At 43.4% G+C, this 72,089-nt stretch overlaps 1 protein-coding gene across 1 annotated transcript; it reads right to left on the bottom strand.

Annotated features, from left to right (window-relative positions):
* Window positions 1-10,121: 10,121 nt before the first annotated feature.
* Window positions 10,122-30,570, bottom strand: HAS2 (hyaluronan synthase 2). Its single transcript, XM_063324048.1, has 4 exons — window positions 30,385-30,570; window positions 20,137-20,763; window positions 15,077-15,178; window positions 10,122-12,977 (listed from the first exon to the last, which is right to left on the bottom strand). Exons 2-4 carry the CDS (start codon window positions 20,761-20,763, stop codon window positions 12,048-12,050), a joined length of 1,659 nt encoding a protein of 552 aa, XP_063180118.1. The 5' UTR covers window positions 30,385-30,570; the 3' UTR covers window positions 10,122-12,047.
* Window positions 30,571-72,089: the final 41,519 nt, after the last annotated feature.

Genomic DNA, 72,089 nt, shown 5'->3' on the forward strand with positions numbered 1-72,089 from the left:
TAAGTGATAAAATTAGCTAATGTGTCTTTATGGAGAACAAATTCTGTCAAATTATTCAACAGCCTACTTTTATGTTACAGCAGAAGAGGGGGAAGCTGTAGACATGCTGTCTCTCATTCTGATGAGACTTTCAAGACGTTTCACAGAGCAATGTCTCGAGCAAACTAAGGACCTACGATCCAAAGGAAGGGGTCAGGTGAACCATTATAAGGTATATGGTTGGTGACAATATATAGACAATTGTATGACAGCTAGTTGAAGAAAGAGGGTGCATTTCAATGTGGGTGTCGCAGCAGGGACACAGTTAAGGTCTGTCTGGATCTATTTTATATTTGTGGCATTTGGGGATCAATCAAATGGTGGTTGAAATTTTATTCAAACTCTAAGACATGGTAATGGTGCCATAGAATTTCAATCCAAACTGGCCATTATTGAGCGTGGGTGATTCTTGTTGACTCGTCTTTGAAACATTTCACCCAGTTTTACAAAATGTTCCTGAAATCTTAGAATTGCTTTGTAGGAAATCTGATTTCACCAAGCTTTTATATGCACAGAAGCTCTATTTATGCTGTTGCCAAACATCTTCAGATCTTTAAGTGGAAAACAACTTCTGAGGAGTCTTATTCTTACCAGAAGTGTGTTGAACAGGAATTCATTTCACAGGCTTTCACAGGGCCAAAGAAGCTTCAGAGTTTCCTAATGGAGAGTTTCTTACGTTTCTGCTAAATGCTTATGCAGAATTAGGGGTGATTTTAAGAAGAAGAAATTCAATAGTGAGATTATAGCCGTTAGAGATGGAAAAAACCTCTTCAGTGCTCTTCAACCTGTAGTTAGCTCATGGGTGGAAGTTACAAGCAAAACTGCCAAAGTTACCAGCTCAGCTCTGCCTGCTGATCTCTTCTTTAACCTATTTCGTCTGACCACAACCAATTTTTGAGGGCTGTAAGAATCATGGGTTGGAAACTACTTTTCTAGAGTATTCTGCTCCTATGTAAGTAATGTAAGACTGCTCCTTCTAGCATTTTAATGTCTGCATGTTCCTGTTTGTAATGAGTTGTGGCTTGTCTGAATTTTACTGTTTGTATGAACATAACGTAGGACCATCCACGGGGGAGGCCTCTTCTGCTCTTGGATAGACTTACTGCGGCATAAGAATGGCTTTTTTGGCTTTGACTCCAAATAACATAGGCTTAAAAGAAAAAACCAAAACAGGTGTGCCTGAGTAAACTCCCGGGAGTTTCATTGATCTAATTGATTAAAATAAACGACGTAGCATATACTAAATAAACTGACATGTGCAGACAAGGCTTTGAAATATGCAGCCCCTCCCTTTCAGAGGTTTGGCAGCAGCAGTAAAGGACGGTGCCAGCTGGATTACAATCCACATGTATCAGGGCAAAGACAGCCAGTGTCTTCCTGATGTAGCTCTAACTCTCGAAGAAGTAAATATCCCTGGCTGTTGGCTGCTGTTACTGCCTCCACAACCGCAGTCATACAAGGGACTGAGGGTGATATTAGCCTGAATATCACCATTCAAATATTTTAGCTGAAGCTACCATTGATGAACACGGTTTGCATTAACCTGGATGATCTGGTGCTGAAGCAAGTGAGGGTGCAAAGCATAAAATCTCCCACGGCTGCAGGTATAACAGTGTATCGTGCATGCCTCAGCTATTTCTAAATTGATCTGAAGCATCCGGCACGTAAAGACAGTCTAGCTGCAAGTCTTCTAGAACACAATATTGTCCCAGGCAAATTATTTTAGTAATTTACTTCATACAAAGAAGTAAACGCAGCTCTGCTATGATACAGTACTGTAGCACAGTATGCTTTGCAGCCGAAATGGATCTGAGGAATCATCCATTTTCTGCTTTTCTGCTTTGCTTCAACAAACGTGTGTCCCTGCTTTCTGATGACTTGTCCTGCCTGTGGACAAGAAGACAAAGCAAGATCAAATGATTCAATATGCATGAAACTCCAGATAATTGCTAGATCTTTTCAAACTTCTGCTTATGCCAATGGATTCAATGTAGCTGGGCCAAAAGGAAGTTTTTTCCAATTATTTTAGATGCAGAAGTACTTCACAAATGTACAAAACAGAGGCATCACTTTACCATCACTAGAAATGTGGCCTTGTCTGCATTGGAAAACATCTGTTTGTTGTTACCCAACCGTGTTTTGGGAAACGCAACCATTCAGAGCAGAGGAATACCGGCTCCATTCAAACTTCAGGGGCAATTCAATTAAAACGAGTGTTAACTACTGGAATTTATGGAGTGCTTCCTGCCTAATCTTATGAAACGTAACCTGTAATTGGTATGGGTGGTTAAGACTTTAGTTTTATACCTGCCTGGCTGTGCTGATTTAAACAGAGATGTAACAAATTAGATCTGAGGAAGTGGCTGGAAAACAAAAGGATGCAGGTGTCCCGGGCAATGATGCTGAGTTTCCTGGGGCTTTGCTTATTAGCACATAGTGTATCAATCAAAAGTCATAGGCAGAAAACCACAAAGATAATAAGCTTTTTGGTTTGTTTCAACACTAGGTTGGTCAGAAAACTGCATACAGTGCTCAGGAAGCTGAAGCCAATGCCAGATATATTTCTGTCACTGGTTAGGTGTTTAAAAAAAAAACAGGCGAAAGGTACGGAGTGATCAGTCGTGTGTGCAGAACGTGCTCTCGCAGACCAGCACTCTCCCCAACATTTACCAGCATGCTGGAGCAATGTATTACTGAAGAGTGCATTTCTGCTGACAGATTCTTTCCACCACAATTACGGAAAGAATAATGGCTGAGAAACAACACCCATATGTCCCCATTAACTTTGCAATCTGTCTAATCTGTGTACTTACAAAGCCCTCATCACATCTCAGATATTATAGTGATAACAGGATAGATTAGACAGACTTCAAAGCTGCAAGAGAAATATGAACGTTGATTCCCAGCCATGATTAACTTGGCCAGAACCTCACACTCCTTTAATTTAATTAAGAACATAAGGAGCAATCAGATCAGTGACAAAGTAAGAGAGGGGCCGAGCTGGCAGCTGTGGACAGCACGCGTTACCCAACAGGTATACGTACACGTGTGAGATCTTTTGTGCCGCCTGGGGAGCACACCCTGCCTGGGGCATGAGGGTGATTCATTCTCCATGGAAGTATTTTAATCACACGTGTAAAGAACACTGCTATCCAACTGATTACATCGTGTGTTTTAGTCCTGGAACTGACTTGAGCCAAACGGCCATCAATTAATTAGTTACCAGAATTAAAGACTAATAATTATAAAAATTGTAAAATTAATGGATCTGGCAGCTGCCCGCGAGCATGCTTTCATGCTGCAGTATGTGTAAAGCAGATGGTCTGTCAGCAAAAGAGGAATAAACTGCTTCCAGTGGGCCAAGAGGCAAGAGCGTGCGCTGTGGCAACTGCACCCAGCGTGATGCTCTGTAGGTTCATACTCTTTTTCCCCAGGGGTATCAGGCTGATGTGCCAGTGCCCCCGGGCAAAGCAGCTGGACCAACGCTCCTCTGACCACAAAGGGATGTGCCATGCAGTGAGACAGCTTTCTTTTGCTGCTTTTAGTGATGAAACCTCTTCTCTCTCCACTGCTGCCAGGACCAGATGTCTGGCTTGCACACCCGACACCTGTGCTTGCTGGCAAATACAGGTTTGCTGCGTGCAAATGTTCTGTTTTACTGCTTGGGTATATCATATGTGCAACCCATACGTCTATCAGGCTCTGGAGCTGCTTCGCGGGGGCATATGCAGTCATTCAGCCAACAGCCCGCTTCTTGCTAGCGAAGAACAACCTGAGGAAAACGGGTGCTGGCAGCGTGAGGCAGGTATTTTGCCTCTGGCCTGTGCAAAGTCCTGTGTGAGACACAGACGATGCATGTCCAGGAGCACACTGAGAACTGGCCCAGTCTAATTTGCGTTGCAGTGGACGGTGTGTGCTCAGTATCTGCTTCCAGTGCCGGCAGGAGGGCAGCTCCTTACATTACGCTTGTGATCGCGTGAGCACATCTTGGTTAGATTTTTAGTGTGCAAGAGGTAAATTGTATTAAAGTTGTACCTAAAAAAAACCAGGGGGAGTTGCTAAATCAAAGCAGAGTTGTTTTTGTTCTGAAAACACATTTTTAATGGAGGCTTCCCACAGTTCAAATAACCAGCTTGAAATCTTGGTAATTCACTTCAACTCTGCTGAGTCTCTTTGTGTTCACATGCCCCTGCTTTACCTAGAAGGCACTCCCGATCGGTTTAAGGCACAGATACATTTAAAAGCCTCTTCCAGCAGCCTAAGGCATGAGTTTACACTGCCTTAGTCATCATACATTATCTGTCCGTGTTTCCTCTCGTACCCTGTGGCAAATGCAATGTAACTAATGACTCCGATGCTGCAGGCTAAGCTACCTCACGCTTACTGCAGAGCAAGGATCTGCCCGGGGTTGTCTTCACGGACTGTCTGAAGTGCTGTAAACTCACATCGTGGCTTATCTTAAGGTAAATCATGCAAGACTGAACTAAAATGTATCTGGCATAGATCGACATAAAAGCGTCATGTTTCTCTGCCAGTTTGATTAAACCAATTTATTATCACAATTTAAGCGAAGTTTTCTTCTTTGTTCAAGCTAGTAAACAGGAGTTCCAATTTTACAATTATGGGCATAATTTCCTAAGAAACATAAATCAAAACAAACCAAATAAAATAACGCTTATACTACAATAAGTAAAATCACAAAGGTTTTGATTACATCAGATAAACTTTCGTGTGTAGACAAGGCTTTCACAGCGCATATGTTTTTACATTAATGTAAACTTGTCTTGTATCTGTTTAGCTTTTATCTTTGAGAGAGATTTTTAATGGATAAAAGTGACCAAAGAGAACTCCACATTGGTTCAAATGTATCATTTTATTATTATTTTTTTTTAAATGTGATTCAATTCCAGTCTCCTACCTGGTTTACATTAAACTTCTAGGACATATCCGTGGTAAGAACTACACCCTTTTAGGAGGTTTGGGTTTTTTTTTAACTTTCTCTTGGCTGGAGCAAAGCACCACAAATTTTGCACCCGAACATTCAATCCCCTTACATGACGTGCTCAGCCAGAAGGCAGGTCAGAGCATTAACTATGCACTTCCCCTCCTCCCCCTATCTCCAGGAAAAGTTGCCAGCAAGTCTCCTTGGTGGTCGTTTTAAAGACAACGAGATCAAGTATACATAGAGCTGTTTATAAAAATAACAAAGAAAAAGAATCTCTGCCTGCAGCATCGCTGCACAGTGCAAGTTCAGCACATGTGAAACCATCCTATCTGTCAGGATTTTGGCTCACAAAGAGAAACGGACTATTACAGTCCTAGGACCTAAGAAGGAATATAAATAGGTATAGATATATAGAAAAATATAGATATAGATATATGTATATGAAGCCATGTATGGTGGGGAATTGGGAAAGAAGTGCTATTTAAGGATGCTGAGTTAATGGCTGGGAGAAATGGCACAGCAGCAAAGACTTTTGCAAGGATTCTTGCCCCAAAACCAGGCTGCTGGTCCACCATTGCCAAAGTGTGGGGTGTATGCACAGGGTGCTGGGCTTGCCCTCTGGAACAAGCTGGTGTTCCTTGCCTGGAGACAGCGGAGGTAGGACTCATCTGACCAAGTGTGAGTATCCACAAAAGTCAGCATTTAAGAAAGGCTGTGCTTATGCTGTGATTATGTCTTCTCTCAAGTTGTATTTACTTCATAGCTGTCCCTGCTATGAGCAGGAGGTTGGACTAGATGATCTGCTGAGGTCCCTCTAACCTGAATCGTGCCTGAATTGTGCTGTCAACGTGCACTTGCATCCCAGAAAGCCAACCGTATCCTGGGCTGCATTAAAAGAAGCGTGGCCAGCAGGTCGAGGGAGGTGATTCTGACCTTCTACTCTGCTCTGGTGAGACCCCACCTGGAGTACTGCAGCCAGCTCTGGAGTCAGCACAAGAAGGACACGGACCTGTTGGAATGGGTCCAGAGGAGGGCCACGAAGATGATCAGAGGGATAGAACATCTCTCCTATGAAGACAGGCTAAGAGATTTGGGATCGTTCAGCCTGGAGAAGAGAACGCTCCGAGGAGACCTTATAGCAGCCTTCCAGTATCTGAAGGGGTACTACAAGAAAGCTGGAGAGGAACTTTTTACAAGGACATGTAGTGACAGGATGAGGGGTAATGGCTTCAAACTGGAAGAGGGTAGATTTAGATTAAATATCAGGAAGAAATCTTTCACTATGAGGGTAGTGAGACTGGAATAGGTTGTCCAGGGAAGTTATGGATGCCCCATCCCTGGAGGTGTTCAAGGCCAGGCTGGATGGGGCTTTGAGCAAACTGGTCTAGTTGGAGGTGTCTTGAGTAGTATAAAGCAGCGCTGATCACAAGCAAGGCCTTCATGGTCCCTGTTCTTAATGAACCTTGTGAGAAGCAGCCAAAAAGGTTTGTTCACAACCATTTTATTTCTGCAGGATGTGTCATACATGGAGCAGATGGAAGTAGATCGTTACCAGGAGAAAGGCAGCCCAGCAGGGATGCTTTAAAAGAAGCAATGGAAGTATTAATGCAAAGGGTCCTAGAACCTAAGCACTGTGACTACAGTAGTGTTTGTTTCCTGGGTCGTGCTGGTTCTTGCTTCCTTGATATGACTGAAGGAATCAGAAAATATGTCGAGTTTCTTAATTGTGGGGAAAGAAGGAAGGAAGGAAGGAAGGAAGGAAGGAAGGAAGGAAGGAAGGAAGGAAGGAAGGAAGGAAGGAAGGAAGGAAGGAAGGAAGGAAGGAAGGAAGGAAGAAGAGAAAGAAAGAAAGAAAGAAAGAAAGAAAGAAAGAAAGAAAGAGAGAAAGAGAGAAAGAAGGAGAGAAAGAAGGAGAGAAAGAGAGAAAGAAAGAAAGAGAGAAAGAGAGAGAGAAAGAAAAGAGAGAAAGAAAGAAAGAAAGAAAGAAAGAAAGAAAGAAAGAAAGAAAGAAAGAAAGAAAGAAAAAGAAAGAAAGAAAGAAAGAAAGAAAGAAAGAGAGAGAGAAAGAAAAGAGAGAAAGAAAGAAAGAAAGAAAGAAAGAAAGAAAGAAAGAAAGAAAGAAAGAAAGAAAGAAAGAAAGAAAGAAAGAAAGAAAGAAAGAAAGAAAGAAAGAAAGAAAGAAAGAAAGAAAGAAAGAAAGAAAGAAAGAAAAAGCTGCAGAACTAATGAAATCTACTGATGTCTTAGAGTAAGCTCCCATGTGCATGATGTCCCATAAGGGGTGAGCTGACCATGCTTTGTTCTCCTCAGTGGGGTATTGAGAGCCTATATTTAACCTAGTCAAAAAAAAAAAAAAAAAGGCAGGGATTCAGACCAGCTGATGACAGAGATCACACCTAAACTCTAGGATCCCCCAAACCAGTCTTGTTCCTGTTACATCCATTTCTCCTACCCGTGTCCAACACTGTTTGGGGCAACACTATCTGGCCCATGGCAAAAGCACACCATGGACCATGTTTATCCTTGAACAGTACAGAGTATTATCATGTACCAAAGCTCAGGCATGTGGCCTGGGTCTCTCATTTATTTAGTGTAAATGTAACTACAGGACCATTTTCCTCTGTGCAGTCATGGTAACTTATAGAAATTTTAGGGCAATTCTAGAAGAAAACTCAAGTCATTTGGGAGAGATAGCATCCTTTATTATACAAAGTACCACCACTGGAAGAGGCAGCAACAATTTGGGGCACTCATCCATCCGTAAGATCTGAAACTGAAGCAGCAAACTTAGGCCAAGTGAAAGTTGGTAAAAAAATTGCACTATGTTTAAGTTGATTGTGTTAACTCCGGAGAAAAGTGGCATTTTCAATAAAGCCTCAGTAACATCAAACCTCATCAACAGCTTTTAGTATATTTTTTCTCCTCTTCACCATCTTATCTCTTGCTAAGGATAAATTTCAGACCGAATTTTTTCAGACAGATTCTCAACAGCTTGTGCATCGGGACATGTTTGGCAGTACACGTCTGACAGGTTTTTTTCCGCCTCCTAGAAAAGTTCTGCTAAATATTCATCCATTTCCCATTGAAAGAAACCTGATTCTTGGCCAAACCAAAGCTTGTTAGCAGACAGAACAGGCGAGCTCCTTCCTCCCTGCTGCACCTCTGATTCCTGCAGGTTTTGCTTCACACCTGGTCTCTGCAAACAGATACTCTCAAACCCAGGTTACTCCACTCTGGAAATGGGTTATAACCTGAGATATTGCCAATTCATTGCATTCTTTGAAAGACTGTCCTTTAACTTTTCTGCAGAATTGATAGTTTGTGGGAGTTTCTTACAGTGTTCAGCACCATCTGTTTATCAGAGATGGCTGAAAAATATCTGTGTTTTTAAAAAAGTTTAAAACAAAGCATGAATTTTTCTTTTAAAATGTTTTGTTCTTTTGACAGAGATCTCACAATTATATTTGCTATTAATGAAAAACACATTTTATTTTTTTCCAAGAAGCAAAAGTTGTTGGAAATACAAAGAAATAATTTAGACATGAAAATGAGCAGAGGAAATGTTATTGAATAATTTAATTTGCCTAAGAACATTTTCATCAAGAACAGTTTTGTAGTCGTTTTCTGCTGAAGCCTTTTTTTTACACAGCCGTAAACATGGTGGGGACACAGAGTCACAGGAAGGGCTCCGATTTTTCTGGGCACTCAGTACCAGCTGCTGATGAGCCATTTGTGCCCGGGGTCAGGGCGGATGTGCGGGGAACGGAGATGGGAATGAGCTTCCGTGCGTGCGGGGGTAGGGGGGGGAGCTGTCATTAGGAAGCAGACTGTCAGCACCTGCTTTAGAAAGGATGACAGGAGAATTCGTGTTGGAAGGGGCCTCGGAGGTCTCTAGCCCAACCTCCTGCTCAGAGCAGGGGCAGCTCTGAGGTCAGACCAGGCTTCTCAGGACTTTATCTAGGATAGTCTTGAAACCCTCCCAGGACGGAGGCTGCACCGTCTCTCCGGGCAACCTGCTTCAGTGCCTGACTGTCCTCGTGGGGAAGAAGTCCCTATTTATACTCAGTCCATGCCTCTTCCCTTTCAACTTAAACACGGAGTCTTTGAGTCTTTCATCTTCCCACCAGGCAGCACTGTGAAAAGCCTGGTTGCACCTTCTTCATGACCTCCCTTTAGACTTTAAGTGTCCTCCCCTCGAAGACACCCCGTCTACAGCTGAACCAGCCCAGCTCTCTCAGCCCCTCCGCTCCAGCCCAAACCATCACTCTGCCCCTACACTGACCTTGCTCCAGTTTCTTGTAGTAGGGACCCCAAAACTGGGCACAGTATCCAGACACAGGGTAACAGGTGCTGAAAAGTAATTGACCTGTGATGAGCCTGTCATAGTCGCAGAGATGTGTGAGGTGTCACTTTGTCCCCTGCTCACTCTGTCCCTCTGCCAGTAGCTGTTGCCCATAACCCTCAGTGATATAAAATACATACGTGCTCTTCAGACGCACTAGGGCAGCGTGGGCTTGGGAAACAGCAGTAATGAGGAGCAGCAGAAGGCCATGTACATGTTCTCCTCTGCTTGCCCAGCTATGAAGGGTAGTAACTTCCAGCGGACAGGAGGGCTGGAAAATATCAGCTCTCATGTCGAGTACTTTGGCCATAAACTTCAAAGCCCTTCCCAAAATGAGGTTGGACTGCTGTTCCTGTTTCACGAATCAGGAAATGCCCGAATTCATCTAGCAGATAGTGGCAGAGGCAGGCAGAGACACCGAGCACCACCCATATACTGTGCCATCAGGGCACCAGGAACCAGCGCCCAGGGGCCCTGTGGTTCCTGATTCCCATTCTGCCTCTCAGAGCGGGGAGCAGTCCCTGCCTCCTCCGGGTGCTCTGCTACGATGGCAAATTGCTCCTCTGAAACCAGGCTGGTGACAGTATAACAACATCCTTCAAACCGTCTACATTTATGGCTTCAAAGCAGAAGTGCTTATCAGAAATACCATGAATTAGTCATAATCTTATCAAAAATATTTTATTTATGAAAGTAACAATTATACTATACAACCTATATTGGAAGTACATTGAATAATTGCTAGAATAAATACAGGCAATTAATTCAATCTTTTTATAGAATGAGAGGATTTATTTGACATTTGAATGTTAACCCAAGCTTTAACTTACATCATAAATAGTTAAAAGGCATAGTCAAGTTTTTTTTTTATTTTTACTGTTTCTTTTGCTTTTTTTTTTTAATACTGTTCTATTTTGTAATCAACATGAATCAACTCTCCAATCATTAACATAATATTAGTATGACTTTCAAGCAATCATGTACCTCAAGATAATCAGACAAATAAGGTAGTGTGTGTGCAGTTCATTCTACAGCAGAATCTATTCATGTCTGCATAAAAAAAGAGAAGCTGAAAATGCTTCTAAGTTCTTTAAGCATCATATGCTGATTTCTGCTTTACCACAGTGCTTTTAATACCAGAATCTAAAAAGGGCATATATCTGTATGCAGCTGGCTTTCTGTTGCTCTTTATAAAGTATATTAGGGCTCAATGCCACATTCCTTTGGCTGGTGAAGGATTGCAGAATTTAGTCCTGAATATTATTTCTCAAAGCCATGGTCCAAAATAAATGTCCAAGACTGATTATTAGGCACCAAGGAAGTGATGGATTTGCTAAGACTTGATGTTTTCTGATTAAAAAATTGGCTTCTTTTCTGGTAGATACGCTTTAGTCAAACACAAATTATTGGGCTCGGTACTGGGGTCTGTATTACACTGAGTATCAGAGAAGCTGATGTTTATATTTTCTGTAAACTCTGTGAAAGGCACTGCAGAAGTTTTATAGTAAGACACCCACATTTTGAAAGCATTGATAAGTTTTCCTTCCATGTATTTTTTTTTTAAAACTCAAAAATCTCAACTGTCTGCTTGGTACTAGCAGAATACGAACAACTACAACCATCAGTGAAGTCAATAGTAGTTTTGGGTGTCCAATATTTCTCCAGATCAGAAGGTTTTGACTCCTCAGATCCCATGGAAAACCAGTGGGAGCTTTCCTATACGTCTTCTCCAGTGGCATCAAGGCCTGCCTTGCCTTACGCTTATTGCGCGTGCCAGGGATCTGATACTCTCAGGAGAGAAGCAAATTTCCCTTTTACAATGTTATCCAAAACAAAACCCCAAATTGCACATATCTACCCCTTTGGCCTTTTTTATGCACAAATATGCTCGTATTCAATAACTGACAATGTTGGGCCTTTCCTAATAAAAGTCTTCAAAGAGCACATTTAAATGCTTTTTCACAGAAATAACCATTCATCAGTTGCAAAAATGCAGAGAGACCTTTTATTTTTTCTGTTGTGAACAAAACCAATTCAGTAAAAATTTTGGGGGAGGAAGTACAATTTTTTTCCTTAATGTATTTAAAAAGGCTAAAAAACAAAATGTTGGGGAGGCAGCTTTTTTTGGCAGATAGTAAAATATAAAATAAGTGATTTAAAAAAAAAAGTTGACTTAAAAATACACACACACAAATAATACAATAATATAAAAATACAGCTCAGCCAATGTCCTCTTAAAATTTACCTTTGGCATTACATTTGGCAGCCTAACACAAAAGACCCTTCCTATAAACACAACTATAAAAAAGAGAAGTTCATAAATTAGGTTTCAAGGGGTTGTAAGATCCTTTTCTTGATTCTCCAAACTCCTTTCCTTCCTGTCCACACACATAAGCATGACCAGTGAGGTATATAGAACGTAACACTGTCAGGCATATGCACAATAAAAAAGTGCATAAACATAGAAGTTCCCCAATTTTCTTGCGAACAGGTCGAAAATGTGTGGTTTGTTTTTTCTCCCCCTTGGAAAAAAAAAATAATCATTTTTTATTGTTTTTTTTTTTCTTACTTTGGCAGGACGAAAATGAACCCAGAGGAATATAAATGTCCTATTCCCAGCAGCAATGATCCATTTCCCTTGGCAACATTCGTCTGATGCCACAGACACTACAAGGTCGTTGGGTTGCTTTACGACTCTCTGGGTAACTTCCCATGGAAACATCATACGTCTAGCACCATGTCATAGTGTTGCTCTTTCTTCCGCCTGCCACATTTGGTGATAAGAACCAAGTACAAAGTCAAAAGCAGAACCCAGTAACATGCATAGAGTATTGTGCCAATGATGAGAACTGTCTGTTTCGACTCGGAAAATGGCTTCTTTGATTCCTTGTAGATAGTGAAAATTACGCCACCTAGGAGGATTGTAAACCAAATGGAGACTGGAATGAGTCCTATAAAATTAACTACAATGGTTTTTCTTCCTGACGTGCCCCACCCTGCTTTGTTTATCGTGGCAATCGCAAACATCTTTGCTGGCAGTAAACTTGACATGTACAACACTGAGTAGAGTGACATGAAAACCATGACAATGTTGCCCCTAAGGAAGCTGGCAAAGGAAGACTTTATCAGGCCCACTAACTGAACTGTCAACAAGAAGAGGAGGATGTTCCAGATTTTTCCCCTGTAGAAGAGCTGAATGACTGTGGCGATAAGGAAGAAAGGAAAAAATCCAGTGATTACAGCTTCGTAGGTCATCCACAAATGGTGCTTGTGGAACCACATCGCGTTATAAAGCCACTCTCTAAAGTACGATTTACTCCAGCGTGTCTGCTGATTCAGCCACCTGAGATACTCTATCGGTGTTTCGGTAAGGCACTTGGATCTAGCTGTGTATTTTGTTGCATAGCCCAGACTTAGCACTCTGTTAGTGAGATGCCTGTCATCTCCGAAGCTGCACTGGGAGCCCATAAATTCTTGGTTGTACCAATCTTCCACGAATTCATGGAGTAAAGAGTTTCTGTACATCCCCAGAGGTCCGCTGATGCACTGTACACAGCCGAAATAGGACTGACAGGCTCTTTCTATGTTAAATGCCATCCAGTATCTCACGCTGCTCAGAAAAGATATCCAGGAATCGTATTTGTTCAAAATCTGCAAAATACAAAAAAGTTTTAATTTTAGGTGAGCTCTTGAGAAAGAAAATACACATATTGGATCAATAAGAAATTTGCAGAGACTAGAGCATCATTAGCCAAAATACTGGGGGCACCTAGCTCCTGTGTCCAACTCATAACAAATCTGAGTTACCTGTACAGTCCAGGACATTAACAGGAGGGGTGAAAATCCTGTTCTCCACCAAGAAACTTCTTTTCTGATTCATTCTTCCTTTCCCTTCACCCCCAGTTAAGGACCTGCTGGTCCCAGCCTCTCCCAAGAGGAGATGGTAGAGTTCCAGATGTGGATTCCTCCTTCTTTCTCCCCCTGATCACATCTTTGGGACTCACAGGACTTCTTACAGCCCTCCTAAAGCTATTCTAGAGCATGAGAAAGGCTGAGCACATGGTCTTTGGCCTACATTTTTGGTATCATAACGCTTGCCCTAGAGGTTTGACCCTGGACTATGTCCCCATATCGGACATTAGGCCCTCTGAAGAACAACCTGTTCTGATTTGTCTCTGCAGTACCAGCCATGTTACGTTGCCCAAGACATACTGTGATATTCCAATAGAGACATGCTTTGGCCTGGATAAAGGTCTCGGTCTTTCTGTGCTGTATGTGCCAAGCTCACATGAAGCTCACGCCTACACTTAAAATACAACACAGGCATAGTCTAGGAGTCTGAACACTCAATGGGGGCATCGGAGCATGCAGATGCCCATGTCCATGTCTTCACATCTGTGTTCTCAGCACACGCCTTGTGCTGGTGAATGTGGCAAGTAAGTAAGTGTGTAGCAGGGTGGCTGTGCCAGCTGCGCACCAGTATCTTCTCAGTGTGGGGATTTTCAAGGGAACCTGTGGCCTTCTACATCTAGAAAGCAGTATTGTGCAACTAGAAAAAAATAGTGTTTTGCTCCAATGGCCCTAATTTCTGTCAGGTTTGAAAGCCAAGGGCCCAACTTGTCTCTGTTTCAACTTAATTCCGGAATATTTTAGAAGCGGCAGGGCTCAGGGATGGGCTCAAGCCTGGCTAAAATGTATTTGGTGCATGCTGGAAAGTGAATTAGGAAAAAAACCCTACACCTAGAGCCTTCATTCTGCCACCTTTCCTCCCAGAGGACACATGTCCTTCGCTCTCTCTGCAGATACTTATGAACCTTCACTGCCATAGCTGAGCCCATACAGTCTCCTTCCAGTTGTACTGACGCGTGCCTGGCATCTCGCATGTGTAGGGCGAGTGTGACACCTGGTTGTGGTCAGCCCAGAGCCACAAAGATATTCAGGCTTCTGTGGGAATCTTAATTTCTGGAGTTAAGAGCCACATGCCTGAAATACTTATGACTACTGGGGCGTTCATTAGCAACTGCTTGCCCATATAGATGGCCCTTTTTCCTCCATCTCACATAAAAGCCCAGCTGAGTACGTGGGATCGATCCCAAGGCCAATTGAAATATTCATATGTATTTTTCTTTATAAATTGCAGCAGAAGCAATTGTGTGAAAAGGAATGAACAGCCTTTTGCTGTAGTTGTCAGCCAAACTCGGCAATGCTGGAAATCCTAACAAAAGTGGATCTGGGCTGACTTGGGGGCTTTCCATTGTCCTGCCTGACAGAGATGCAGAGGAAACCCAACAATACACAGAGTGCATAGTGCACTGCATTTCAAAAAGGCTTTTATTCCTAACAATCTTGGCTGCCAGTGGTAACATAATTGAAGTGCTTGGGGTGCTGGACTTGGCTTTGGGAGACCTGTTCTCAATTTCCTGCTCCCCTATAGCTTTTCTTTGGTACCCTGAGAAAGCAGCTATATCCAGAGACTCAAAGATGCCACAACAATCCCGACAATGCCAGTGCCCTACTTTTCACATATATGGAGGAGAATAATTTTTGTTTCCTTTCTCCGGGTGTTAAAACCATACAGTGCTTGTATCTCAGAATAAGGGTTTCTGTTCAACAGACAGAAAGGTTAAGGTCTCATAAGAGCCTCTATAATGGTATGGCAATATATTCAAACCTATTCCAGTCAGGGAAGTCTGTTACAGTGCCAATAGTTGCTGAAACCCCTCTGTTAATCTGAAAATCATCGAACTCACCTGCACGTCACCTCCAACTCCTCCAACCATTGGATCTTCTTCTAAAACCTTTACCATCTCCACTGATGAGGCTGGATCAAGCATGGTATCTGAATCACAGACCTACAAGTAAGACATAACAAGAACAAAAATGGGTTAAGGAGTACACTAGAGAGGAAAATAAAAATCATGTGAGTGACTGACGTAGCTCTATATGCGTAGTCTCCTGAATGCAGTTAAATCTCACTTTGGAGTCTGGGTTGATACTTCTGTTAAAGGCCGTTTGTATCAGGCAGCAAGGAGTGGTGCTGAGCGAAACAGAGCGCTCGTTAGTGCTGCGCAGGCAAACAATCCTCTCCTCTCTATCCGCTCTATTTGTTTTACTGGCACACTGGGCTGGCTGCTGCGAGTCAGAGATACGCTCGCAGAGATGGGGCACTGCAGAGCAAGACAGTGTTTGTGAGTGTGTGGCAGATCCCTGCTGAGCCCTGACATAGGGTTTCCCTGCGTCGGCTGCATGGCTGGAGCAGCCTGGTCAAATGTTTCCCACTGCCATATGAGGGAAGGAGCGAGGAGTTAAATTCCAGACACTTGTTATAAAAAAGAAAAAGAAGAAGTCAGCTAGGAGTCTGGGAAGAAACCTAATCGTTCTTTAACTCACAGAACGCTTTAGCAATTCACATAAGAGATGTATTTTGGATTCCAGAACAAACTCATTTTTAATTTTAGATGCATGGTGTGTTATTAGCAGTGCAGGGATTTGACATTCGATATATAGAAATTATTTGCTATTTTCCCCTGGCATTCTTATAAAAAATATGTAAGGCCAAAAGGAGCGAGTCCCCAAGAGCAGCGTTCCACGAGACCAGGGCAGAAATAGATGACACACACAAGGCGTTTCAGCCACACAAACACTCCTAGTCAACTAAACACTGTGTACATTAGGAACTGGCTTTCCCCCGGAGAGTAGGAGGAGGACTCAGACAGGCTGGCCGGTCTGCGAGGCAGCTGGCATTGCTTTCGTTTGCTCGGAGGCGAATGACACGGGCTGCAGCCTGTTTCAAACAGGCGGGTGTCTCCTTGTCGCAGCTGCTGTTGCTGCAAGCGGTGCCCCCATCGTGTGTAAACTCATTTCGCAGACTCCCAGAAACTGGAGCAGGGGAGGCTGTCCCAGAAACACCCCTCTGGCTGGCTGGATCCTGCCCTACAAATTCTCATACTGTTTCCAGTTTATCCTCACATTGCATTCCTGTGATCTCAGATGGGGACGGTAGGGGCAAAAGTCGGTAGCTCAGCATGAATAACCTATTTAGTCAGATTCTGGTGAGGCTTCGTATCGGGTATCCTAATTTTGGTGTCCTTTCACCCAACCTTTCAATTCAGCCTAAGCCCCTTCACTCCAGGAGAGCGGAAACCTTCATGTCTGGTCTATGAAGGGGAGGAGAGCGTTTTGGGGCTCTGTTATGGACCAGACTCGAGCTGGGAGGTAACCCTGGGTAGTTGGGCTCAGTGTGCAACTGAGTTTCTGCCAACATGCTCCTCTCCACGCTCACTTGGAGTGGGCTGAGAGGAGAAAGCTGATCCAAGCTCTTGTATTTCCATCAGGAGAAAAGCCACAAGCATCTCCAGCTCCTGCTAACTTGATGCATCCACCTCTTCTCCTCTAAGGACTCATCCTGAGCAGCACCTTTGTAACCTGGCCAAGGGATGCCTCCAGCTTTGGTGGAAATCTGTCATCAGTGACAGCACTGGGTGATAAAAAGGGAGCAAAACAATTCTGCTGAAGAGGGGAAAGGATGCCTGTATTTCTACCTGGGACTTCCTGAGCAGACCTGTTTCTGAGTGTTTTGAACAGGGCATCCACAGTTTGCCGAGTACCCAAGGCTCAGGCAGTGACACTGGTCCCATTTCTGGTGACCATCAGTGGTGGTCCCTCCCCAGCCCCTCTGCTTTCCCTCTGGTGCCTGTCACTTGATGTGGCTAAGCAGCCCCCACCCTGCCAGATGCATTTATCTACAGCAGAGAGACCTGCCTGTCAGCAGCACAATTTATATGAAATGAGGAATCCTGAAAACAGTCATATTTACAAATTACCAGCATGTGTCCAGGGCATGTCAGCACAGTGGATGTGCCTGGGTTTCTGGGGCAAACCTGACAAGCCACCATTTTCCAGGTGAAAAGAGGACACGGCCAAAGAAAGGCAGATACTTAGGAACCCAAATAAAACACACCGAGGTCTGTCAAGCCAGAGGTAGCCCAGCACAGCCCCAGAGCCAATTTGCCATCTTTCCACATAAGGGCTGAGTGACCTAGAAATAAACTGCCTTGGGTCACAGAGTTGCATGAAAGGGACATTCAGCCTTAAGCGAGCTGTTCAGATACTTGTTGTCACCAGCGACAGTTTATCTAAGTTGCTCTGAGAAGTTCAGGCTGCGCTGGACTGTCCACACAGGTGCCTCCACCAAGCCAAGATGAATTGCACCCTGGCTGCCCTGACCAGCTCTGCACTGACGATATCTGCCGGTTTAACAACTCTACCTGATGGCTTGCACCCTCCTAACCTCCTCCAGGAGGCAAATAAGTCTTCACAGCAGTTTCAGGTATTTAATGAGATGCCGCTAATAAGCAACAGCTCATTATCTGCATTGGTCTGACTGCTTATGATTGCCTGTCCATAACCCCAAGGTGTCTTTTAAGAACTATAAGGCCCACAGTTTCAAGGGTGGGCAACGGTGCTGACTGGTCCCTTAAAATGTTAGGCCTGTTTAATGTAATTTACCGTGGGTACCCCCAAAGAACCATTTGAAATTTGTCAACCTTCATTCATTCATAAAACAGAGCCACATTTTAGCTGCATTGCGTCATGACTGTGTAGTAGCCAGGGCCACCAAGGTGCTGCGTTTCTTATATAGATGTGACCGTAGATGTGATTGTGGCATCAATCATTACTGCAGCATTTGAGGGCTGCTTACAGCAGCATTGCAGTCCCTGACACATTTATCAGGACTTCTGAGCCAAGTCAGGAGTGTACATTGACTGAAAGACCAGAAATATCTCTTCCATTTTCTCAGTTTATGCTATGACTGTTGAAATAGAAACACTTTTTCCAGGTTCCCTGAACAAATGCAAGAGCTGGACCGAGGGAGGAAAGTTGCAATGAATCTGTTTCCTCTCTGCCTTCTCTCTCTGCAATCTGATACTTCTGTGCAAAGTGATTATAAAACCATGCTAATAAAGAAAACCAGCATTTTTATCCCATCATAGTCCCTCACAGAACAGAACCAAAGTGCAGACAATGGAGAACTTAAGCCCATTGTTTTCAGAGAATAAATCAGTTTCAATTTTGGAAGTGGTAGGGGATGGGCTTTAAATCTTTGCCTCACTCTCCCAGCTCCAATAACAGAGCGGATCCCAGCACTCTTCAGTTTCTGCCCCTCCTGAGTGTGAAGGACTCACTGCTCTCAGCCCAGCTACAAGCAGCCTCTCCGCATCCCTTGGACATTGTGCCCATGGATGCTGTGCCGTGTGGAGTGTGCACACACACGCCAGCACAAGGCTGGGCATGGACGCCAGAAACATGTATCGGTCAACCATGCAGCTGCCCTGAACCAGTGGAGAACATCTGCAAGGAGCTGCTGCTCCACTGGAGGTGACCACTGTATGCTCTGAGGTCAGGAGAAGGTGGGAAGGGCCGAGGGTGGTGAATTGGGAAGATCACAGAATCACACAGTATCAAAGAATGATTTGGGTTGGAAGGGACCTTAAAGATCATCTAGTTCCAACCCCCCTGCCATGGGCAGGGACACCTCCCACTAGATCAGGTTGCTCAAAGCCCCATCCAGCCTGGCCTTAAACACTTCCAGGGATGGGGCAGCCACAACCTCTCTGGGTAACCTGTTTCAGTGTCTCACCACCCTCGCAGTAAAGAATTTCTTCCTGATATCCAATCTAAATCTACCCTCTTTCAGTTTGAAACCCTTGCCCTGTGTCCTATCATTACACTCTCTGACAAAGAGTCCCTCCCCATCCTTCCTGTAGGCCCCCTTTAGGTACTGGAAGGCTGCTATAAGGTCTCCCCGGAGCCTTCTCTTCTCCAGGCTGAACAACCTGAACAACTCCAACTCTCTCAGCCTGTCCTCATAGCATAGGTGCTCCAGCCCTCTGATGATCTCATATGCAGTGGGATTAGCTGAATGAGCCTTGCTGGCCTTGATCGATAAGGAAGGATCCTCAGTGTCCACCCAGAGACCCTGATCCCACCCGCCTTCCTCCACACGTGACCTCTTCCCCTTCCCACAGTCAGCAGGGCTGTTTGCGGGAGCGAGGAGTGCTTCCATGTGTAAGGCAAAAACATAGCAAATCTTTCACGGGATCCAAGGCAGCTGGAAAGAAATGTGTCTCTGCTGCTTTGGAAACAGGGAGAGAGGACCCAGCCTAATTCATTTTTAAGTGAATAGTGTCATAAGGGCTTTAAAGGCCAAGTCGCGGTGAGTGAGGTAATGCAGCTGTAAGTGATGAAGCAAAAGCTCCTTCAGGCTTTAGCTGCAGAAATCTTTCTTTCAAGGCTGCACGTTGACCCTTTTAATGAACACTCCACACAGCCTTCGGAGCCTCTAAAATGCCCCCATCTTTTTTACAGGCTCCACCACTGCTGCGAGATATTCCCTAGTGCCACCAAATACCTGTCTGTCTGCTTGCACATGGGGCCGCTAACAACCTCACAAAATAAAACCTCACCCGAGATCCTGACCTACAGGAGCAGTGAAGGGGTCTTCAGGAGGCCACTGGCTTTGTCTGAAGCAAAACCATTTGGATGGGGGGAGCAGTACTGAAGTCTGAGGAAGGATTTCAGATTTCTCCAGTAGCTGGTGCACAGATTCAACATATTCACAGATAGATTGACCATTTTAAAAGGTAGCAAAATACGCTTTTAACGGTCAAGCTGTTTCCAAACAGACTGAAAGGAGCACTGTGTTCATCAGGGACTAGGATGGCCTCTAACATGCTGCACAAAATATACAAAAGCTGCTTTCTTTCAAAGTGTGTTTGAATTGGCACTGACCTGGCGCGCTAATACCTACCTGTACATAATCCACGCTTCTCCCCAGTGCTTTGAATGCTGTGTACATTACTTCTCTTTTTCCACCCCATTTCTGCATGATGCAGACACTTTTGTTGGACAGGACCAGCTGAGATACATGTTGCATGCTCTCTTTGTGAGACTCCTCCGTCTCACCCGGACCTTTGTCGTGGAAGTTATTACTCCAGATATAAGTGGCAGATTTGTCCCTACCCATGATTTCAGTAAAAATGTCCATCATGTAAACGTCGTCTTCTGAGTTCCCATCAATGACCATAACAACTTTAATTCCAGGGTAGGTCAATCTTTTCACAGAAAGTAAACATTTTCTTAAGTAGTCAGGATCCTCTTGATAGGCAGCAATGCAAAGGGCAACTGTTTTGTTCAGCTTGATTGGAGTCTCTAGCGACCGCTTCATTTTCCTGTGCTCTAGGAAGGCAAACAGGCTTTGGATGATGAGATGTGATGCCAGGATAGCACCATAGAGTCCAAAGGAGAAGTAGTAGTTGTCTGTTTGGATGAACTGGTAGCCCACAATGTAAGCAGCGGTGATTCCCAGCAGGAGGGACACCCCGAAGAGTGTGGTTCCAAGTATTCTCAGGATACATATAAACCTCTCACAATACATCTGCAAAGAAGCATGGAAACCATTAGCAGAGTCACCACTTGCTGATATAAGCCCTCGTAAGGGGTGTCTTGGCTAAAACATAGGGCTCAGCATCAACAGAAACACCCTGTGCTTCTGGCCGTGTCACGGACTTACTGCATCACCTCGCTCAACATCCCTTTGCAGTATTTCCTCTGTGTAAAATAAAATACACTTCAGGTACCAGGGATGTTTTCTACTATTTGTAATGTCCTCACAGAAGGTGCTGTGTGTGTTAGGATCTTATTTTGGCAGCCTGGGCTTGCTGAATGAGGTGTTCTGTCATTTTACCCTGGGGGGGTTGGAGAAGGGGCTCGTAGGCCACCACTCGCTTCCTACGGTCACGGGCGAGCGGAACAGCTGATGTCTGGGCAGCCCCTCCTCATCCCCCATCCATGTCATGACTGCATCCCTGAATCGCTTCTGTCGCTTAGTTATGTTTGCAAAAATATTGGAAAGACATTCTTAAAACAGATGTCTGAATGTATTTATAATTTTTTAAACAGATGTCTGACTATCTTTATAATTTATATTTATATAATCAGACATCTGCTTTAAAAGGTCTTCTCAGTACCATTGCAAAAATGTATTATTCATACATTTGTGTACACAGATATATGCAGATGTGAGCATGTGTGTATAGGGCTAAAGCTTGACCGAGATTAAGTCTGTGGCAAAAGCACGCATTAATTTAAGAGCGCCAAGACTCCACCCTGGACTCAAAAATTCATTAGAACATCAGTTGATTCTGACAATTCTGCAGATTTAGGTTACCTGGCTGTAAAATCTTATAACCTAAGTTCCAGGTTATGAAGCAGCTAGCTGGCGTGGAGGATGCTCTGGGATTTTTGAGATAAAAACACGTAGGCAGGCAGGCAAGGAGATATATTGCTACCTAACTGCTTTTTGTTGACAATCCCATTAACCATTTTATGCAACAGCTTTGTCAGAATTACAGGAAAGCTAATCACAATGGTTTATGCCAATTGATGCATCTGACCTTATGGGCATTGTCCTGGCATAAAATGGATAACGTCTGTTTGAGGCTAACCCAGCAAGCGCATCGCAAGTCAATGAATCCGAAACCCATGCTTGAATATTTTGCTGAATTAGGGCCTCTCAGAGTAATGGACTTAATATTTGTGTTGTCTTACTATTATTCATATTTTCCCTGCTGCTATCATCCTGCTCATCTGCTGATCATGTTTGTCTCACCGTCTGTTGGCCAAAGCTGAAGTTGGAACAGCACTTCCTTACATCATATATGTCTTTAACTCTTTCTTGAGAAAATACTACCAAGCTGCAGCAGCATAGCTGTCATCAATTATGTTTCTGTCTGAAAAGTTACAGGCTTGGAAAAAAAAAGTCAACACAGAATCACTTACAAAATAAAAATAAACCAGGCGAGCATAAAGTCTGAAGTCACGAAGACTATGCTTTTTTCCACTGGCTATTTAGGGTCTTAAATTTCAAGACGGGAGGAAGCCTCTTAAATGTATATTTGGAGACACTGTTAGAGAAATCGGACCCTATCTCTAGGACTTCCTTGAATACTTATGGCTGGGCTCTGACAGGTGCTGTAATCACCCACCAGCAAAAGGGACCGTCCCTGCTCTGGCCTGTCTGAAAGTCCTTCACAGCGAGGGTCACAGAGAAGCCTAATAAAAGATAGGTTATGCTTACCACCACTATAGGTGAATTAAAACTCCGTGCCCAAAATAGACTCGCTTTGGAAAACAGATTAAGTAATGGATCCCCTCTAGATTACCTTGAAGTCAAATAGCCTGTGTGTTTATTAATCCCTCAAGCACGCAGAAGGTCACAAACATGAAGGTAAATGTTTCGTTAACAGTGCAGTTGTACTCTGCTTTCCCATTTGGGGTCCACTACTTCTCTTCTTTTGCCAGAAATAGAAAATTCCTATTAGTCAGTAAGAGCTAAAGTCTGCTTACATTAAGAGTTATACGTCTGAAATCAATGGACCACTTGTACGGGTAGAGCTCACAGGACTTAGATTAAGATCTGGAGCGTTTACATTTGCCTGCCTATTTACTGTACCAGGCTTCTTTTCTAATAATTTGCTATTGCTTTTTCTGTTCCTATGAAGTATTTCTGCATAAAAGGAAAAAAATAAAAAAAAAGAAATGAATTCTCTGATCTTGTCATTACAGCACAGCTTCCCTCCCTTGCAAAAAACCAGTCTTTTAAGATCAAGAAATGGATTTCTGGTCTTAATAAAACAGCATTTTTTTCCTATCCTTTCACTGTCAACCTTGGGAAAATAAACTGTGTTTTGATCTAAATTCCTGGCTTTCATCAAAGAAACTTTCCTCTTTGTATGTGCAATTGAGGTTTTTATGTATAGTCTTTTAACTGACTGAATCTCAGGCTAAGTCTGGAAAAAGTTGCTCAATATTCTCAAGCTTTAGCACGTGAGCTATTGATAACTTGCCCAGCAGAACTGATCTTTATCAACTTGAACGTGCCCAAACAATGGCAAAGAAGCCAAAAACTCTCCACCCTTCTCCAATAATTGAGCCAAGAAGTTAAAAGGAAATGACGCTTGTACAAGTCTGGGACCAAAAATGAACTGCTGAGTCAAATACGAGCACTGAGGGTAGGCAATAGCTGCATCAGAGATTTTAAGGTCAGACAGTGCTGTTTGGAATATCTAGCCTGGCCTAACATAGTGAAATGTAAAAGGACATCCTTCATAGGACATCCTTCATAAGACATCAGTTGAAATCCATTCTTGAAGTTTCCTGAACCTGTCATACGAAGCTAAAATCAAGTATTACCAGAGAACTAGCATACAGTACTGGTTTTTAACTAATACTGACATGCTGAGTCAAAGTGTGTCAAATGCTTGGTGAAGGACAAGCACCCACGTTAACTTTCAAAGCCACAATTATTTTTCAATCATTTCACCGATAAGCACTTTTTCTGAGTGCTGGCAATATTCTTTCAGCAAAATGTAATTGCTTATATTCAAAGTTGCCATCACTTCAGCCCTATTCAACAGCTGACTAATTGGTGGAGGACACCATACACACCTCCTATGGTCACCAGATCTTACTGTTTTGTTTATGTCTCAGCCTAAAGAATCTTCAGTTCCTTCAGGGATTTAACCCAGTAAGTTTGTCCTGGGAAACAGGCACTGCAGCACTTCGAAAACAAAGAAACCCCACTGCCTAGGCTAGGGATGAGGTGCTCAACACATGGAAGGCATGCAGCCGGTCCATATTCCTGGATCAACAAAGATAATTGAAGGTCACTTCTATTATACACATGGAACTGCTGCTACATGGGAACAGGTGTTGGAGTGAGGAGAGGGACCTGGCTCCCCACCTGGTGAGAAGGTGAGTTGGTGGGTTACCTCACTGTCTCTGGAGTCAAACCAAGATCTTGCACTTTCTGGGCAGGTTTTTAACCAGTTCTGTAAAGGAGGAGGAGGAAGGCAGTACCTGCAACATTCATTCTTTCTTATTATTTTCTCAAGAGTGAAAGCTGTTTAGCACTGAAAGAAGTCGGAGGGTCCATTGCCTTTCATCATTCCTGAAGGACATTTCCAGGGGGCAATAAGGTTGCACTGGCTGTGTCAGACTCTTGGAGGTGCCTGTGTCCCCCATGTACTGCACAAGAAGCTTGAGACAAGACTGCTAATTCTGCTCTGCACTTTGCGGACCTAATTCCTTTATTGGCACCTTCACCTGACCTCACAGTGCTAAACCCAGCACAAGATTTACACAGCCTCCATCAAACAGCATCATGGTTTGTATACACAGGATGGGTGTACGTAGAGAGGCTTCAAAGTCTACTGCTGAGCAATTTGTTGTCATGATCTTGTAGCTGTTTATTTCCATGGATGGAGCTGGTCAGTGTTAACCAGCCCATCTACTAGAAATCAAATACGAAAGCCATATGCTAAATCATAAGACTACATAGGCTGTTGTTGATTCAGTGACAAATTTTGATTCACCAAGCAGTCCCAAGTATATAGCACCTTGTAGTGACTGTACGGGAGGAAGCAACGTGTGCCTTTCTTTGGAGACTCCTATGGAAAAGCATGGCCAAGAAATGAACCCTTGCATGTACTTCACATCAGAGTCCACCTAGTGAACTCTATAGCATTGTGTCTCTTTTGGCATCACGATAAAGCCACACAAAGAGTAATTTTTTTTGGTCACACCTATGGTGAAGGAGAACTTACTCCACGTTACTATTAACAACTGGCGTAACTACAAGTTGTAGCCTTCTAGCATCATTTTCATAAAAAAATTTGAGGTTAACAAAGAGTTGACTAATACCTACACTGTACATATAACGACTGGGGTATTAACCCTAACACTAGACATCACGCTCCTTTCTCAGAATGAATAATGCCTTAGATCTCAAATAGGAAGAACATAGCAAAATATGCTTGTGTTCTCTCTATTCTGAAAAAAAACTCAGGCTAGCATTTAATTGTAGTAATGGTACATAGATCTAACTTTAATAAGATCTAGGCACTTGGGCACTTGACTGAAATTCAGCAGGTTCTTTTGTCCTGATTTGGACTGGGTCTTTACTCAGCAAAGAACACTGCTGACTTCCACGGTAAAGCACCATTTCTCCCCCCTCCAAAATCATACAGCACAGTCCATCCATGAGGTTACTAATCAGCTTTCATGCATTGCTGAGAGTAACAGGACCAGGAGATAGCTCATCCCTTTACAAAGCCAGGAAGCAAAGAGAAAAAAAAAGGGGAATTTGTTACTAATACATCAAGAGAGTAAGAAACAGAATAGGGGCAAACACCTATCCAGAAAACCTCTGTGTATTGGTGTCTGAACACGTCAATATTATCTGCAGCGTGTTCACTTATTCTGCCCCAGCCGTTGTGTAGCTGCCCTGAGGAATAAGGAAGCGGTCAGGTGGTCCCCCACATCTGCTGATACAGGATGTGGAACCGGGGACTGATGGGAGGTCAAACTGAAGTTAGGTTTGCTTGCAACACATGGGATGCAGCTCACTACATCATCTGTTCCAGGAGTCATCTCTCATGTACAAGGCTCAGACATATTGCCATAGAGCACTTTTGGCTAGCTTTTCCCCAGAAGATTAAAAAGCAAGACGGGGAGACACAGGAAGTTCATACATACAACGTAACAACTTGGAAGGTTGTTTGAAAGAATTAGCACTTATTAATTCCAAACATCTGAACACATTTTTAAAAAAAACTTACACTGCAAAAGTCAATATTTGTCCAGGAGACAACAGTAAACATTCAATCACAAGTGCGCTTATTTTACCCCCTTCAATAGTTCAGAAGAGTTGTGCCTCTCCCTAAACATCTAGGGCTTTGGCCAAATCGGCAAATAGTCCAAAACTACAGGAACAGATCTGTAAAAAGGAATGCCTGGTGCTAAGGGCCTAACTTCCACCCTCCCTCCATTCTCGTTTTCACTCGGAACTAAGTTTAGTCAGACCCCATGGACGGAAAACCCATTAGGGTCTGAGAAGTGCGCTCCAGGGGTACGTCTTGCAATTAGTTTAATTCAAGAGCAATCCGGTGTGTGTGCCCAGCGATCGCTTTGCAACACAAACCCAAGCAATTTGGTTGGGGGGAGGGAGCACTTGTAGCTTGTGCTCAACAGCACACTCCCGATTCAAAATAAATTGATAATACGAGCGAACCTCACATACAAGATCTGTACATCAGACTTGCCTGCAAATCTTTGTTGCACTGAAAACCTTTGAAAATATCTCAATTTTACGTGCCTGTATAGAAGCTGAATTTCTGAATGCCTACTGGTCAGGGTCCTCTGAACCTTAGTGCTGAGGCTTTGGATTCAGCAAAGCATGTAAGTATGTCACTAAAGATAAGTGTGCACTGAAGTGTTTTGCTGAAGAGGGAAATCACTGGGTAATTTATCTTGCAGTTCTGTAGTGCAGGCATTAAAAAAAAAAAAATCTTTCTCTGCAAAGCTGCTCTTTCTGGGATACCCATGATAAAAGTGTGTCCATACATTTAACAAATTTATTATACAGATTAATCTCCCTTATGATGGGTCATTGCTTAACCACTACATTTCTTACATTAGGGAATCTAAGAGTGGACTGGGACTCAGACAATTTGGATTTTGTTCCTCCTGTTGCCATTCACCTGCTGGGTGACCTTAGGTAAGCGAATTCACCTCTCTCTGCCTCAGCTTCCTCACCTGTAAAATGGGAACCACGATCACGCAGGAGGTTCTTGGAGATCTACCAAACCCTTCATGAGGCTTAGGTTACTGCTATTTGGAATGGTATTTTTTCTGGTGTGCTATGGGGCTCACCGGTTCTCTAGTTCCATATAACTGTTCTTCCTCAAAATAAACCAACAAAAACCAGCACACCACTTCCTATTTTGCTTGCCTATATCCACCTGAAGGTATAGTCAGTACAGTAGGGGTTTACCTGTAACAAACACGCAGCTCTTACTCAGCAGGGTGCCTGGGATCAGTGAGGTTGGCAGCGTAGGAGCTGGCACACGTTGGTATATGAGCATACAGCTACCAGGGGCTGTTTTGCAGACAACCAAAGGAAGAGTATCATCTTTTATAAGCCTTTAAAAACCTCCTTACTTGTGAGAATAACAGCGTTTGGCTTCAAATGATCCGCCGCTTGAATGACATGAGCGTGTCTGAGTGGGTGTGTGAGTGTGTGCGCGCACACACACAGGCTGACACGTCTGTGTCTGGCCTTGTACACATGGACACCGTGTGGATACACAAACGCCGTCTGACGGTTACAATTTTTCAGACAATATTTAGATTTGTTATTAGCCTTGTTTTGGAGGCAAAATAAATCATCATTCTTTGAAGTACAAATGATTCCAGGTACACATTAATTACAAGCATAAAATAGCTGTCCAGACTCCCTCTTCTATTTTACAGCCTGCAGAGAGGAAACTGGAAAGTTATGTTACATCTGTACATCTTTTATACAGCAGAGTTACCATATCTGGTGCTTTTGGTTATTTATCACTTCCAGATTTTGTCATGCCATTGATCTTCTGGAAAGGGCTCACATAAGACTAAAATTAACTCTGGGGTTAGGTTTAAAATAAAGAACAGGATTAGTAATGATGGCAAAATGTATCTGCATGCATGGGCTTTGATCAGCAAATCAAGAATCTCCTGTCTGCTCAATGTATGTTTCCCACTAAACAGCCCAAATTTAGTCTCTTATAGGTTTGAGTAATCAATGTGGAATGAATTCTACAGCTGCTGGTTGGGTTTGTCCCTAATGTAGACAGGGATACACTGGTTGTTAAATTAACCAAAAGAAGGCTAACCCCCTCCTCCCCAAACAAATGCTTTGAGAAATAAATGAAGGAGTAAATCATATTTGTACTCAGACATTTTGGATTGTGGTTAAACAAAAATCTAGTTTAGAAATGTTTTCTGGTTGCTGGTTGTGAAGTCCATGGATGCTTTTGGCACAAAACTGACTACTCCATGCCCTACTCCAGCAAATTAATATTTAGTTGGTGTTCACAGCTTATTACTTTACAATTGGTTTATAAAGCAGAGGTCATATCTTGTTTGACTTAGTCAAGTTCCACTCCACTGAATGGAGAAGTAATTTGCTGCTTTATACACGAATTTTGAGTAGTAGAGAAGCAAATTTGCTTCCACACCATAAATATGAACCGCTGAGTTTGTTGCTAGTGCAACTAGCATGGGAAACTCCACTGAATCCAGTAGAGCTGCTCTTCGTACTGGGAAAACCTTTTCCCAGTTTTTTCTGTGCTTGCACTGAAAGGCTTATTAAGCATTGGAACAGGCTGCCCAGGGAAGCGGTTGAGGCACCATCCCCGGAGATATTTAAAAGACAGGTAGATGCTTAAAGATATGGTTTAGTGATGTTTTTTGTCAGTTAGGTTGATGGTTGGACTAGATGATCTGAAAGGTCCCTTCCAACCTAGACAATTCTAAGATGCTATGATTCTATAAGAGATTTACGAGCATGAAATAAAATCGTGGCTTTATTGACACCAGTGACAAAACTCCTCCAGCCTTGGCGGCAACTGGATTTTGAGCAGTTTTTCAGGGAAAGAGAACACATTTCACCACCATCACCCCCAAATGACATGACCTATCCATTCTCTGAAGCAAGTCCGAGGGCACCCATGCCACACGCAATGTGTGCTGGAGAAAACAACGCGTGTGTGCCTATGGAAAAATGATCCCTAAGGAAGGGGACTATGATGCAGGGTGCTAACGCCAAGGGGTGGCTGTGCCTTGTGAGATGCGGGATCACCGCAGGCCCTGAAGAAGGGGTGAGACAACACCCACCAGGAGCGTTGTGGTACATGGGGCCTGCTCTTGGGACAGGGGAAACGGGGTAAATCCTCTCAAAAGTCCCTTTCACCCCTCTTTGCTATGGAGTCTGACAAGGCTCTTAGGAGCCGGGTCTCGGCCGTGTCCAGGAGACACCAGCCGCCACTCGAGCAGGGGCAGGGAAGGGGCTGGGGACAGCGGTCCGCGGAAGGCCGCCAGGAAGGAGACCCCGGGGTCCTACAGAGCCCCGAGGGGGCGAACGCCGCGGGAGCCGGGTCCGCCGGGCTCCTGCGGGGGAACCCCGGCCCGGCGCCTCAGCCAATGGGGGCGGCGCTGGCTGCGTCACAGTGGGTGGGCGGGGCGCCGGGGGGGAATCCCCCGCGCTGCCACGTCACAATGGGGGTGGGTCCCCCTCCCCGGCCGTGCCCGGGCTGGCGGGGGCAGCCAGGCGGAGCGGAGCGGGGCGGCGGGGCCCTTCCCCGCCCGACGCCGGGCGGGCTGCGCCGCTCGGGGCTTCGCTGGAGCTGCCTTCGATCCCCCCCACCTCTCCCCACGGCGGCTGCAGCCCCCCGCGATGTGACGCTCCTTCGGCCGGGTGCCGCCGTCGGGCTGCCCGGCGGGGCGGGTCCGGCCGGCGGCGTGCGGCGCTGGAAGTTGGCGGGCAGCGCGGCAGCCCCCGCCCCGCCGCAGCCCTCCTTCTCCCGTCCCTCCCGCGGGAAACCGCCCAGGCAGCTCGGTCGCCTTGGTTTCTCCCCTCCGAGGCGGGACTCCAGCCCTCCTCCCGCCGGCCGCCTCCCCGCCTTCCTTCCTGCCGTCCCATCCCTCCCCTCCTGTCACGTCCCCCCGCCCGGCCCGGGATGCAGAGGCGGGGGAGGGCCGGGGGAGAAGCCAGCCTGGGCTGCGAGCAGGTCTCGCCTCCCTCGCTGGGCTCAGCGGAGCGGCTGCCTAACCTGTTGCTCGATTTTATGTTATTTTTAGGTTTGGTTAGGTTTTGGTGTGGGTTTTTTTCTTTTCTTTTCTTTTTTTTTTTTTTCCTTTTTTCCCCCCCCAAATCGTAGAGCTCAGCAATATCTTAAACGGATTACACGGAGGAGGGGATGAAGCTGAAAACCTCATTCATCCTCACTGCGGTCCTATTCATTGCTGAAATAGGTGTAGCGTAGAGCCGGTAAGATCCTCCCCCAGCCCCACTCGTGTTTTGGGGATCTCTTTCAGCCTTCCTCCTTTGAATAGTGGGGATGGGAGGAGAGGGTCTTGTGCTCTTGAGGTGACAGAAGCGTAATCATAAATCACCTACCTTGTTTGTCCTTCTGTCCTTTGGTCATAGAGGGGCTCCAGCCAGCTGTGTGGTCTCACGTACCGTTGCTCCCGCTGAACAGTTTCCAAGTTTGAGGTAAAAGATCAAATCGCACTTTTCAGGGACTTATTGAGACGCTCAGAAGTAAAAAATAATTAAAAATGAAAATAATAATAAAAAAAAATCGTTTAAGGCTATTCAGTCCTACTCATTTTCTCCCACGTGTTTTCACAATAACCATGTATTTGTCTTTCTCTGCTTCAGTTTCTAGCTCAAAGCTGTGGATTTTTTTTTTTTTCAAATAATAATAATAAAAAAAGTTAGAAGTAATAAATTAGGAGTTAGTTTCTCGTGGTCGAAGCTGAAGATCTGATTTCAAACCCGGCTAGCCAGGAGGCTGGAGAAGTTGCAAGGCAGCGTCTGAAAGTTTGAGAGATGTACAGCATCAGATAAAGTCTCTTTGGTGATGCCTTGCTGACCGAGTAACTGTTTCAATGAGGTTTCTCAGCAGCAGCAGCAGCAAACGGGTAATATTTTCCAGACGTCTTTTTCTTTCCTCCTGCTGCTGCTGCTTTTCTGCCTCCTCCACGTTATGGGGTCTTTTAACAAGTGAGACTTGAGTTCTTTTAATAGGCGGAGGATGGGAAGAAGGAGGGGAGGGAACTCCTGTAAGGAGTGAAAAAAAAAAAAGAAACCAACCCTGCCCATTGAAACGATCTCAGCCAAGGACCAGTTCAGCGGCCGGAATTCAATTAGCTAACTCGCAAATTTTGCAAAGAAATGCAATACACATACGTTGCCACCACCTGATTTCCTCTTCATGCCCCACAGTTAGGGAGAAACCCCCACTTACCCCTGTCCCTGCATCTCTAGGCTTGGGGTGTGGGACTCCCTCCCACAGCCACCATTCGGCTGGGACAATTTTTGCTGCTGCTGTTTTTTATTAATAAGGGAATTGCCTCTATGAATGGATGAACTTTGCAGTTTCCAGCCCTGCTTTACCCATTCACTCTCGGAAACATTTGCTGTAGTAAATACCCAAGGAAGCTCTCACTAGCATTAATACTTGTGCCACTCGTGTTAAAACAAGCCAGGAAACACGTTAGACAATTTAAGAACTGGAAAATTGTGGTGTGGGGTTGGATTTTTTAAATTTTATTTTATTTAAAAAAAAAAAAAAAGAGACATGCTCACTCTGTGCTTTATTGATGGTTCACAGTTAGCCAGGGGCATCACCAGTTAACAGCACACCCCCACCGTCTGCCGCCTACCAGCAGCTTTCACTCGCACGGACGGGCTCCTTCCCTTTGTAACTCTTCTGTGCCTCAAAGGCAGATTTCCCCGCTTTCGAGCCCCCGTTTCCACTTGAAATGATTTGAAAAAGGCACTAGGTGGCACTGTTGAAGTGAGAGGAGCAGCGCGGAGCCCGGTGACGCCCGGAGCGGGGATGCGGTGCCGGTGCGCGGAGCTCGGCTGGATGCTGCTCCGTCCCGCCGTGCCCGGGCAGGGACCCTCCGGGGGAGGATGCGGAGGGGGCAATCAGCTTCTCATTCCCCCGTCCTGTTTTCTCAAGGACCACAAAGACCGCTCTTTGGAGGCGTGGAGACCACAAAGGGGACCATGTCCAGACACCGTTGGGAAACCCAGCGATGACTCCCCGCTGAATTATTGCCCGTCATTACCTTCTGGCGTGGGAAAACCTTGGGGTGCTCTGGGGGCTCCTTATGCACAAGAAATGGTTTGAAGTCGATGGTTACCTAGACTGGAGATTTTTTTTTTTTGTACCTCGGGGAAGTGGTTGGATTTTCAGGTGTGCTCAGTCGCTGCCAAAGGGAAGAGTGCTTTTAAGATGTGCATCGAAGCTGAGCTCCTTGAGCAATTGGTCTGCCTCAAATAACAGGTCTGCCTCTGCTTTAAACCAAAGTTTGTGTCTGTTTTAAGCTGGCAGTGCCAGGGAGAGCAGCTGTCTCACCCTCCTCCTGCTTTGGGCTCCTCATTCCTGTCTCCTCACTGCCCCTTTCCCTATGTCAGGAGAAGTGACCTAGGTTAGGAAATAGCTGTCTGGGGAGACGGAGCAGCAAAAAAGTAAGAACAAGTAACTTGGGCAAGGGAGAAGGCAGGACAACTGCTTTTGGCAGCAAACTGTTTTATGGTGGTTTATGGTTTATATTGGTTATGAGTGTCCTTGTGAAAATACAGCATGGCTTAGCAAGCATGAAGTCTACCAGGGCTTTCAGGCATTCCTCCGTTTCAGGCCTTCCTCCCTTGGCAGCACCATTCCCATACTCCAACCACCCCCAAATGGTCTGTGTTACAGAACCTTCTGCTACAGGGCCCAGCACATCTCTCTCATCAGACAAGGAGCAAATTGCAGTGTCTGCTCCAAGTCAAGGGCAGAAGGATGTCAGTAGGGCTACTGAACCCCCTGTCCACACTAGCCTTCCTACCACCCAAATATCTAGCATAAGCCAGGTTTATAACATGGTGAAAGTTTGTCATTTAGCCAGGCAAGGAGCTATCACTGAACTGCTACCATCACACACGTAACCAAGTCCTCGACGTCTGTGTGAGTCCTAGAGCGTGATTTCCTCACATCAGACTTTCTCTGTCTCTCTCGAGGCAAGAGAGGATGAAGCTGTAACACGCGTGTCCCATGTCTGTCTTTGAACATGGCTATCCTCAAAACTGTGCCTTGGGGAGCTCTTGCTGCCAGCCCCTCTTGGGTTCCCCGGGCACTTGTTTGCCTTGTCTTGATTCAGGGACATGTGTGTCCTGCACAGGGGATTTCACGTCTAGGATAATTTCTGAAATGAGGTTGGGGGTGAGGGGGTCAGTTTGTTTGGTTTTTTCCTTCTTTTTGTAACCGAATGTTACAAACTAAGTTTTTCGAATGAGCATTTGTTCGAAATGAACCGTTATTTCTTTTTTTTTTCTTTTTTTTTCATATTCCACCTTTTAATGGTTTAAATTTGGAGGCTGCACATCTTCTCTGCTGATGACTGCACATTACTCTGGAAATACACAGTGTCCCATTGGCTTAATCCCATGCTCTTTAGATTTGAACAGGGATCAAGAGACAGAGTCTGGTGAGGCACAAATCTCTGTGTCCTGCTTGCGTTACAGGGGCAGCAATAGCAGCACTTAAATCACACTGAAACTTTGTTTTAGAAAATGACATAATGGGAGTGGTGAGTCTCTCATGTCCACAGCTACTTCCTTCTCAGCCATAGCTCATGTTGTGTGATCGTGCTGTCAGGGCAAGCGGGATAACGTAGGTCGCTGAAGCTAGGTTCGCCTACCGGGAAGGAATTAAAAGTAGGAGGATATGATTAATGTCAATCCGCGCAGTGCTATAGAAAACAGATGTAGATGTGTTTCATTGGAAGTATATCACATCTACGTTTATATGTTATGTTACGTCTACATGGTAACCATTATCAATGCTGTTTTCTAATTGGGATTTATAATCACAAGTAATGAGGAAAAGGGACTTTTTGGCTATCACTGTCCACAGGCAAAGATGATCACCAGCAGTATGAGAATAAGCTTAATGAACTAACCTGACTTCATTTTCTGAGGCAGTGGGTTTGTTTGACAGAGGTCAGACAAAATACATCTGGGGGGGAGTTTGACATAAGCTACGGTTAAATAAATTGGTTACCACAGAGCAAATGAGGGGATGAACTGATGGCACGTTAGCCACTCTCCAGCAACTATTGAGTACTTGCTTTTATCCTGAGGGGACTCCTCCATGTGCATTTTTCCTGCCTCTTCTTTCCTATCACGCTTAAATGTGTCAGTCCTCCCCCGCCCAGCAAACACCACACGCACATATACAGGTGTCAATCTGCTTCCTCGCTTGGACCAGCAGAGTTTGCAGGGCCTGATGGATTGCTTCAGTGAACTGATCTGTGCTGAAGACAGCCACAAAGCGTGAAAGCCATTTCCTATGTGAGTGTATGAACTGGCTCTCCAGGGGGAGGGGAACGGGGATGTTCTCGGGTGGAAATGAGCAGGCGATGGTAGCTGGCAGCAGGACTGCCCTAAACAGCATCCGTGGCAGCATTGCTGCCAGGAAAATAGGAACAGAGCTGGACCCTCAGTGAAGCTGAGGCAGCTGAGCCCATCCACGCTGAAGGGCTCTTACCTCTCATCTTCTCTAAGGCAAGGATTTACACACACTCTTTTATTGCAGATCAGCCACTGCGCAGAGTTTATTAAAAAGAAAAGCAAGAAGCAAACTGTTTGCAATGCACAGTTGTCTTCGCAGTAAGAAAATGAGAGATAATAAGGATCCTTTTCATGTAACAGTAAAAAGCTAGAAGGTAGACATATTCAAGCTAGATAGCAGCCACATTCAACAGTGAGCTTTCTTTAACACTTGTCTGAACGATGAAGGGGAGTCGTGGATTCCTATGTTTTGAGAGCCTCTGGATGCTTTTTTGGAAGCTACATTTTAGTTCAGTGCAATTTATTGGACCCAGTACAAGAATAACCGAATGAATTTCCGTAACAAGGATGTCAGACTAAGCCACCTAGCAGCTCCTTCCATCCCTAAACTCCATGAAACTGCCAACAACCGGACGGACATGTCAAGTGTGTTGCACAGCTATTTCCACATGCATCAGGTTCTGCCGGAAGTGGGAGAGCTACAGAAACTGATATGGGTGTAAGTGAAAGCGGAATCATGCCCTAAATTGTGATTTTACGGCAACAGATGATCCACTTGTAGATTTTAATATAAATGTTGTGGGCAGTTTGAGGCTGATGAAGACTAGGTGCAGACAGACCTAAAACTCTGTGGTTGTTTTCACTATATACAGAAGCATTTTAGAGGCTGCCAGTGTTCTGGGCATTTAAATCCAAGGTTATTTATAAATGAAGTTTTACAGGATTCAGAGAAAACCACTGGTCTTTAAAATGAAATCACTCTCGCAAAATTGAAACTTTCCAACAATTTCTCTTTCATATAGCAGAGAAAGCCATAACTTGAAGCAACAGTTAGAAGTTAATAGCAGACAGGTTCAGACTAGAAACAAGTCATGCACATTTGGATGTGTCCAGAACTCTTGGCTAGAAGGGACTGTGATTGTCAGCAAAAATGCCCTTCAGGACGGTTTGAAGTAATGAGTTTTAATGTGTAACCAGCATGGAGTAGAAGTAAAAGCGGGTCAGTAAGAGGTTTCTTTTGTGAAGTCTAATTTAAGAGAAATGACTTAATCGCATGCCTATAGTCTAATGTGACAGTAGTGAGAGCCCAGTTTGGAATGACTCGATGTTATTTTTAAATAGCAGCATTATATTCTGTGAAGGATCCATAGATAACACCACGTAAAACAAAGAGCACATGCAATTGAAACATAGATCTACAAACAATGACTGTGCTAGTAAACTAAACTTACCAGAGCCAGACAGCTCAAGGTTGGCACATGTTCATCCACACTATTTCACTGCTGCCAAGCTCCTGGCAGGGCTGATCCTGACCAGTCTGGAGAGCCCAACCATCCCTGAAGAGGACCGGTTCCCCACCTGAGAGGATGTTGGGGCTCTCACCTCCTGCGCACAGGATGGGGAAGTACTCCTGTGCATTCCCATCTGCCTTCAGATGGAGAGACTGGACAGAATAGTGGTTTTTAGAAGCCTCCACGACTGGTTGGAGGCAGTTGCCTTTATTAATCGCCCTGCTGCCTAGGCAGGGCGCTGAAGTGGCGCAGCCGGTCACAGCCTGCTTGCAGCATTGCCCCGGCCAGCCTGGTGCTTGGGATTGTCCTCCCAATAGCGCTGCCAACTGAGGCAGTGCAGTCACCCTCAGCTGCCACGCGGGAACCAAGGCACAGGGATATGGACCCTCTAAGGTGCTTATTTATAATCTAAAAAAAAAAATAAAAAATAATTGAAATGAAATTTCAGTTTCGATTTCCATTGAAATTTAGTTTTTCACTGAAATAAAAAAATAAGAGCGAGACTTTCCTAGACTGTATGAGATTTAGGCAGGGGCTCAGGACACCCCTTTTATTCATTTTTAGGGTGGTCTTTTGTCTGCTGCTGATATTCACCAACCAGTTCACCCAAACTTGCGGCTTTACCTAAAAAATTACGTGGTCTCTTGCTCACTCCCCAAGAACAGAATTCATGTTACAGATCAGTGGTAGGAAGATGAATACTATTAAAATGACAGCCCCTCCTTACCTGCACCAGCTCAGTGAGAGATGGGTCACCATCCTGCAGGCATCTGAGTACCACTGGCCCAGGACACCCCAAGGGATGCAGCTGCACTCATACAACTCGGAGGCCCATTTTCTTCCCATGTTGTATGAAAATTTGCCAGAAATCAAAAAGAACACGTATCTCTCATTCCTTTCTCTGGAATTCATCACATCAGAGCAGTAGCTCTGAGTTAGTGGCATATTTTCTATTAAAAGTAGCTAAAAATCAGGAGTGAACCTAAAGCTTGCGGGGTGCTGTGCACCTCCCAGCTGGCTGCCGAGCAGCGTGGCTGTGCGGTGTGTCTGTGACACACGGACCTTATCAAGGAAGGGCGCATCTGAAGATGGGACCCAACCCACTTGTCTACAGCAATGTCTTATGTGACAACACTAACAATCAATTGCTGCCCCAGGAGCCTGGATTTGCCCGTATTTTTTCTTGCCTGGGATGTGCTGTTAGGCTGTGGGAAGGGTGCAGGTCACACCTTGTGGAGCTCTCTGGCCTTCAATGGATTTTCTCGGCTTGTGGCCTGGGTAGGAGGCTGGGTTGCAGCGTACGACAGCTGAGTTTGGGTTTTGGATGGTTAGGCGGTCACTTGGTTGATGAAGATTTTTGCCCCGTGTTACGTGGTGAGACGGAGTGTGTGAAAATGTCTAGTTAACGTTGCACCGAGGAGCGGGAAATGAACCTGAAGACAGCAGGTCTGCTTACAAATAACTAATATCGGAGAGTACTAATGATCCTCAGCAGCTTGCACACAAAGAAGGCAAGATCTCATCATGGGCACACACAAGCCAAATACTTTTCTTGCTTTCCTCCACGCTTTGAACAGGGTGACTGTGCTACAGCCCTTTTGCAAACATGCGTTTGAACGTACGTGCTGATAACAAAGCAAACCTGCGAGTGATGACAGGCTGCAGAGCCTGCTGATTCAACTCCCTCTCCTAATCTTTTACTGAAAATGTTGTTTTCGGTTCTGGTTATGAGGGCAGATTTCAAAGACACTGCGGTTGTCTGACTGAAGCCTTGGCAATGAGGGGGTCTTTTCCCTGACCACAGCCACAGGAGTAGGTGACATATCAGAGCTACCAGTGAACCGACAGAGATTTGGCAGCGTTACCATGCCCTGATGCAGAGTTCAGCTTTTCCTGCTGCTGCTCGCTGCGATTTGAAGTGATATTGACTGGCTGGCCTATGGCGGGGAAAAGTCTTTCTGTCGCCGATCGTGGGAAGAGGAAATTCTCCAGGTAGACACAGGTGTGAAAACAATGCCATGAGAAGAAGCAAGAACTTCTATGTTCATCTGTGAGCCTTGCCACCCCACTGTCCTCACTGCAGGCTACAGGCGGCCACTGTGTCTCTGACTCCCCAGGCTGGGAACAGCGTAAAACGGGCAGGAGAGTGTGTGTGAAGGCTGGATGGTTTTTCCAAGATCTTTCCATCGTCAGTGGAAAATGGCAGCTTCCTACAGAGGATAATTCAGAGCTCTTGTGTTATGTCATGGAATGACTCTTAAAGGAGCATCAAGGCTAAAGAGACATCCCCCCATCGCATCTTCCCGTGTTTTAGTGAGTGGCTTTTCCCCGCTGTGGCTGGAGGACACAACAGTGATCTGGCTGTTAAAACATCTTCAGTGCTCCTGGCACGGGCCTGTTTCTAGACGTTAAACTATCTTACACTACTTATTTTATTAACCTTTTGGAGTAACCCTCTACACCACACACAATGGTCTGGGCAGGCAAACACACAATTTAGCGTAATGCTCTGATACTGGTATTTAAAGAGTGATTCTGTAAATACTCATGTTCCGTAACCAGTGGTAAAAAGTGTCACCCTCCATCTGCCATCCAGCTGGAACTGAGGGTCCTGCTGGACATGACACTGACCAAGTCCCTGGTCTGCAAGTACTTACCAGAGAGAGCTCTGTCCTCCGGTGACATTTAATGTCGCCTTGCAGAGGTCTCAGCTTTCTGAGGTCAAGAAAGATTATTTTTTTTTCCCTTTTTCATACCCTTCTTTGACAGCATGTCAGGCTATGTCTACTGTACCAAATCAGGCAGAACCAGCTGCAGGCTCCAGCCCGGTCATGAGAACACAAACCATAATGTGACCCTTCAGGACCAGTGGACAGACTGTAATTTATTTCATTTACTGGGATAGACACAGACTTCATAAAATACTAGGCATATGATTGCTGGAACTTGAGTTACAGCAGTTTAAGATTTTGCAGCCCATCACTTGACCCAATCAAATGCACTCATTCAGGCCATTCTAATCTATACTTTTCTGTAAATCCCTTAGCATTTTTTTTTTGTAATGGGTTTGAGTTTAGCATATGTGGTGGCCCATCTCAGATGTGGCGGCTGGGTACGCAGCATAAACTCAATAGTATTCAATCCTACATGCATGCAGCAAACATTTGGCAAATATCAGATTACAGCAGACACAAGGCCTTTTAACATAGATGCATTGAAGACCTCAGCCCCTCTGCTAGTCCTGATGCACCAAGCCCCAGCAAGCTCATTTCTCTCATTCTCCCCTCTCCAATCCACAGTACTGATGGATTCACCCTGCATATTGCAAGTAATAATAAATGCATTCATGACTTCAAGGCCAAAATCAAGGGTACAGTTGTATGAAGAAGGACAGATAAAATTTCTTCACAAAATCTCTGGATTTTGTGGCATTGCTTAGTGCCTCAGGTTGCTACCTCCTGTTGATTCCCTTTCATTGAAATATCTTGGCAGCAAAGTGCCACCAAAAGGATCTATGCCACTTTCTATCAAGCTATCATTGAATGGGCAGTTACATTAGAAAATGAGAGCATAGCATGATTTCTTGATATGCTCACATAGGGATATTCTCAAAGTATTTCCCTCTTCTCCATTTTCTGCAGACTAATATTAACTGATATTAATTATTATAAATGATTAATTTAGTCAATGAACACATTTTTGAAAGAAAAATGCAAGATGTTTAGCTACAGTGATGACATACAAAGCACAAAGTTCACACCGTTGGTTTGCAGATGGCTCGGTAAGCCTGAAATACTGGGGGACAGTGTCTTGATTTGATTTCTGATGTGAGTACGTTGGAGATTGAAGCAACTGCAGCAGCATAAATCTCTTAACTGCTGTCTATGACTCCAAGTCCATTCACTCCGAGCAGACCCATTTTGTTGCCTGGCTTTTGGCCAAATCTGTCACGGGGAAGAATCATGTTGTAATGCAATAGCATCCTGACTCTGCAGGATACTGTTTGATCTTGCCTATATAGATGGGGCTAAGCCATGCTATGACGGCATTATGGCAATGTGCTGCAGCCCTTTGAAGATCGAGGGTTTCCTTCATCTGTGTAAGCTGTACTCCGCGCTGGGAGGAGACTCATCCCCAGTTAAGGCAGAGAAATCATGGGAAAAGCAGAACTAAATTAGGGGACAGCTTCTCATAAATCTCTGTTCTCAAAAGAACAAGAGAAAATTCTGGCGATGCCCTTTGCATCCTGGTCCAAGGGAAGTCGCAGCTAACAGACATTTCTTTCCCCACTTCCCCTGCAGACACCTCTGCAGGGTCCTTTGAACCTGCAGCCTGCCTCCTCCCGGTGCTCTGAAACAGCAGCCGCTGGCTTTTCCCTAGATTCACCCTCTGGTGTCCCCAGCTTACGGATGTACTGAGGCTTTCTCTTTCCTGGGAGCGGGGACAGAAGGAATTTGTCTCCATCCTTTAAATACAATTCCTCATAACTGGAAAAAAAGAAGGATGTTAATTGTTTCTTGCATTCAAGAAATGTGGGCCTGAATGCGACTGTAAAGAGGTGATTTGTGAAAGCAGGTGAACACCAGTTGTTGCAGAGACCTATAACATTTTTACTGCTTCCTTGGGAAGCACAGAGCCGTTCCTGAGGGACTTGCCGTGCTCAAGCTCAGGTCCAGGCTCCAGCTAGGGATATCTCCATAGCATCTGTGCCCCAACACTCACAGTCGGTAACGGCGGGGTGCCACCTCACCCCTTCCTGAGGTTTGACTGTTATTTCTAGAATGGAGCAATGGAAAAACAAAACCTCAAATCCTTCTTCTCAAAGCTGCCTTTATCTTGTATCCTGCCTTTGAGTTTGCTTAGCTGCCCTAGACCCTCTTACGGAGGAAGTAAAGGGCCATGTGTTTCAATGAACTGGCAGCATTTGCTTTCCAAGAGGTGGATTTGTGGCTCTCTACCTTATTTCAGACAAACATTGTAAACGTAGTGTAAGCTCTAACATTCAGGAGGCAGTGTCACATGTTCCCTATAGGAGGTAGCAAAGAAATTAGAACCCCCCACCTGCATGTTCAAAGGGAGTTTGCAGGTGCACACAAGAGCTGAGGAGGCTTGGAGTGGTGATAACTCATGCATGGGTGTTCGCGGCCTCAGCGGAGCTTTTCAGCCTTTTGCCCCAGGAGGGGCCTTAGTTTTTGCCCATCACCAACCCAACCTTGCACAGGGTTTGCCACGTGCTGGTGCTTTAGCAGCCCCGTACAGCCCCAGCGACAGCTCTGCACTCCAAAACAGGGTGTTTTTTCAGCTGAGAGTTGCCGGGAATACCTGAGTTTGGAGTATGTGGTGTGTAAGCAGCCTGGTTGTGCCTACTGTCGTATCATCCCTGATGATAGGCAAAAGATTTGATCCTTGTCCCTGCGGTCTCCATTTACAGCTGGACAAACTGGAAACCTGAGCGCCAGTCTTGCTTTGCACAGATAACTCCAATTGCTCAAATAAGGGCGTGCTGGGCAAAGCAATGAAAGACAAAGATGGCAAAGCAATGAAAGACAAAGATGTTACCTTAGATTTACCTGGGAAGGGGACCCTGAAGAGAAGAGGTATTTCTGAAGAGAAAAAGTTAAAATTAAAATTCTATAAATGCCATTTTGTATCAAGGCAAGTGATGCTGTGACCATCAAGGCTTGATTCCTGTCAAGCTTTGCTTCTGTGATGTCTGCTAAGGGTTGTGCCCATGTTTATCTCAGTGAGGGAACTGATTTTTGGACTTTTTTTAGGTATTTATTTACACAGTGTTTGGAATACCTTCGCATTTTTGAAACTTTGCTGTCTTTCTGATTAATTTTGTAGAAACAGTCACGGGAGTTAAAACACACTGACAAATTAAAAAAGAGAAGAAGTTAAAAATAGAAGAGGTAAAAAGAACTTGCCAGAAGTTAGAGACAAGGCACTTTTGAAAAAATACTGTTACGCATGAATGAAAAATGCCAATTACAGTTAATCCCCTTCTCATATCCCAATATCTTAGCCACTTTTTGCCTGTGCAATGGAATATCTATATTTTTAAATGCCAATGAAGTTTAACAGCTCTTAGTCATAGGGAGTTGCAGGGGATTAATAATGATTCTGGCATAGCGAAAAGTTCCTCTGACAAGTCCTTTCATTTTTTTTCCCGTCATTAATCTTGGATGATTTGTCTGTGTCTCTTCCTTTATCTTCTTCTCTCTTCCAGGAGCCAGTCTTCTCCAGAGCAGTTCAGCGGTTGCGTGGGCTGCTCGAGCTGGACACAGCAGGGAAGGCAGGGCTGCAAAGTGCCCTGAATCCTTATCTCGTGTCTGATACTGGGAACCTCCATCTCCTCCGGTGTCATTTGTTTTGTCGTCTTCTGGGTGGCTAATCAAACCCCTCAGCAGCTGGGCAATGTTTCAGTAAATGCAAATCAGCAAGCAAATCCCCCAAGGTGTGGAGCTGGGTAGAGCTAGTTCTTGGTGACGTGTTATACTGGCTCATCTCTGCTTCTTTCTCAGAAACAGAGGGGAATCTTTCATTGAGGTAAACGTTCTTTTAATTTAATTTTATTTTTTTTTTTACATTCTATCTTCCTCTGTTTCTACAGAAACCAGCAGCCCTACTGAATATTTAGTGCTTCCCCCTCACCTCCTGCTGGGGAGATAATCACCCCAGCAGCAACTTGGGTGGTGCAGGGTTAGGCTTGCCTTATTGTACGTGCCACAAAAGGAGCTCACTGGCCATCTCTACAGGGTAGAAATAGCCTTGAGACCAGGCTTAAATGTCATGTCTCTTTCTGACCATGTCTCTTGCCTGTATGAACACCTGTGGGGCTGCTTGGGACTTGGTCCATGTTGTTCTCTGAGTAAATCCTGGAGGCTTAGGGGAGCACTCGCCCACAGTGTGCATGGGCTCCAGCACTTTGTGCCTGGCCAAAAGCTTCAATGTCCCTGTGCTGAGTCTTCATATGACCTCTGCTCAGAAGGCAGAGCTGCCAGAGAGCTTTTCTAGGAGGTCCCATTGCTGTTTAGCACAGGAGCAGATGGGATGTGGAAACCTGAGCTTAGACTGAGGTCCTGAGAGTGTCCTCGACACTCTAGGCTGCTTCTACTTGGTAATTCAGGCATCAGGCTTTCAACGATCCTTTTCTCCTGGTCTCAGGCGTCCTGGGGTGCCCTCGGGTTGGGTGGACCTAACCAAGTGCACTCTAACTACCTGCTCTGCTCCCTTCCACCTCCACCCAAGACAGATGCTGGAGGAGAGCAAATGAAGCCATTCCCTCCCGGTGGGGTGTCCTGTCAATGCCTGGCACACACTGGGGAGGTTAGTCAGAAACCACTGGAAACGGAGCAACCTGGGAGGAATCTGCTTCATCACGCAGCTGCTATTGCCTAACGTGAGATTTGCACAACACAGTAATTGGTTCCAACTGATTCATGGCAGAGCCCTGGCAAGGGAAAGTTCACGTCAGGAAAGGCGTGTGGTTCCTACGGCGGGGGGACACCTCATTTCAGAGATCCTCAGCTGGCAAAGGAGCCGGGAAGAGAGCGGCAAGAGGCAAACCGCCACCAAGAGTTACAGAGAGAGCTTTGAGCCGGTCTGAGTAAGGAAATACAACCAGATCCCTGTCTCTGCAATGTGTGTGGAGAGCTTACATTTCTGTCCAGAGAGGGCACTCTTATTGCAGATATTTTGAGGTCTGTAGAGACAAGCGATAGCATGGCTGATTGTAAGCTATTAATAATATTCACTAGGAACATTTCTTACCTCAAAGTCTAAGTTGTGAATATTATATGAGCTCAAGTCAATTGCATTTGAAAAGATCAAAAAAAAAAAAGTCCAAAATCTGGTAAAAGCAGACTCGCACTTCTCTGTGCTCTGTTGTTCAGTGTTATTGGCCAATAACATTAGCAATGCATAATATCATATCCATTAAAAATGGGATAAGTGACAACATAAAGGCAACGTGAATTTTGTCTTTATTCACACAGCGGATCATTAGGATTTACTCATTCTTGGTCTGAATCTGTTGTAGCTCTACTTGAGCTGACTTAGCCAGAGTGAAACCAGGTTTGGAGCAACTCTGCTCAGTATGTACTGTGGTTCCCATATAGCCACGACGTAACACCTTGGAGTGAGACTTCCTTTTTTCCTTCCTTCCTTTTTTCCTTCCTTTCTTCCTTTTTTTCTTCCTTCCTTCCTTCCTTGCTTTCTTTCTTGCTTCCTTTCTTCCTTGCTTTCTTTCTTGCTTCCTTTCTTCTTTTTTTCTAAAAAAAAAAAACCACCAGACTGGTTTATATATGAAGGAGGCAGTGCCCTTTTATTTTCTGTCCTTTTTGCTACAGCTCACTGGCTGCTGCCCCTTTTTTCCCAGCCTTGTACTATTTCCTCCCTTCCCCCAATCTGACACAGAGAGGAACAAAACTGTTGAAATCTGAGCTTTCTGGCTAGAGAAGATGAAGAATGAGAGGAGGAGGTGGTAATTAAACCCTCCCCCATATTATTCATGCAAAGGAATTGTCTTTGAACACCACTTCATCCTGGGAGCCGCTCTGAGTTCAAAGAGAAAGCTGAGTTGTTGTCATTGTGGGGCCTTAATCTAATCACAGTGTCCCCCTTTGATTTAAAAATCTTCTTAGAAGGTGGCAAATATCTCTCCCCATCTATGCTTTTATATTTTATTTTTATTTTTAGGTCCTAAGAATGTGGTGCTTGTTATTTGGCCTTTTTCTTATAGTGCAGGGTTTTATTATCCAAGTCAGGCTGGTTCCTATCACTCGCTATCATTTAAGAGGTCCAAACCTTTGGTAGTATCAAGCTCTCTTTGTCTATAGGCAATTCTCTATCACTCTACATAAATGATAAGACCAAAAGGCTCTTCAGGAGCCTCCATCTTTCAAAGTATTTCCAGATTCATATTTTGAGAAACAGTTTTGATACAACTGATGTTCCCTGGGATATATCTACCATTTTTAATCACTTGGCAGGTAAAGAGCACTGAATGTGCTTCTTCATTCTTTTCTTGCCCTGTTTCCTACAAGGAAGCCCAGAAAAACACCTCTAAACATTAGTCCAGTTCCACACAGACCATAAATGCTATGTGCCCACGCACAAACACACATTTAACTTGTTTTGTGTTCTTCCTTGTGAGGGCTGTTCTACATCATTGGTTGGAAGAAGATAAACAGCATCCATTATGGTTTCTGAGATTTTCAAGTGAACTCTCCAGTGTTACTCAAGAGCGTGGGTGAGATTGCGCCGATTCCCACTTCCACACACTGCCCTCCAGCTAATATGCTCCTTTGATGTTAACATTCATTAGGCTTGGTCAGAGCACACTTACTTGTACAAGAAAGACATTAAGATTATGGAGTTGGTCCAGCGAAGAGCAACAAAGCTGTTGAAGGGTCTAGAGAACACGTCTTATGAGGAACGGCTGAGGGAACTGGGGTTGCTTAGCCTGGAGAAAAGGAGGCTGAGGGGAGACCTTATCGCTCTCTACAACTGCCTCAAAAGAGGTTGTGGCCAGGTGAGGGTCGGTCTCTTCTCCCAAGTAAGAACTGATAGGACAAGAGGAAATGGCCTCAAGTTGTGCCAGGGGAAGTTTAGTTTGGATATTAGGAAAAAATTTCTTCACCGGAAGGGTTATCAAGCCTTGGAACAGGCTGCCCAGGGAAGTGGTGGAATCACTATCCCTGGAGATATTTAAAGGATGTGTAGTAGTAGTGCTGAGGGACATGGTTTAGTGGTGGTTTTGTCAGTGTTACGTTTATGGTTGGACTCAATGATCTTAAAGGTCCCTTCCAACCTAGACAATTCTATGATTCCAAGGTACACTTGCAGATTCTTGCAGAGTTTAGAGTATGCAGACAAATAAAGGCAAAAGTAAGACACAGACATTGCAGGTTGGGGTGGTTTTGAGCACATGCAAGTGAATTACATGGTGAATTTTAGCTCCTTGGCAGTGTAATGGTACTGGAGAATTGCTTGTCCAAATGTAAGCACGAATGCCTGGGCTGAAGTGCATGACCCTGCTCCACCTGGGGCAAGATTTCAGGACATCTGAATCTTGTCCTTTGATTTTCATATGAAACAAGGCAACAAAATTTGATCCTCTGGTGTGGATCTATGTGAGGACAAAAAGCCTTTAGACCAAAATCAATAGTAACAATAGTAATGGCATAAAATAGATTTCTCCATCAGTTTAAAGCTTCCAGCACATCGCTTCATTTCAAAAGCACCAAACACCAGTAGCTCTCCTCCAGCCCATATGGCTCCGCTCAGTATACACGCTTAAAAAAATTCTTACCACTTCTTTAGATATCTAAATATACACCTGGCACACCTATTTTTAACATCATGTCTTATTTTTTGACCATAACTTGCAAAATGGGATGAAACTCTCATGAACACACAACTTGAAAGAAATCTTATCAAAAGTGGTCTTTTGATAAATGGATATGGGTTCAATTGCAGATGTTATCAATAAAAAATAAAATGCCTGACAACAGGGAAATAAATAGCTGAACAATAACATATAAATTCACAATTTTCTGTAAAACTAAGCCAGGCTGTTAGAATCACAGCTTCCATTTCTAGTAAAATCTTAGATATTGTAATTCTGTAGAAGCTGGTTGTCCATCTCCTAGGTGATATTTATCTGCACAAAATACACATAGAAAGATACCAAAGTCTGGTCCTGAATCTCTCTGTAATTTTATGTTGGTCAGCTTACAGACAAATTCAGGATGCCCTGACCTAATCTGAATGACATCAGACTGTATAAAAAAACCATAAATATCCACAGTAGAAAAAGCAGTATTCCATTCAGAATGAAAAAACAAATCCACAACCAAACCAACCTTCTATAATCAATACCCTACATCTCTAGTTTCCATTCACAAAAGCCAAATGAGTGAATAGGCAAGGTTATTGAGGTGGCTTCCTCAGCCACACTTCCAGCATAAAGGAACCAAGGCTGAATTTGTGTTTGTATTTGGCTGATTCAGTGACTTCAAACCAAATCTGGTTCCTTAAAATGACCAACACAACTATGATCAGAAATTGCATCAACATTAGGCAATTTAGTAACGTTTAATGTGGCTTACATCTGTGGCTAGAGGCAGGGGAAACGATTTATTTTTTTTTACAAGCTTTGCTTTTCTTTTTTAAGAGAAAAAGCAGTGTAAAGCCTTATACTGAAATAAATCAAACCTCAAACCCCTTATCTTTTCAATCTAGTTTATTTGTTTCAAGAATAAATACTTACAAAATAGCTAAATCTTACTATTATTTTTGCTGACATACATCGGGTATGTTTCCTTTGTACTCCTTCATTCGTGATGGTGGTGGTGACACCACCACAAAGAAGACAAAATCATTGTTACTCCTACCATAAGTGGAGAAGAGAATATCCCCTGATTAAAATGAGGGTTAAGTTTCACCTTATACCACAGCAATCAATTGTGTAGTCTAAATTTGACTGGTGGGTTATGGGGCTCTTAATGGAGTTATTCACCAGTATTTGTCATCTACAAAATGAGCTTACCATCTTTGAAGTCATTAGACACTTGCAGATTTTTGTGGTGAAAAGCATCATTATGGTATTGGTCATTTTATTAGTCAATGAGGTATTGGGCAGCCAGTGTTATACACCACATCCCCATCTGCTTTCATTACTGGCATCCATGATGATCTTTCTTTCCATGGTCTGAGGTCAGCCTTGGTGACTTGCACCTCCGATGCCCACCCTTCCCCTCACACTCCCTGAACCCTACTGTCACTTCCCTTCTGATGCTTTTAATTTCTGTTTGCATTTTTTTGCTCACTGAACTCTAGTGAGATACGTGTCTTTCACTGAGCCTTGCCTGTGCTGGTAACACAGGGCTTTGGGTATTTTAGGGTGAGCCTAGGGTGAGATTTACACAAACTGCTGTATTTTGCATTTCCATTTGTGACAGAAAACTCACCCCAAATTCCAGCATTTAGTGGCAGCACACGGAGACTCGCTTTGATGCTTTGGCCAGTCTGAGTGTCAAAACTAGCTCAGTGACAAGACTTTCTTACTTATCTCCAAGGATTCATGGACTCCTAGGCAAGATGTGCAAGTTTTAGCTATTTTGGTTCAGCAGTTTTGGTTCTCATGTAGTCAGAGCCCAAGGGTATTGCTTTGAAAGCTTAAATGGGAATGAGAGCCAGATAAACACAGAGAAGGCAGCCAATGAAATCCTATCGTAAATCTATCAAGCAAACACAAAGCCCTCCCTGACCATCAGCCTGGTTCCAAAAATGTAGTTAATGGAAGATTCATGTGCCAAAGTACTCCTGTTACTGGATCGTGGGGAGCTGAGATATTATTGAATCCTGCGTTTTCCTCTGTTCTTCCAGCTATGTGACTGGACCTCATATCCTCTCTGCACTGTCCCAGTAGCTGTAGAAACCAATGAAAATTTTATTGAACATGTGAGATTCACTTGATTCACTTACTCAAAGTATGCGGCTGCACTATCTTCCAAAACACCCTCCAGACAAGCAACCCGGAACTTGGCCACAGCTAAAAAATGTTCTTAGATACACATCTGAGGTCAGAAGCTCTGTATCTGTGATACAATTGACCGAGTGCGATAGCTGCAAGTATTGGTGAGCGCATTTCATATGACGTTCTGATGAAGACGACGCTCATAAACGTTGCTGACGAGAGCGCTGCTGGCCGCCGTCGCTCAGAGGAAGCCCATTGAGGCTCATTCTTAAAAGTCACAGATATGCACTGGAAAATCCTTGATATTTATTTTTGGATACAGGGCTAAATCCTGGCTTTGTAGAGGTGAGGAGAGTTGCCATTGATTAGATTAGGGCCCAGAGTTCTTTTTCCAGCCTGATTTCTAGCTCAGCCCAGTCTCAAGCTGCTTCCTGAAGGAGAGGGAAGGGGAGTTTTGCATTTTATGTTCACCAAGGGCAGGGTCGGAGGCTGGGAATCAACTTTAGCTGCCGTTGTTCCATTAACCGAGTGATTAACAGGAGTTTAATAATGGCACACTCTGAATGCAGACAGTATAGATTTTAGTTCTGGGTAGCCGCAGATTACTAATCTCTGCAGCTGCTGATGAGAAATTTCTCTGCTAATAACAAATAAAATTCTTCTGAGAGCTCAGCTTCCCCACCAGAAGCAAAAACATTTAATCAAATGTATTAAGTTTCTCATCTTTTATTCCATGTACTTTTAGCTTCTTGCCTCATTTCTAGGTGCAAAATAAGAATACCCAGCTCATCTCACCTTTTTTTTGTGTGTAAATTTTCATCCTCAGGAAGAAATAATTCTCCAAGGAAGGTCAGGTTTACTACCCCCTTTGCAGATGGGGAAACTGAGTCATAGGGAGAGGTGACTTAGGTCATCAAGAAGCAAATGGAAAAAACAGTCACATAAACTGGTCTCTAGAGTCCCTGCCCAGTTGCTGGCTCCCTTAAGTGTCCGTCCCACAGGGTTTAAGCTAAAGCTAACAGTGATAAATAGGAAAGTCTCCATTAACTTGGATGGGCTTTGAAATCAAAATATACATCCATATATACGTATATGCTTCCACAGCCTCCAGTGAGTTTATCACCATAACATCTTGATCTCATCTAAAAAGTGTTAGATTGACACAGCGATTACAGTTCCTGTGGTCAGTTAACAACAATATTATCATCACTGCTGCAGAATGACTGAGGGGCTGATTAAAGACAACTAGAGGAGGATTTGCCCAGTGAAAGATGCCCAGCTCCCATTGCTATGGGTCTGGGTATCAAGCAGATTTCCCAGATGTAGAGATCAGCCAGCAACAGGGCATTGAAAGGTTTTACTCTGGCTGGATGCTGCTGTGTGAGTGCTCACGGGATGGGTCCAGCTCTGTGGTGTACATCGACCACACCAGGCCACCGGAGACCAGGGGAGACAGCCCTGCCCCTCTCTGGTGCAGGGGCAACATCTTGCATGAGGAGGTGGGGTTACCTCCAAGCCCAGCACTGGATCTCCAGTTCTTCCTCGCACCTCTCAAATTTCTGCTTTCCCAGAGCAGAGGTCTCCTGAAATATCACCTAAGGCCCGTCTCTTTGAATTACCCAGAAGGCTGAGGTATCACCAAATGTATGTGTTTCTGAGGGTCCTGAGCCCTCCCTATGGGGATGGCCATTGTCACCTCTGAGCTTTCTGGCTCTGATGTCCAGGACTGACCTGGGCTCCCAGAGAGGCTCCAAGGGCTGAGGTTAGCAGCAGCGTGGCTCCCCTGAGGTCTGGGTGGGAGGCCAAAGCTGGCAACGCTTTAGGCTGCTCCCTGGGTCTGCTCACACCGCCTCTTCTGTCCGAGCTTGCTCAACACTCCTCTAAATATTTTCTAAAGAAAAAGGAGCTACAGCAGCTCCAGGGAGCAGCACGCATTTTGTTAAATTATTTTTAAAGATTAACTCCTGCCTCATTTTGCAGTAAGAGTTCAAACCTTCCAAGTCACATGAGCGCTGCTAATCATCATTTTCCTGCCCAGCCTGTTAAAACTTCCATTAACTCATCCCGAGTCCCCCATTTAAAGACATGATAACATTTTGTATCCAATTTCCCGTATAATTAGATTGTACAAACACTGTTAGTCTTGCTGAGACTGAGACTATCAGTAACAAAACACTCCATCAACTTCCAACGCTTTAACAAGATCCCCCTTTTAATTTTATCAGTCCAATGTGAATCCCTCTGATCAGGTGTTAACAAGCCAGGCTATTTTCCTTTGATAATCCTCAAGCACTATAAATATATATTCACTCCTCAAACATCACATCAAGTGTGTTGTAAAGGTTTTTCAGTTTCCCATTCACTGCTTCATTTTTATACATCTTTGTTGTTTAAAATCTCCCATGTTAACTGTTCATAATAGCAACATCAGGGTTGTATCTGGGAAGGAGAAAATAGTTGATTTTAAGGAAAGAAACAGCCCGTATTTACATTGCTGACATGCCACAAGTAATTTATTTGATTTATGTTAGATTATCCAGACATTTCAATTTTTATGAATTTTATCAGTGATCCACATCTATGTGTCAAGAACACCTAATTTTTGCATAATGGGTAAAGTAGCTTCAGTGGATCACCACCATACAACAGAAGACAGCTGAATTTAGTTTTGTCCTTGGAGAAGACCCTTCAAGTTTCTGCACTTGTTGCTCCACCTGGAAGTTCTGGGGTCTTTCTGAATATACCGATATCTCTTATTGCCCTGCAAACATGCTTCAGGCCTGGCAGATTCACCCTTCTGGGGGAATTTTAAAAACAAAGATATCCAGCAACTGAAGAGCCCTGAGGACAAATAAAATTGTATAACAACACAAAAGATTTGTGTTCTTATATGGTGTTAAGGATGTTAGTATCTCTTGGGGAGAAAGGGCAAATAACGACACTGGCTGTGATCTGGGACTGCACAGATTTTCAGTCACAAAGCTCTTAGGAATGTATAGAACAAAGTTTCTGACATTGTCCCTACCATTCTTTTTTCTGTACCTTTTTTAAAAGCTGAAAATTAATGCCGATTTTTGCCATATAATTCAATAAGTCAAGGCCATAATACTTGAAATTTAGAGCCATTGTTTAACTGTTTAAATTAATTTCAATATTTAATATTTTAACCAAATCTTTAAATTAAATAAATTTAAATATTGAATGCTGCACGGTAAAAAGTCTACATCAATATTTTCACCTTTCTGGATTTATATTGCATCAAATTCTTTACAAACTTTCCCCAGGGGAAGACTATCACTGCCCAGGAGCTCAATATGTGAAGAATCTACCCATAAATAATCATAAACTCTTTTCATGGCTACTACAGTCTTGCAATGAGCACCCAATCAGTGCTACAGTTTTTTTTTTCTCAACTTATGTAAAAAAGTCACATTTCGTGGACAGCTTAAAAAGCATCTAAACATAGATCTAAAAAGCCTAAATAATGTTAAAAACAGTGGTTCAATCTATACCCAAAATAAAACAGATAATGAAAGAGGGAAAGAAAATTAATCATGAAAACTATCTCCAGAGAAACAGTAATACAACATACTTCTCCAATGACATACGAAACTCCTGAAAAACATGAAAAACTTTGCCCCCAACTACAGTATTGCTAATTTCCTTACCCTTAAACTATCCCGGACAGAGAGTGGTGTTGGTATTGAGCATTCTCTCTAAAGACTGATTTACAGATCCTGGCAATACTTTTTTTCTCCTCTGTCATTTTTAAAAGAGTTTTTATATTTTCCTGGTGTTTCAGATTTAAATTTAACCTAAGTAACTTTCATTGCCAGGCAAAATAAAGATAAAGCAAAGACAGGATCAACCAATAAAGAATTACAGAACACAATCAATCAATAAAGAATTATAGAACACATTAATGCCAATCAACATGATTTTGTGGAAAATAGATTTTCTGCTATTTCATTTTTTAATGAGATCACATGTTGGCTAATAAACATCATAGTTCAGATTTAGCATAGGTATATTCCTGCAAAGTCATGTGGTTTAGCACTATCGCAGTTAAAATGTCAATACAGCACACATTAAATGGATTAGGATCTGGCCAGCTGGCAGATTTCAAAATGTATTTGTCGATGGGGAATTGTTACCAAATGGCCGTGTTTCTTCTGGAAATTCCCCAGCGGGCTGTTCCATGTCTAACACTGTTCAACATTTTTATCAACTCTCTATTTGACCGTTTTGTAATAAGCTTTGATTTTTCTTGATATGTCTGACAGATTAGTTAGCATTTAGCGATGCACATGTTTTCTACAAACTGCTAACCTCTTGTTGAATGGAGTTTTGCTCTGATTCGTTCTGTTGCTTCTTGTGGCCTGGGCATAAAGTTTAACTTTTTAAGGTCTGCTGTGAAGGTCCACGTAGAATCCTGTCTATTTTTCTCTTCGCCTCAGAAACAAACGAAGACATTGCCATTGCAATTTCTAGTGCTCAGCCCAAGCAACTGGAGAGTTCACTCTCTAATGTGTTGTGCTATGGAAAGGAAGAAAATTTTGTATCTTTCTTCCTGAATGGTTTAGTTATACATTGGAAGCCTCTGTTTTTGAATCTGCAGAAGTTTAACTGCCACTTAAAAGAATCTCTTCAGCTGTAATCTGAATAAGGGATGCATAATTCTGGTAATGTTTTGCACACATATAATGTTCTTTATTTCAGGATGTCGCAGAGCTGAAAAATATTAAATCGTTAGGAGGGCAACCTAATAATATAATAATAACAATCAAAGCAAAGTCACTTAATGGTATAAGTTTGCTGATTTGAAGCTTGAGGAGACATCCTGAGTATTGTGAGAAGGAGGTACCCTTGGTTGGTATCTGTTCAGAAGTTAAAGGAAAGAGTCTGGAAGTGGCTAATAGAATAGGATGAAGTGAGAAAATTATTTGAGCATTTTTTCAGTATTTGGGACCATTTCTTTTATGAACAGCCAGATTTTAAAGAGAGAGAAAGCATGGTATCATTCTTTACACCGGGGAAAGAAGGTGCTGGGCAGTTTTTATGTTTCAGAGGATGGCAATGGTTGCACAAAGGGTGTCCTCTGGTTCTGGAGTGAGGAGTCTGTGGGCTTTGCATGTCACCAACCCTAATAGAAGAATTGGATCACTGCAGGGGTTGTTGTGAGAGCCTCCCCTGCAGACTAGAGCAGCAGCCAGAAAATTAACAAGCAAAGTGGCAGAGAGGTGGAAGAAAGATTACTTGTGAATAAACCTTGTTGGAACAACTAGCTAAAAGCAATTAGCAGGGCAGCTAACAGCAGAGCCAGACACAAACATTGCCAGTAGACAGCACCCACCAAGAGTGGCAGCAAGCGAAGGACCGTTTGCAAACGGGGCTGTGCCTGGCTGTGAGGGCTACGAGCAGGAGCAGCTACTGCTAGCAATGACCAGGGCAGTCACAGAGGCCAGCCAACTGCCTCAGGAGACAGGTAGAGCTCAGGGATGACGCTGCTCTAGAATAACCATCCTACTACTAGCCAGCTAGATGTGCTCGAACCTGGATCAAAACCCATGAGTAGGATGCAACAAGAAGAGGATGGCTATGGCTGGCACCAAAGCACTGATCTTTCAGAGGTCTCTCTTGGCTACTCTGGACCAAACAGGTACCTCCAGGGGGAATGGGATCATGTTTCCTTCTCTTGTTTGACTTTCTTAGGTTGGAAAGATGTGACTGGAGCTGAAGCATGTGCTATAGAAGTGCAGTTACAAGTTAAATTTTATGTAGGTCAAAAAAGAAAATAAAAAGCACTCTTAGTCTCATGGTCTATACTTTAAAGACAAACTACTAGTGGAAAATTTGCTTTCAATTTACTTACCCTTATTAGATTCAGATCCTGTTATTTGCACATGGTTTGCCAATAGGTGGTAGCTACCGAACTTTGGCTTCTGTTTCTTTGTTCTGAGGAACCCTTGGCCACACTAGAATCAGATGACTCGGATACAGTCTTAAATGGGCAATAAACCCAAACTCCACAAAACACTTTCACTCAGGAGAGTAGGAGATATCTTTGTACCAAGTATATTACTTGTAAATAGAAATGAATATATATATCCAGGCATATCTCTACTTTATTAATCTGCATTCCGAGATACCCCTAATTAATTAGATATTGTGTTAAGGTTTTTTGCAAGTTTTACTCAGTCTGCTACTCAGATCTGCATTGTGGGACTTTTTGAAGAATGGGATATGGCATGACTTGAAGAAAGGAGAGGTTCTATCACGAGGAGTTTGTAGGATTTGCTGGAGAATTTCTAAAGAACTAGACATTCATGTCATTAGCAATAATGTTTGCACTTTTCATACAAAGATCAGAAACAGATTGGCAAATATTAAATACTTGTGTTTCACAAGTATCCTTCTCTCTTTGAGACACATATCTGACAGACTTGAAGTATGAAACATGGAGAAGTGACGTGACAGGCTAGAAGGCGATACCCTGCTGAAAGGTCAAGTCCATCCATTTCTGCTAAAGCTAACAGGAATTTGAGGTTGTTTTGCAGGACAAGAGTATGCACAGCCATACTACCGGTGTCCTGCTCTGCTCACAGACCAGCAGTGATTCTTCATTGCAATACTGTCTTATCTCTGTGAAGGGACAAAGGGACTTCATGAAGGAACTTCAAACAAACCTCTGTAGTTTTGTAATATTTGTATCTCAGTGGCCTGTGTGGCATCCTTCCTCCTGGCAATGTTATGCCACTTATGCTCAAGGCTGGACTATTCTAGGAGCCAAATGAACAGTACTACAGAGTAATGGCAAAAATCCCCAGTTTTCTTTTGACTGGTAAAAATATTGTCAAATTCAACACTGAGCTGCAGACTGCATCTTGCTCTCTTTTAAAGTACATGGAAAACAGCTGTGAAGCATAAGCTGTCAAGATTATGGGGTGTAAGCAATTATCTTCTATCTTGACTGGACTGATGTGGGTTGGGCACGCTCGCTTCCATTGTAGTCATGTCATTTCTAGATGAAGTCGCAAACTGGTAGGCAAAAGCACATAAAAGGTGTGATTCAGTGTGGCTGCTGCTGGATGTCACAGCATCTGCCATACTGACCTCCGCTCCGTGATAAAGCAAGAGAAAGAGAGTTCATTGATCGTTTAATGCAATGCTGGTGTGTCAGGGCTCAGGGCTTCACAGACTCCACTGTGAAGCAAGTGGGTTGATTTCAAAGCTTCAGAAAAGCCTGACATGACTAAAAGTAAGTTATGAAATAACAAAAGAGAGAATTGCATTCAAAACTCCCAATTTAGGCATGAACAAAGGATAAAATCAACAGCAGTAAGCAGAGATATGCCCTTCGGGGTCTGTTACTGATAGCACATGTGTAAAGAGGAGAGAAAGGCACACAAAGCCTCGCCTCCTGCACCCCTGCCATTTGAGAAAGGATCACATCAAAAAAACCCCACAGCAGCATTGTACGAGAAGAACGCACGCTTTTCTCACTGTTTTCCTTCTGGTGGGGGGGTCATGTGTATGTTGAAATATTTCCCTCCTCTAGCCACAGCAGCATAACCCCAAAAGAGTTTTATTTGGCTTCAGTGAAACAAGATAATTTATAGTAGCACAAAATGTCTCGCATAGGTATAGCAGCTTAAAAAGTAGATTTAACCACGACAGTGGGAACTCTGGGCTTAAAGAACTGCATAATTTAAAAATTGAAGCACAGACTAGGCCTTGGGGTACACGATTCTAGGATGAAAGTACAAAGCATCTTTATTAATATTATAAAAATTTTTACCCATAGTTGAACTAAATCTGAAGTAAGCCGTTCCTCTGAGGCTTCCTCTGTCTGTTAGACTTCTGTTTGTTTGTAAAGTTTACAGGCTTCCTGGGTTTGACCAAAGCCAGTGCTACTGAAATAACTTGAGAAATGTTATCACTCTGATGTTTCTGAGCCAGCTAGGATTAGAAATGACTGGAAATGTTATGGAAGAGCCTGTTTTCATGAGATTTCCATCCAGATATCTAGACCAAAGGGGTTTCTTGCTCTGTGAACTCACAGAACACCTTTCCGTGCTCTTTGATGTAAACTCCTTGTTTCCTGTAAGCATAAAGAAAAGTCTCTCCTGCATTGTATCTATGCAAATTACAGCAAGCAGATCAATATAAGCTCACCTTTTAAGACCCGACCTTTTGTTTGAACTGTTAACACCTGAAAGATGGAAGTTTTTCAGTTCTCAAAGCTGGGTATTACAGTTTGTTTGTTGAATTAGGAAAAGATTGTGTTATTATCTGTCCTTTCAGGATCGCGCACTAAGCATAGGAAATACCATATTCTTTTAAGCCAACAGAAGCCAGAATGTACAGAGTTAAAGTCCTGACTCCATCCTTAGGGTACCTTGTTTTCTTTACACAATTACCTGTGGTCTCAGTCTGTTAGATGATCTCAGCTTGGCATTTGCAGCAACACTGAGACAATTGACTTAGGGATGAAGTTTCCAGCTTCAACTTGAAAGATCCCTTGTGTTTGTGGATTCAGGTCAGACACTTAGTGTTGCCTGAACCTAATTGCTGTTTGTTTTTGCTTTGCATTGTCTTCTGAAAGGCAGTCCAAGGAAAGAGGGAGGCCTGGGAAAAACAAACTGGTTTGCAGATCAAAATGGCTTCAAACGCAGCATTAGGACCACCTCCAAGTTTAAACAAAGATTTGGCAGAAAGGTTATCTCTTTGCTCCTCAAACCTCCCCACTTCCTGCAGAAGTCCTGCTTTTCTCTTTTCAGGCCAAGACTGCTATTACCTTACTCTTGTCTCCCATATCAAGTTCAGCCTGATTATGCAGGTGATGCGGCCCTACTTTTCCTCCCTTTGCCCGGTTTTGCCCCAGAGTTTTGTTTCTCAGTCCCATACAAGGAGGCTGGGTGACTTGGCTGTTAGTGACCATCATTTAAGTCACAGATACCATAGTAACCACCTATAGTTGTCATCTTTGATTAGCAAATGGATAGTCATGCTCATCCCTTTCCTGAGGCCAAGCAACCCCCTTTTTAGTTTTGGGCCTCCTTTAAAATTTGGGTCAGTCTGGCAAGCATTTCTAAAGGCTTCAGGCACCACTGAAAGGACAACGCCATTAGAATACGCACTTTGTGTTTGAATGTGTGTTCACATAGCAGCGTTCTTTTTAACGTTTTAATGTACTATAACAAGTGTTACCTGGATATGTATTATAGGCTCATATTGCAAACTGTGTTGACTCAAAATTTTATTTGACTTTATACCTAGTAAATGACTCTTCTTCTGAGTTTAATCGATATGGTGAAGATCTTTGCAAGACATTTGAATGTTTATAAATGATAGTGTACACTATTGAGACACTCCTCTCAAGATCGGCATGTCTCATCAGAATAAGCAGATGGAATACCTAGACGAAATGCCTGAGACATCTTGTTATCATAGAGTAATGGGTTCCTGCAGGTGAGCTGCTTGGTAGTAAATGTTTGTGCGCATACTTGTAACTAAGACATACAGTGGGCTGACAGAAACGAGATAATGTCATTAGTTCCCATGAACAAATGACACTTATTTCCTAATTCACCTTTCTTTTGCCGTAACTAAATCTACACATGTGGGCAGTTACCATTGCTCTGATGATACACAGCAACATCTGAAGCTGTCATGACTTGATCGTATACCATTTTTCAGTTAATTTAGCCTCTGCTACAAGGGTTTCATAACCTCTCTTTTTTATTCTTTCACAGAGATGAACAAAATGGATTTGAAGTGCGACTGCAGTTGCTAAAGTCTCCCAAAATTCATATAATAATGATCTTCATCATAAGAAAAATAAAAATCCCTGGCTGAAAGAAGTGACAGTTCTACAGCCTTTTGTGAAGAAAGATCTAAATCAAGTGAGTGTGACTGTCTGAAGGCGCTAAAAGAAACTGGGCAATTTCACAAAGTGGATTGGAGACACTGCTTACTTAAGTGAACGCAGCTTGTGATTAAAACAGTGAAGAAAGAGTATCTGGAGATCTCAGTAAATCTTTTCGGAGCGAGTTCTGTATGCAGACTACGGTTATGGCAATAAACAGACTCCATTCTGCCAAAGCAGTATAGCAAGCGAAAACTGATCTCAGACTTTGTGTAGGAACTCGAGGTAAAAATTATCACCATGCAAAGTAATGACCATGAACTTAGCTGCAAGCTGGTTTTCATGCTGACAGCAAAGACTGAAGAAAAAATCAGTGGCAGGATCAATGCAGCAGAACAGGAACACGTAGTGACAGCAAACCACTCATGAGAAGACTGACTGACTGCATCTTAGAATTAGCTCTAAAAGGAAACGAGGAATATATTGCTCTACAGGGCATTACAAGTAAAACGTCAGCAGGCTGGGAGATCTACCCACACATTTTTCTTAAAAAAAAATAAATAAATTGCCCAAAGTTGGTAGTGAATAGCAAATGTTTTGCCAAAAATGCAAGGAAGCAGGTTATCGGCACGTGAATGAGAGACAAACCACATTATGGCCACAACCTTCTGCGAACTGAAAAGACAGTATGGGTATGGCGCAGGCATGACTCCCTCCCTTGTTGGGCCATGTCTGTTCAAGCCACTTTCACTCTGCATAAAGAGACTCTGCAAGCAGAACATACACAATTTAAGAGTACAAAGTATTATTTAACGCATAAGACAGATAACTAAGGGTAGTAAGCAGCCATAAATGTGCTCATTACCACTTATAAGACACCCGATGGTGGCCTGGCAGTCACCACCCAAGGGAAGGCCATCCTCCACCGCTGCTAGGAACAGCAAGACCCTTGATGCTGTTCAGTTGTCACCTTTCAACTCCTTGCTTTTTTCTTGGGGCCATATGCATCTCACCTCAGTATTGTTCCTCTTAAAGCCTCTTCCTCAGGCATTTCAAAGGAATGGAAGTACTGAATTGCCAAGTTAATCTAGCTTTATATAGAGCTTTGCTTTATCAGTGTCATGCTATATTGATAACAGTAAACATATAACATGGGATTTATTAATATGTATTATTTTTGTATTATACACACTTTTTTGTAATAAATATGTAAATTGGTAATTACAGACTTATTTAATAGAGTTGAGGAGAAGTAGGCATCACATATTATCATCTCTACAAATGTAATTGTAAACTACTGATAGTGAACAACAAAATGCCTGATAATCATCATTTTGGGATCTAGAAACAGTTACTGTTTTACAATAGCAACACTCATACGGTGTCTTACTGACAGCTGAGATGTGTCCCCCAGCAGTTTTATTAACTGCAACGCCGAAGCTTCATAATGGATTAAATCCTATGAGCTGCTCAAACTCCATATGAATGGTTAAACCTTTCCTTCAAACTTGCTTTCCTTTTTGAGACATAAAATTCATTGTGGTCTTCTTTGTCAACTCTTTCAAGGGTTGAGGGATGCCTTTAACCAATTTTCTATGTGACTCTTCCAATTATAAATTCACATGCTATCATTGCTGATTGTTATTGCTCTTAGAAACACTCTGATTCCAGCAAGAGATTGCCACACAAAAAAAAATATTTAAAAATCTTTTTGATTAGTGGATAACTTAATCAAATGAAAAACACAATCAAGCAGTCCATTTTTGTCAGTGAGTTATCTCCGTGACATATTAATTCATTCAGAAAGCCCTTTATTCTGTGGAGTTTATTCAAAAATGATTATCACATCCTCGTGAGTCAACCTGTCTAAATGCAGATACATTAAGACAGACGGTCTTGTAGCCTGCAGTTTGTGAGACAATTTTCCCTCGGTAGGTGGGCTGTTCTATATTGTTACTGTTTTAATATACCATTCTTTTATTCCAAAGAAACACCACTCACCACTTTGATGTGATTAACTTCTACAAATATTTATTATAGGAACAGTGATTAAGTTTTGGGCCCAAGACAGGTATAAGTGTCCTCTAATCTATACCATTTTCCTTCAAGCTAAACTGTTCCCAAGTTCAATCATAATATCCACTATCCCCTTCCTGAACATTGTTTAACCCCAAAGTCTTTCAACTCTAAACTGCTTAAGTATTAGCACCACTTAAGTAGTCCATCCCTTTCAAACATTTTTCCAGTTCTGGGAATGTGAGGTTTTTATCGCTGCTGAATTTGTAGCAAAGATCCATTCCCCAGCATGGACGTAGTTTACAGTGAGATTACAATCTCTGATATGAAAATCCTAAATTACATTTATATGTTTCAAAATCTTGACCAAAAGATTTAATGGATTTATATTGGGGTATTATTGGATAAGTCAAGTAATTTTTTCCTTTCCTTCACTGTGAGCGGGTGGGGTGGAATATACTCTTTGGGTGTGTACAGCTGCACTGCTTACAGTGGAGCCACTTTTTGTCTGCCCCATGGTAAGAAGAGGGGATCTGGCTGTATTCTGATGGATTAATTCTGTTTTAACACCAGGATGAATGAAAATGGAATTTGGCCACGTAACTGTTAACAGCTCAATGTATACAGCTGTCATACAAGCCCCGCTGACAGAAACGTACAGATTTCCACCGGCAGTCAAGGAGTTTGGGTCAGATCCTTTATTCTCTGAGCTATTACATGTTATCTCCTCTCTACCTCCTGGGCCCCAGTTTACGTGTGACAACTCTTGACTTGCGGACAGTGAGAGTCCCATTGTTTTCCACGTCTCACACCCTTTTTTCTCAACACAGCCGATTTCCCTAGCAGAATTAATTCCAGCTTTGTTCTACAAATGCTAGTCACTTTCCTTAGTCACTCTAGGCATTGCGCCAATGAATTCAGACTAAACAGAGGATATTAATTTTACTTTAGCATATATGTATTGCACAAAAGCTGGGATGCATAAAGGTTTAGTTCCAAGAACTACAGTAAAACAGTTGTGTAAGCTTTCAAATTTGAACGTCAGTGATAACTTGCAGAGGGAATTAGAGGCACTTAAGAGGAAGCCCTCTCAGATTTTCTTTTTCTAGTGAATAAATACCATAAGAAGGTGGGCTGTGAAGTATGACTCCTTCACTTGAAGAAGTGGATGAGATCAAATTAACCTTGGTCTACTACCTTTTGAAATTGTGCATGCCTGTGGTTTCCAGGTGTGGGTTGCGGGAAGGTGTTGAACTCTGTCCCGAGGGTGCTTAAGACATTTTGCATCAGCGAGGGGGAAGACTCTGGCTGCTGGAATCTGAATGCTACCAAAGCATTTGTTTAAAAATAGTTACAATATTGGGAAAAGTGAAACAACATCCTCGGCTCATGGAAATAGCCTTGTAACCTGTGCAGCTGACCAATCTATGTTGCCTGAGAAAACTGAATGTCTGTTAATGTTTGCTAGGAACTGTCAATCCAATCAGTAGATATAATTTGCTAAATTAGGCTGTATGTTATGAACTCCCCTTTTCTTTAGGGGAGAATACTAGGGATTTTACTCAGGTATAACTTCAGTAACTGTACCTCAAGTAATAAACATTTTCTTAAGGCAGACAGCTTAACCATTTGACTACTGTATTCTCCTGAATAATGGCATGAAAATACCAGAGTCCTGGACAAAAGGAGGTCTTGCACCTTATGTTTGTGGAACTGATTGGATTTCCTTAATTGCTCACAGGCGTTATTGTTGTGGCTCAGCAGAAGCTGTTCATACTTTATCTCTAGCAAACATATGAGAAATGCCGTCCTAGGCACCCACAACTCCTTGCCAGTGTTATCAGCTGATTAACAGCACAAAGAAATAACAAACTTCAGCCCAAAAGGCATCACAGAAGTGAATGAGTTAACCACTTACAGAGCTGATGAGACTGGCTGCTAGAGAAAAAACGACTTAATCCAGTTTAAAGGTTTTTTTATCTAAACTGAAACTGTTAAAGGAGGATTTGCTTCCTTGAAGATGAAATAGTCATGTCTAAGATGTTACTCCTTACGCTTGCAAAGACACATCTGTTGTTACATTTGGTGAACTGTTCTGGCTTAACTGACCAGCTGTACAGGAAATAAACGTGGGGATCTTCCTTGAGAAAATTTGTGCCATGTGTAAGGCTGATTAATAATGAGAAGACGACTAAAGTTTTTCAGCCCCAAGCGTTTACCACTGATTCAATGTTCAGGGAAGTCTGCTGCGAGTTGGGTGAGTTTGAACAGGGCGTTTAGAGAGGAAAAGCGATGAGCACATCCAGTTGTCCTCATGTGTTTTATAGAAGCACAAAGGAGAGAGCGACATTTTCTCCAACCAGGTACATCTGGGAATGAACCAAGCATCCCAACTGTCCCTGAAACTTTGCCAGTGCAGGGCAGGTTTCCCCTCATCAGGCACGCTCAGCTGCACTGCGGAGCAGCAACATGCACGGTCCCCATCCACCTGGAAGCGTTGATCCTGCTGGCAGGGGATCTGCGACCTGGCACCAGGAACTAAAGTGACGCCTCTTAAAAGTATAGGCACAACCCTGTGGGGCCAAGGTACAGAGACCCATGAGTTAACTGGCTAGATTTTCCAGTCATAAATTCAGCTGGATATTTAAATGCTAAATATGAGAAATACAGAAGGCATGATGAGGTGGAGTGGGAAGGTGCCGTCCTCTGCCCGTTTCCACCCAACCCAATGGTGTTATGTTCTTCACAACTTCTCCCCCCTCCAAGAGTCATGCTCCTTCTCTTGTCTTTCTGTAACAGGCTTTCATTGCCTGCCTTGCTACCCAGACATGTCTCCTTTACCAGTCTTCTCCTGTCCCTTCACCCCCAGTTTGTTGCTGATCTCCACCCATATCCAGTGACCTCATGAGCCCGGGACCACGTAGGCATGTTCCACCAGTTACAGGAACTGCTTCATTAGTTCATGTCTGAACATTTTGCCCTCTCTGAAGAGGCATAACACCATGTGAGTCAATTTTGCGGAAATAAGTCTTACATATCAAATCTTTGCTTAACTCACTTGGTGAGGGATTGGTGGGTTTATTAAAAATATACGATTAGAACATGGAGAATCTTGCTTGTCTGTGGATAGTGATGTAATGTATGCAGCTGTGTGGCTTACTCCAGGGCAAAGCTAAGGGAGAACTGTTACGAGCAGTACAACCCATATTCTGGAAATGGAAAGCCAGAGTGAAATGAGGGTTTTTACCCATTTCAATTTGACAAAGCTGATTTCCTCTTTGTGGTCCCATGCACATAGAGACAGGGTTCATGGGCCTGCTGTGGTTTCTTTTCAGCTCTGTCCTTGCAACAGACCTTTGAATGCTTTGGTCTTTTGATGAGCTTCACTTAATCTATCAGGTCACAGAGAAGGGTTATAGGGTTCAGACACCAACTGTGAACCTGTGCTGAAGAGCCTGCAGGATGACACATGCTGCATCTGCAGTCTTTCCTCATGGACTCTCTCTGTTTCAGGGAACTGAATGAACTCAGTGAATTCAATGAACTGAGTATCTTTCCCATCGCGGTACCTTCCCATCTGGTTTTGTAGAGGCAACCTAGGAAGTACATCTACTTCTCCGTATCGTCAGTAAATAACTAGTCATATATTCAATACTAGTTTGCACCACTGCTCTTCAGTGCCTTTGTGAGAGCAGCTTGATGCTCAGCCTACAGCAGCCTTTTCCCACCTCAGGTTTCCCATCCCTGCTGCTAACATATAATGGAGCAGACCGTGGCTCACCCAAAGAAGGTAAATCTTGGCAACACCATGGTACAATTCCAGTGGCTGCCAGTGGTGGTCTATACTGTTACCACATTGGTGTTGATCTGAGGCAGGGAGCCGTGTACTGCATTTAAGGAGTCTGGCTCACTGGTGCATTTCTGCAAAACCTGTGCTGTGCCAGATAACAATAACAACAGTGTTACACTGCGGTGACAAAGCTGAAGAAAGATCAAATTCTACATCTTAAGCTCCTCTTAGCAGCTACAAAGGTATTTACAAAGTTGAATGACCAAGACTTCTTTGTGATATTTTTTGTTAATCATCATGGTGGTTTTTAGAACACACTCCTGCATCTATACAGAGTCCTGTTGGAGTATGTGGGACTCTGTGAGATGAGGAGCTTGTGTGCAGCCAGCTCGGGTGTTGTGCAAATGTCATGAGGGAATGCCAGACTTAGTGCTAACGCTGTCCAGGTGTCACCCAAGCATATACTCGATCTGACTGACAAAGCAAAGGGTCACCAGAGGTGAGAGAACAACCAAAGACGTCGCGTCTCCTTGTAGAAGTACTTGGAGGTTGTGGATGAGGATTTCAGACCTCAGGTGTGGGCTAACTGGCACTAATAAGCTGCCAATCCCCAGCAAGGCTTTTGTGAGAGCCAAATGCCTGTAGAAATCAGTTCTGCACACTGCACTGGTAGGAGGGTTAGGGGTGTATGAAAGTTTCTGCAAAGAACACCCTGATGATAGTTGGGTAGATGGAAGCCAATGCAACAAGTATGTTGATGTGTGTCTAAATTTGGATGGTTCTTTAACTGAAACTGTGGGGGTTTTCAGCCAAAATAGGAAAATGTGCATTCTTTAGCAATACCGTTTGAAAAGAAGAAAGGATACAGAAAAATAGAAAAGCGTCTGCTATCAGCACTGACATTTGTGACCATTTCACTTGGTCATATTCAATTTTCTGTCACACTGATTGAATACAAATGTTTTGAACAGCCTTTATTCTTATTCCTTGAGCAACCATGAAGGAATATCAGTCCTAGTTTGTGTTCAGCTCCATTATGTTTCTCAGTTGTGTCAAAGTGCGATACTTGTAGAACACCTGGCAATATTTAGTGAACTACAGTCCTTACGCTCTGCTTTTGGCAGAGGAACTGAGTTTTTCTTGCTCAATCCCACCTAAACCTGTAACTAACATTTCAATATTTCTTCTCCTACTGCCATCACACTGATGCTGCCTCAAATATTCCATAAAGATAGGTGCAGGTATATTACCTTGGAATTGGTCTTGGAAAACTTGTGCCATTTTATTTGCTTATTGCCTGGCAGCATTGGCACCAACCAGGAATAATAGTCATTCTGAGCAAAGATAATGTATTAATATACAGCAAGAGTGTTGTGAACTCAGCTAAGTCCTTCTCATGTCAACTTCAAAGATCTTTGCATTGATGAAAATGTGATCTGTCACCAAATACAGTCATTATTTTACATGAGTTAATTGTTACGACTACCTTTTTCCTTAGAGGGAGGGAAAGGTGAAGGGAAAAATTCTTTAAGGATCTGTGGAACAAACCAAGATGTATAGAGTCATGTATTGACCTTGCACAAACAAAGGCAGCAAAAGAAACAGATACAAATAACCACACGGGCATGTCAAGCTCCTTATTACCATGCAGCACTTTTGCCATCACAGTCTGCAGACTGAGAATAAATCCCATGTCAGCGTAGGGCAGAAGAAAGCGATAACTTGCATCATAAGACATGAGAAGTCAAAGTGAAAACTTGGTTCAAAGTGCAAGGAGTAACTTCTACTCTTCTAATAGTATGGACATTGCTATGCATAGAGTGGGACAAGGCCATGTAAAACACATTGTAAAACATGAAAATATGAATTTCCTTAACAGATAGCTGCCAGAGACAAGAGGCTAAATGTGTCTGCGGTGCTGGGAAGGGTGGGAAAGGTAGAAGTGCCTGGGAGGACTGCTCACTGTGAACATAGTGTGACTTGCAATAGACAGTAGGGTGCTTCACCCCAATGAGGCATTGCATTGAGTTTTGTCAGCTCATTGGTAATGTATCAAGATGCCTTAGTGCCAGTCTGCAGTGAAAGTGATGCAAAAGCCTGACTCATCTGATAAAAATGTGTCAAAACTTTCCAGAAAGGATGAATGCTTTAAATTATGTATTTTTTTGGAAAGAAAAGGAAAGGAAGTGGGTAGCTAAAGAATCTGCTAACAGACAGAGGACATTTCACTGACTTTTGTTATATCATATGACAGCTTTTCTGTGGGTTACATTTCACAGACAGTGAGGCTTTTCTATGGGGAGCAAAAATTCAATTCTCATTTTACAGTGACTGGGACATCTTTGAAACTCCGTCTGTGATCACAGGTATGACCTTAGCTCCAAAGCAATCCTGATAGGCATACCCTTAGCTGAGCACTGAGATAAAGAACTAAGAGCATCGGCAGAGGGCTGCACTCTTACAACTGCTATGACACTTCTGTGCCAGCAACAGGCCAGTGTGAGGGAGCTTGACTCTTGTCTGTTGTTTACTCTGGACTTAATTTCTGGATTTCAAGTTTCTGGTGGCCTTTGTTCAGATTCTTAAGCACAGAATTATTCTAAAATAAAGAGGGGGCCAAACTTGGACTTGGAAGGAGAATCTCTGGCAGTGTTTGAAACATATACAAAAGCATGAGGTTTGGCTAACCTTGCTGAGATGCTGTTGCACAATTGTGTATGTCAGAGATCAGTAATTAGACCTCATGCAGATCCTGCTATCTTGGTGGTCTTGAGAAAAACATAGATTTTTAAGTCATGGTAGTTTTTAATGCCAACGAATAAGTGTCTGCTTATTCAGATAATGCTACTGCAATTCAGTTTCAACTCGAGCGAATGCTGGCAGGCACAGTCAAGTTTCTTGCAGACCCTGACTATGTCTGTCAGCTGTGGAGTCAGAATATCACAATCACAATGCAATGAGTGATTCCCTGTCTTAAATATTACTGCCCTTTCTACTTCGGAATGGAACAACTTAAAACACCCCTCTCGTGTAAAGAAGTGTTGCTACTTACACTTTACACAAAAGTAGCTGAAGCACCATAGATTCAAGTCAAAGTCTTCAATAATGGTTAGTTATCTACATGTTTCGAAGATTAAGCATAAATAGTTTTTCCAAGGTCACACAAAAGTCTCTGGTAGACTGGAGAACTGAACCCTGGTACACTAAGCCCTTGCCTGCTGGATGAAAGCACTCCTTCCATTAATATCCTAGTCTTCCCAGTAGACTGTGTGTTTTACTAGCTCTTCTCCCATTCTTTCATGGATAAAAAGGTGCAGTGTTGTCTTCTGTTTAGAAGTAATTAACGCAAAAAGTCTCTTATTGAGGAATACCTGAATGTAAAGCCTTTTAAACCTCTCCCAACTGTTTTCACCTGATTCTTCAATATCGATTATCAAAGCTGCAGTAAATGGAATAACCATCTGACAGAACAGCTTTACTACCCTCACTGCTACACAAAAAGAGAAGATCTTATATCAGAAATGGAAACTATTTAATTTCTTGTTGGTGCAAGTCTATGATGGCACTTTCTGTTTCACAGTAGACAGGCCATTGTGGGCACCAAACTGCTCAATTAAGAAACACAAGCATCTCCAGTGGGTGATTCAGCTTTGAGACAGTTGAAGTGCTGCCTGGAAACACTGGTTCCTTTTCTCTACAGAAGACTCAAAATCCTAATTTTAATTGCCAAAGGGTAAATGGGATGAATTCTCCACTTAAAGCTACACTTTGATTTTTTTTTTATGTTCCTGAATATACTGTAAAATTTGCCCCTCGTGTCTGAGAACACTGTTCTCTGTCACACATAGATAAACCCTGTGTTCTGCTTAACTTGGTTAAAATTGTGGGTCATCAAATATTACAGATATGTGGGATGCAGAAGTATTCAGATTTAGCCCCAAATCCCCTTTCAAGAGAAGTAATTTTATTCATATAACTACCTGCATTTGACATATATTTGATGTTCTTGCGTGCTTAATACTGACTATTATTCAGAATCATAATTGCAACTGAGTTATTAGAAGGCTCGGACTTATTTAGACACCAATATGTGCCTAAAAAGTATAGTGGAAAAGGTTTAAGTGCTACAATCTGACAAAAATATTTTAGAGCAAAATATTAAAAAATTATCTGGAAATGTCACAACGCAAAGAATAAGCCAGGGCTAATTATCACTCCACAGACCTTGCTTAAATAGAAACCGTTGTCAGATTTTTAAATGAATGACAAATAAAGACAGTGTGACAAACAGAAATCAAGAGAGTGAGAAAAGGAAGAGAGATGCAGTGGAGGCCCAGAAGAGCAATGCCTATATCGGTGTGGATTAGTGCCCTCTAGAAACAGACGTACAGGATGAAACAATTGGTCTCGAGGATCCAACACCCACACTGATTGCCTTTTGGAGAGTTATTTGACGTTAGCTCTAGTTTGTCGCCGTAGCACCCATAATGGTCAGAGAAGATAATTCCAGGACGTCCTCTTCCTATCCAGTCCAAAATGAATGGAATTTGGATCACTCTGTCTGAGGTTGCTGCACAACAGGAACCAAAGTGCAGTATGAAGAAAGGATGGGACTTGCTTCAAATGTATAAATCTGTTACAACACGAAATGCTAATGGACGTGCACCATGTGACATGCGGGCGTGCCATATAGAATGATCTTATGAGGAGGTAACTTCTGTGTTTTATCTCAGCAGTCTGACACCAGCTTTATGAGGGAATGACAGTGGAAGAACAAGTCTGTTCTATTTCAGAGATACCCAGCAATGGTAAAGCTGTACTCTTGCTAAACCATTACCACAGAGAGCACTTACACCAGTGTGCTTTGAAAATCTCCCAGCAGATCCTCACTAATACACAGAATCACAGAATCACAGAATGGTAGGGGTTGGAAGGGACCTCTGGAGATCATCTAGTCCAACCCCCCTGCCAGAGCAGGGTCACCCAGAGCAGGTTACACAGGAACGCGTCCAGGCGGGTTTTGAATTTCTCCAGGGACGGAGACTCCACCACCTCTCTGGGCAGCCTGTTCCAGTGCTCTGCCACCCTCAGGGTAAAGAAGTTCCTTCTCATGTTTAGATGGAATTTCCTATGTTCAATTTTGTGCCTGTTGTGACATTAACACGCAGTGCTGTGTAGCTCCTTTGAGATGTACGGGGTAGGAGAACCCCCTCGCTCAGTGGCCTACCTGCCTCATGTTGTCCCTGCCCTGACAGGAATGCGCCTGCGTGGTCTCTCTGTTACCCGAAATAAAAGCCCTCGAAACCAAAAGTAGTTTAGAGAGGAGATATTGCTTTATTTGACATCGGGTGCTAGGGGGAAAAACCCACAAATCTAGCACACCTTACCAGGGATACTCACCCATTACTTATACACAAAATATTCTCATAATTCTGCCTACCTAATACATAACTCCACCTAGGCTTACATATTCGTTAGGATGACCGAATAAGCTTTTTGCACATGCGTATCAAATTTTGCTGCGTTGGCAAAACACTTCTGTGCAAGCGTGAGCGTCTCGGTGGTCGTTTGGGTAAGGAGACCCTTTCTCACGTTATCCTTCTAAGGTATTGAGTCATCTCAGGACAGTAAAAGTTTGCTGTAAGTTTGCCAACTTCTTGAATATCATAGGGATGTTCTCTGAAGTAGCCATAACTCTATCCTAATTGGTATAATACTGAGTCCATAACTGAATACAGGCACTGATTTTGCTCAGAGCACACAATTGTTTTGGGAATTTGCAAATGGAAACATCAGACAGGGATAAAAATGGGAACATTTTATTTGGAATCATCTTATTTTAAGACATTTTCCCCAAGGCAAAACATGACATGACAGGTGAGAAAGAGTTGCCCTTGGGATCCATCTCCTCTGGTGAGAACACGTCTTAAAAAAAAAAGCTGAAGCTAACATTTTGGTTTGAACCTTCAATGTTTAATGCTCACCGTGACCTCTAATGCTGGAATACAGCTGGGACATGAGAACCACAGCACTGCTGTCAGTACTGCATGAGCTGTTATGGAGAAGGGAACAGAGGTTGCTCAAACTCTGCCAACAAATATAGCACAAGGCTTGTCCTTGTGTGTGCCAGCATTTCCTTCCCACAGCAGGGAATCCTTGTGAGTGGGATAGGAAAGGACCCGGAGAGGTTATATTGTCCACACACCTCCCTCTCTTTCCCACTCCAAAATCAATGTTTTCTTGCTTTGTTCACTTCAACTGTGTTACAGGCACCAGGATATGTCGGGTTGTGCAATCTTTTCCACAGGGAAGCAGGCTGCAGCTCCGTACTGATTTAAGCCTGGCTCCTAGTCCTGCCGATGAAGGATCACTCCATTTTGTACGCAGCTGAGGAGCCCTTCTAATCTGCACGTTCAGCATGCAGCTGAGGTGGTTGCACAGATTTGGTCTCCTGACCAAGAGCTGACTGACAGTGAGGTTTGCTAACACAGAGAATTCACCTCCCAGGTTGACTGGTCAGGTTTACCTTGAAGGTGCTTCAGCATGGACGAGAGGAATGCTTGGAAGGACTGGAGATGGGAGCAGGAGGTGAGAGCTGAATGGCAGAGTCTCCTGTGCATGTCTGTGACTTGACCTGAGCATCCTTTTATATCTTCCCCTAAGCTTGGTGCTACACTTCCATTGAGAAGAGGGGGCTGAGGGGAGACCTCATTGCCCTCTACAACTCCCTGAAAGGCGGCTGTAGAGAGGTGGGTGTTGGCCTCTTCTCCCAGGTGAATAATGACAGGACCAGAGGAAATGGTCTGAAGCTGCGGCAGGGGAGGTTTAGGTTAGATATTACGAAGAATGACTTTACTGAAAGAGCGCTCAGGCACTGGAACATCCTGCCCAGGAAGGTGGTTGAGTCACCATCCCTAGAGGTATTTAAGAAACATCTAGATGTGGCGCTTCAGGGCATGCTCTAGTGACAGAGATTGTAGGGTTGGGTTTTTTTCTGTGTGTACAGTTGGACTCGATGATCTCAAATGTCCCTTCTAACTGTGAAGATTCTATGATTTCCAAAAAGCTGTGATGATGAGAAATTTTAGATGGATATCTACATTAGGTATCTCAGATACCTTCAAAAGATGTTTGTATTTTACTTCAGAATACTTTCAGTTGTGAGGATTAGGAGTGTAAAATACTGTTATCAGAGCATTAGCATAGTCTGTTCTGAAATTCATGCTTTTAGGCAGAGGTACAAAGGTAGTCAGGTGTCTAACGATACACACTTGATGAAAGCTGATGGGACTTGGCCACCTAGACTGCTTAGGCAGTTTTGTAGACTCCACCTGTTGCATCTCTGTATTTAGGCCCCTAACTGCCTCTGTACAGCTGGCCCACACTGGCTGGCAGTCTATGAACTAATATTGACATTTATTGACTGGAAGCCTTTGAATATTTTGTTTGTGTAGAGTTTATTTGAGCAATACAAATTCCTATTTGGCAGGCAGTTCGTGTTCCCTCCAAAGGGGCTTGTCTGTATTTGATAGTTTTGCCACTTTAACTACAGTGGTATAATTGAAACAGCAACACAGAAAATACTCGAGGGAACGGGTAATTATACTGGTAGCAAACTGTTTATATTGGCCTAGCATATTACAGAACGAAATGAACCATACCAAACTAACACAGTTTTCTATCAATATATTAGTCTAAGCAAGGTGTTTATCCATGTAGATTACCTGGTCTCAAGTCCTCTTTCTGACTGATTTAGGCATATTGGTATGATATAAATGTTACCAAGTTTAATACAGTTCCAAAGTGCATGATATTTCCCTCTACTCCTCCAAAATCTCCATGGCTGGTAGGTCTAAACTCCCTGTTGATACCTCCTTGGAGTAGAGATCATTTTTGATAGATCCCTTTGACTCTACAGGCTGTGAGCGATGCTATGAACTCACTGTGGTGTAAATAAAGGTAGAGTGTGGCTCTTCCTTCTTATCTCAGTTGCTTTGATGGCATGGGGAAGATAAAGAACATACTGTTGCTTTTGATGCTCCATGTGAGGAAAGCAAAGAATTAGCACTGCATTACCCAAACCTT

The sequence above is a fragment of the Chroicocephalus ridibundus genome, chromosome 2 (genome assembly GCF_963924245.1).
Source record: "Chroicocephalus ridibundus chromosome 2, bChrRid1.1, whole genome shotgun sequence".
Lineage (NCBI taxonomy): Eukaryota > Metazoa > Chordata > Aves > Charadriiformes > Laridae > Chroicocephalus > Chroicocephalus ridibundus.

What these genes read in the sequence shown, in the direction of transcription:
- HAS2 (XM_063324048.1), bottom strand. Translation starts at nt 20,763, where the DNA reads ATGTATTGTGAGAGGTTTATATGTATCCTGAGAATACTTGGAACCACA. An exon ending in GAAGCGTGGATTATGTACAG is followed by an intron (nt 15,179 to 20,136) that starts GTAGGTATTAGC and finishes TCTTACTTGTAG; the next exon opens with GTCTGTGATTCAGATACCAT. An exon ending in GAGTTGGAGGTGACGTGCAG is followed by an intron (nt 12,978 to 15,076) that starts GTGAGTTCGATG and finishes TGTATTTTGCAG; the next exon opens with ATTTTGAACAAATACGATTC.